Source organism: Dermacentor albipictus, chromosome 2 (genome assembly GCF_038994185.2).
Source record: "Dermacentor albipictus isolate Rhodes 1998 colony chromosome 2, USDA_Dalb.pri_finalv2, whole genome shotgun sequence".
Classification (NCBI taxonomy): domain Eukaryota; kingdom Metazoa; phylum Arthropoda; class Arachnida; order Ixodida; family Ixodidae; genus Dermacentor; species Dermacentor albipictus.
This window is the reverse complement of record NC_091822.1, coordinates 110,671,416-110,743,504: the sequence shown is the minus strand read 5'-3', so window position 1 is coordinate 110,743,504 and position 72,089 is coordinate 110,671,416. Positions and strand designations below refer to the sequence as shown.

The following is a 72,089-nucleotide window of genomic DNA, read 5'->3' as shown; positions in this document are numbered from 1 at the left end:
TTCCGCAGCAGCGAGAGCTCCGCGTGTAGACGGCGGCCAATCTCGCGATGAGCGCCGCAGATTCCCCCCGCGATGTTTGCGAGGCGCCCCACGGCCGCGGGACAAGGCCTCGGGCTGCCAAACTCTTCGTTTCGCGTGTCCTTTGTTTGCGTGTTCTTTTTTTTCTCTCTCTCTCTTTTATTTCGAGTCATCCGCGCTGCGGCGTAGAGAACGCTTACACTGTATATACCCTCCGCGCGGGCGCCGCAGATATGCATACGTGGCGAAGGCGCAGCTATATAGAGCTAGCTCTCGGCGCTAAGTATCATTAGGAGCAGAGATGGGCTGGCCCTGTCATTACGGAGAGGACGTCGATTCCGAGGGCGGACGCCCGGGCAGGGCCCCTCTCAGAAATGAGGTGGCTAGGCGGAGGGAAAGGGTAAATTGAAGGTGCGGAAACAAGAAAAAAGAGTGAAGCAAATAAACGGAGGGTGGCAAAAAAAGAAAGAAGAGAGAGGTAAGTGGAGGGGGGGGGGGGTACGGTGGCACGCAGAAAGGGCTGTAATGTGGAGTGAGAAAGAAAGAAAGAGAGAGAGAAACCGCGAGGTATAGATATACGCGAAGCCTTTCGTGCCTGAGAAACTGTTCGCGATTGGACGACGCCCCTTGTGCAAACTCTCCTTTTCCTTGCAGCGACCAATGGCGAACAGCGACAGTCCGAAAAAAAAAGACGAAAAGGTTCGTGCTCGCGTTGGAGGTCCTCCTGAATTCGCGGAGGTGCAGCACGCGAAGCCTTTCGTTCCAAAGAAGCATCATCGCTTGCTTTAGAAATGATTTACTCCCGAACCAAGCAGCTGCAAATATACAGGGTGTTTCGCGTATCTTGAACCGCGGATTTTCAAAGAAGTTGTTAACCGCAGCCGAATGAAACAGACGACATGTGGTTTGCCATCGTGTGATGCTCCTCAGAATATCTTTTTTTATATATATTACGCTCAATTGACAGCGCCCGCCTCGGCTGCGGGAGGTTGAGAGTTCGATTCCCACCGCCGCCGGGCACCCACTGGTCCTGAAATGGGCACAAGTGCACCCTGGCCTGGCGTTCGGCTCTCTTCAGGGGTGGTACGCTTGGGAAAGGAGCCTGCACCCAAATTTCCCTTCGAAACACCTCCTGAGCCCAAAGAAAAGTGATGTTTGGGCCGCTGCCATGGCGGCCGTTTCCCACGTGGCGCTCAGATGAGCCTGTTGGGGTGGGGAATTTTTCGGATTGGAGATAAACACCCCTTTCCAAGCGTTGAGGGGCCACAACAGCCGAGCAACAGGCTCCGGGAGCACGCTTGTGCCTTTTTTTTGCCGGTCTAGGTACACCCGGCTGCATGCGCACTTGCCTCACACAGCCGCGGCGGATGCTATTCAACAGGGCCTGAGCTGCAGTATACAGGCATCCAGCAGGAAGGATTTTCTTCGATGTATGGTAGGTCAAGAAGCGCGCGCGTTCTCTCTACACACCGTACGTGTGGTGCTCCGATATAAATTGGTTGCTCTGGAGAGATTGAAGCAGGGCGTACTCCCACCGGCTAAATCTCGTTACTTATCTCTAAAGCAGAAAAAAAAAAGAAGAAAAGAAAGAGGAAGGAAAAAAGGTAATGACAATAATAAACATAACGAATAAATAATCGAAAGAAATGTGATGACAAAAACCACAATACGGAAATGACGCTGCAGCGGACACTTCAGTCTTTCTTACTCTCCAGCTTGGAATTTTTTACGTGACATTATTACTCATGAGAGGTAGGACGTGAGATACGACCCGTTAGGCTGCTCAGAGTTCGTCGCAGAGTGCAACGTTCTTCTTGAAGGCTTTTAAAGCAACAAGAACAAAGGATATTAAGAAGGTAGGACCGTGTTATGCCTCGTCATGAAATTTCTTAGTGATGCTGGTTTCTTCGGCAAGTACTCGGTGAACACGCCAACAATGTCTGTGAAATATACATGTAGTTTGTTTCCCTCCTCCTAGGCATGCTTTAGCTTTGTTGGTAGCGTTATAATGGCAAACAGTTTAATCACGCTATACATCTTTTTTTAACATTGAGGCATGTTTAGCCCACACACGTTCAAAGCAGACGCTGGGTGGGAGAGGTCGCAGGTGCGCCTTCGCGAGGCAATATATGTCTGTACCTTACGTCATCCTCCTCCTCCTTCGATCTTTTTATCGTCTTTTTATTAATAGCAGGTACCAAACTTCCGGCTCCAACTGCGGACGCGAAATGACCTGGAGACCGCATAAATGGCACCTCACCCAAAAACTGAATCACTTCACTGACTAAACGCGTTTGTACCGATATGTAGACGTAGCGCGCGCGGTGACTGCACGAAAGAAATACAAGGGTGAGCACGTTTTCATATTCCAAAACCCGCGCTTAGAGAATCTCTCCGAACGTCACGCGCTCTTCCATGAAGATATATGTGTGCTTTGGAGACATACAAGAGCCGACACCGTGCGTACAGGTGTCATGCTGCGATTTATTATTATATTGAGCGGAACAGGGGCGCGCTCCCTGGTGTTATTTCGCGGGTCAAAATTTCCTGCTATGATGGCTGGGTGTCTCTTGCCTGCCACAAGCTTCAGCGATCAGTGGTATATATATGCATACTATATGTATCCGCTGGTGGGCGCGGACCACCACTGTGCATACCTTGCGCAGAAACCACAGTTCCTCGTTTGTTGTCGCGTTCGAAATAAACACATAATTTGCGGAGAATACGCATATGTACGTGCATCTATACTGGCTTATTCGAGTACCGTATACTAATTGTAGAAGCGCTGCTTTTGAACCAGCCTGTGACTGCCGGTTGGCCAACAGTGTATGTGAGTAAATAAACAAACATGCCCGGCAGCGCGGTCGCATTCTCCTCTTCGTCGTCGCCCCACTTAGAAGAAGACCCTCCTCGGCACCACGCCCCTACACGGCGCGCGCTAATTAAAGCCAACACGTTCCCCGCGCGGACGTACGTGTGTACCTGTCCCGGGAGATGAACGAAGCAGATTTCTCTCACCTGTGCACGCGCTCGCTGGCCTGCAGGGCGGCTCTGTAGCCCCGTGCCCGGGCGCGAAACCTGTTATTCGCTCGTTCGCGCGCTGTGGGCATATATGCACGAAACGCCTCGCAACGGCGAAACGCAGTAACGCGTGATGCTCCTTTGTTTCCTGGTCAGCTGTTCGTACGTATAATACACGAGACTCGGATATACGTCGAACACAATGCAGCGACGGCTACGCGTGCGCCTGCCGATAGTGTTTGTGTGTGTATATACGTTACAAAAGCAACGCCTATATAGGCTCCGTTGCCTGACGAAGCGCGCGTGATCGCGCATGCGCGAGAGGCCGTAAACATACGTCTTATACACACGCACGGCTCGCCCATTCTCGTATAGTCTTCGTTGTTTCGCGGACCGACGAGCTCTGACAAGGTTTCCCACGATCCACAGCGCGTGCAGACGCGCGCGTGCGCGCGGTGTAACGTACAGTTCACGCGCTCTCTCGCGATCCGCGTATGTGTTTCGACATTTTCGACCGGAGCTGCGCCTCAAGGTTGCCGCTCTCGGTGGTTTTGCTCTCGCCGTTTGTCTGCGCGCGCGAGCCACCGGCGTCCGCTGTTTAGCGCGTTAGCCATCCGTGCTCGCACGCTGCGCTGCACGCGATTTCGGCACCGACGAAGAATGCAACGAGAACGAGAAGAAGAAAAAAAAAAATACACAGCGAGTAGCAGCAACAGCTCATCATCCACTGTCCCATTCTTCATTGCTGTACGTGATGATACAGGCTCCTCAGTCTGGCGAGCGCGCCTCCTCCTCCTCCTGCTCTTTCTCAAAACGACGATGCCCGTCCCTCGCAGTGTGTCGAGGTTCGCATGCAGAGCCACGTGGGAGATACGGCTCGCCGCGGAAGAGAGGGTTGGTCGGCTTGGTGGGCTTGAAGACTGCGCCGAGGGCTGTTAGCAGCAGCAGCAGCAGCGGGACCACCACTGGCTCGCGAGGGAACCCCGTACGCCCTCTCGTTCCCACTCTCTGCTCCACGGATGATCTCTTTTAATAAGGGCAGCACGCCTGGGGCCCATGTTTGCTTAAGGCTGACAGCTCGGGTCCCGCCCCCCTGGCATGGCCCGGCCGCGCCCACCGGCGATAACCCGCGTAACCCCCCCATCCTCCTCGAAGCGCCCCCTTCGTCATGCTTGTCTCCTCTTCGTGCGCACGGGTTTTGCTTCGTGTGCAGAGCTGTGGAGGGAGGAGGGGGTGGGGGGGAGGCAGGGAGGGCTTATCACACACGCGCGCACAACGCGTGGTGTGGTGCTGGTTCCGCGCGCTTGTTTGTTGCGCTTGTCTCTTTCGTCGTCTCTTGCACCTCCCCGTTGTTGTTCTCCTGTACTCTCCTTCCACACGGAGAAGGGAAGATAAAAAAAAAAGAACGAATAAAACGGACGGGCGTCCCTTCGAGCGCGCCACAACGGCGTATAGATGATGACTGAGCTGCTCGCTACACGCGCAGGCCCTCTGCGGCTGTTCACTCCTCCGAACGAATCAAGTAGAACAATAAGAAAGAAACAAGTAAAGAAAGGAAAGATGTGGAGACTGGCGCCACCGAGGCGTTCGTGGCCAGCTCGGTTGGAAGCGCGGCCGTGGTGAGCGCGGTGTGGCGTTGTCGTCTCGGCGCGTTGCGTCATGGGCTGTGGATGCGAAGCAGCAGCGAGAGAGACCGGGGGGAAGCGTCAAGATGGCGAAAACAAGAACCGATGAACACGGAGAGGGTTCGGAAGAGGACGAGTGGTCAGCTGAAAACGGAACGGTCCCCCCCCCCCAAAAAAAATAAAGAGTACGAAAGAAATCCGAAGACAATGCGTGCCGCTGGAGAGGCAGGCATGGTCGTCTCTCCCAAGAAAAGGAAACTGCAGGGCACTATGCAGCAAATGCGAACGCGAGGTGTGAGTGTGATATGATCGCGGCTAAAAAAAAAAAAAAAAAAGAGACATCTTCGAGACATGCACCTGATCCTTAAGCCAGTATTTTGCGCCCGGAGTTCGTAATAGCATGAGGACTAGGTTAATTTCCGTGCCCGGATGGTAAAGCCCATGGAAATTTTGTTTCTAGATTGAGTGGGGAAGCAGCTCAGAATACAAGTGCGGGAGCTGTAGGAGCTAAATCGCGACTACATAGTTCATGACAGTACGCATTAAGAATGCTTCGCACCCTTAAGGGTGTTAGTTTTCCCCATAACATCCTTTCACTTAAATGGACACTGAAGAGAAACACTGAATTAGTTAATGTTGACAAAATAATCTTGGACAACCCCACGTTCGTTGATATCGCGGTGTTAGGTTGATTATTACAAAAGAAAATCACGGTCAAAATTTGGCTTTAGAATTTCGGGCCCAAACCTCAAGACTGGTACGGGGTGTCAGTGTAAAGTCGCGAATGGCAGTTCTCTTGGGGGGGAGGGGGGTTTAGTTCGTTGTGACTCAGTAAAAGTTCTTGAAGCTTCCTAAATTAAGCTGTTGGCTCCTTTAGAAATACAATGACGTCCAGTTCTGCCAATAAAAATCTAACTGCGTATATGCCGGAGCAGACGACGTCAAAATTCGTGACGTCACAGCGAGCTGGTGTGGAAACCAAGGCTGTGTTCCAACACCCGCCGTAAACACCAAAGTAGATGCTTACGCGGGCAGCGGCCATCTTAAGTCTCGTTCCAATTCTCGCGAGGACGTCAACTTGTAGACAGCTTTGCGGAGACAGAATCGAAATCGGAAACGATGCAGGCTACTTTCTTGCACATATACCAGATGACGGCTGAGCAGGACTCTTGGAAACTCGACGGGAAGATCGTCTGCACAGAATAAAACGTAGACGCGCTTTCGCGTGCACTTAATGTAAGTGACATCGCGTAATTCATGGGTTCGCAGCCGCCAAAGCTCAAAGTACAGAGATGATGTGTGCTTTTTCTCAACATTCTTTTCGTTGCCGAGAGGTGGCATGACGTCGCAGAAGCGTCTTCCACCACGTCTTCCAGGTGGGTCGAAACGCGTTCCAATACTTGACCTCCAAACTGTCTCGGCTCTCTCCTTAGCTGTCCGTGTAGACTGTCTCCGGTGCTGACCAGTATTGGAACACACCCTTAAAGGCGGCGTTCGCCACCCTTCTTTCCCTTTTGAATCTTCTCTGACTCGCCAAGGGTCTTCTCGCCGTGAGAGTGGCTTCTTTTTTTTTGGCATTGCTGAAGGGTAATTTACTAACACTGTTAAAATTATTATTATCCTTAGTGCCCCTTTGAGGCTGTAAACCTTTTTTTTTATTGTACACGAAAGAGGAGAGCTCGAACTGCAAATGCGGGGAGATAAGCTGTATTCAAATATATATGTTTAATTTTGACCAGCTAGGTATATGCCCCGAAATATCTTACACGAGAGTTTGGCATATAAAGCTATTAACGTCTATTTCGTGTGGTTCTTGCGCTATACTTGTCGCAGCAACCGTCATGTACGCTTAAAAAATGTCAGAAAAAAAAAAACGGTTATTTGTTTCCGTCAGCGATTCGACCTGACTCATTACTGCTGAAAATGTTAGTCCCGCAATAAAACGGGCCCCTTATGGGTTCATTTTTTTTCTTTTGCTTTGAAAGGCACGTTTTCCCTGGACTGTGAGCGGTGTAATCACCTGTCTTATCTTGGTTTTATTGCACACAACAACTCTGAGAGTTTCGAATTTAAAAAGAAAAAAAAAAGCAACTCTGAGAGATACGCTGCGCGTATGGTCCATCTCACGAGGCTTGGCAGGCATGCATTAATTAACGAGCGCTGACGTCAGTGCAGCATGCAGCGACCAACTGTCTGTAACGCTGCTTGCCTCGGATTGAGGTCTCGCGGCTTTCCCATAAATCGCTTGCAATATGCCGGCAATCGTCACGTGACTATGTGCTGTACCATTAAGTAATGTCCACTGTCCGGCAAGGCTCTAATTCCCAGCCGCGGCTGCATGCCGCGTTACATATATAGAGGCGGTACAAGGACATTCCTGTACCACGCTTCGAGTGCACGTCAGAGAACTCCAGGCGATCGAAATGAGTACGGAGCCATCCTTCACTACGACGTCCCTTGTAGCGTCTGTGTTGCTTTGAGGCGTTTATTTACTCCTTATAATAATAATAGTAATAATAATAGTAATACTTTATTCCACAAAGTCACAAAAACGCAGCGTACATAACAGACCTGCCAAAGCCACACAGGGCTTGAGCGGCAGTGCCTGGCAGGCAGCGGAACAAACACTTATTCAATTGACATGTACTTCTCACATTTAAAGTGGTCTATGAAGGGGAAAAAAATAAAGAAGCAAAAAAAAAACTAATGATTCCTTCAGGCGACTAGTCAATTTGCCTGAGTGCCTTTTTTAACTTGTATTTTGTTCGAGCGCGCAAGACGGTTTGAGACAGTTTGTTAAAATATACAGGAACATAGGAGTCTCGTACTCTCTTGCCATATCTTGTACAACTCCTGGGTACTAGGTAAAGATTCTTAGGCCGCAAACAACATGAGGGAACGTACTTTACCCTGAAATTACTTTCCCAGAAGTGTTTTAGCACAACAGTTTCCAGCAGTAGTTGACTAAAGTCTGGCATAAATAAGGTTTTGAAAACGTCACTTTTGTCACGAAGATTTAAATCATAGCTGATATTCTTTAGTATAGAACGGAGAATAGAGTTGACCCTAGTTTGTCAACGAATGGCACAATGACCATAAACTGTTATGCCGTACCTTAATACACTATAACACAACGCATGTACCACAACTTTTCGAACAGAGAGGGGCATATAATATCTCAAACTGCAAAGCACACAAGATACCGCACGAAGTCGTTTGCATACATAACCTAAGTGGGAGATCCAGGAAAAATCACTGTCAAAGTACAAACGGAGGTATTTTGCAGAAGACACGTAATCTAAAGGTTTACACAGACATGGAGAACACATTGAATTGTGTAGTACAAACGGGTAATCAACGTCTATTTTTTTTCAGAGGATTGTGAAAACAAACAAGTTTTGTCTTTGAGGTATTAATATTGATTAGGTTAGCACAAAACCAGTCCATAGCCTTAGTATCCATTGCTTGTAAGGAAGTAATAGCATGCCTAAAGTTTGTTGATTCAGCTATAATGACAGTATCATCTGCATACTGATACAATCCAACAGGTACCATATCAGCAAGGTCATTCACATAAATATTATATAACAGTGGACTGAGTATAGACCCCTGGGGGACACCAGATTTTATTACAAGGAAATCACTTTTAGCCAACCCTAGTGAAACCTGCTGGCGCCTGTGATGCAGAAAGTTTTCCAGAAGCGTCAGGAATGTGCCACGAAATCCTAATATTGAAAGCTTGGTTAATAGAATACCATGACTCACGCTATTGAAAGCTTTGCTGACGTCAAGGAGAACGGCACATACGATCTGATTATGTTCGAAAGACAAGTTCAACACGTCAGAAAGATCTTCAAGAAGCGATTGGGTACCTTTTCCGGGGATGAAGCCATACTGGGAAGAGGATAAAATCCCGTGTTTATCCAAGAAACTTGTCATTGTTAGTAATAAATGTTTTTCCAATACTTGAGATAAGCAGGGCAACACAGAAATTGGGCGATAGTTTTCTGTTCTATTATGTGCTCCTCCCTTATAAAGTGGAATTACTACAGCAGTTTTCATATTTAATGGGACTGTACCACTGGGAATGATATTGTTAAAAAGCGACAGCAACACATCCTTGATGACACCAAAGATGGCACGCAGGTCACTTACATAAATTCCATCTATACCTGGTGATTTATTACACTTTAGGCTAAAGATAAGTGACCTAAGTTCGTCTTCGGCTAGTAAAGGCAAGTGCGCGGACTCCAATGTACTATTATGCAAAGTGCACGACGGTGGAAGCGGTGATGCATTACCCGACACTCGAGAGAATGAAGCATTAAAATCATTAGCAAGACTACGGTCATTAGTTCCAAAAGAAGCGAAATCACATTCGCGATTTCGGTGCTTATTAGCACCTCTAAGGTTATTTATTAAGGACCATGTTTTTCTGGTGTCTGTCCGAGCGGATTTAAATTCATCCCGTAAATGCATTCGCTTGGCGCGACGAATCGTCGCATTTGCCCCACTTCTGGCTTCTTTGAATTTTGACCGCATCGCTATTAGAAGGCAATATGAGCTGTCGTCAACACAGCGCATTCAGAAAGTATGGCAGCATATTTAATTTACCCAGTTTAATGAATACAATGTAGTTAATAAGCTACACCTACCGGTACGCAATAAAGTTGAATTGAGCAGCTAATAATAAAGGCAAAAATTATTTCACAGAAAAGCACATCCCCAAACCAGTTAGGAGTTGAGGCATGTCTCACGCAGAACACGGCAATTATGGTGCTGAAGCAATAGAATTTTAGTTAATACACTTTCCTAACGCTAACAAACACATTGAAAACTTCATTTATGACAGTGCTTTTCTTTTAAAGAGCGCAAATACAGCGTTACGGAGGGGTTGCTGCATAACAAAATATAGTACATACGTAGTGAGTATGAGTGCTGTTACATAGCGACATTGAATCTGTGTATTCATAATGTCTTTCTGATCTTATTTGATTATGTACACTTGTATTCTCTTGGTATTTCCCTCTCTTTCACATTTCGCCAGTGCAGGGTAGCCAACCTGCTCAGTCCAAGTTAACCTTACTGCCTTTCATTTATCCTTTCTTTCTCTCTCTCTCTCTCTCTGTTATGATGTGGCATAGCGCATCTTCCTCTTCACAATCACTCTCTCTCTCTCTACGGATGACTGTCAAATGATGTGATTGTCTGTAGGGGAGTGAGCGCCTGTCAGGTAGATTTGCCTTTTTCCCTCCTGGTAATATGTATCTGCAGATTCTTGCACGTTTAATGTACTTCAGTTCGTATCATCATTCATAATCATTCCACCGTTTCCTTAATACCCCGATACGGACCTTTAAGAGACCAATAAACAAACATGATGTTTTGAAGTTGATATATCGATGCATGCACTGCATTGGTTCACTGTGCTCATAAATCATGGACGATGTGTAAACTGAGACTTTTGAGACCTTATGTTCTTGAAGAAAACTAGTATATTTTGCATTGTGAAGTTTAAAGAACACCAGATTCAAGGTTGGCGTAACGCTTATAACCATTCTGCGTACAAGAGAACTCACGCCGAGTTTCAGTTCTGCGCATCAGCAGCGCAGCCGACGCGATGGCTTGGACATACGCTAAGCCGAAACGCATTATACAAAATACAAAAAGAAGAAACAAAAAATTCGTTAAGGTGTAGATTAAAAAAAAACAAAAAAAACTTCTCCACGGTGTTCACCGAGCGACAGCTTCACACTATGACCGAGTCGTCCGCAAGAAAGCGGTCACGCCGGCAACACTTTGGACCCGCAAATACTCGTTGTCTTAAAAAAAATAAGAAAGAAAGAAAAGAAAAAGAAAGCTGTAACAAAACAGCGGGCTCACATTTTCCAAGGAGCCGCTCAGGGGGGACTCTGCCAGTCAAAATGAGTGCTTGTACATAAGGTCCCGGTTTCTCGGCGCGTCACTGCAAATATGTATATATATATGTATTCATGTATGCAGGTGCGAAAAGCAGATTGACCCTGCTGCTATACCTCGCCTACCGTGCTTACTCATGTAGTACCCGCGCTATGTTTAAGTTTTGAATGGGTGCAGGCAGTACACAAGGCACAATTTGTACATGCCTAATCATACCGCGTAATCGCAACTTAGTACACTGGAAATATTTACCACCCAGTTAGGTAACATATACGGGTCCCACGTACTACGCGGTGTTGGAACCGCGGCTTAGAGTAAGCTTTCCTTGGTGTTTGCCAGAAGCTCTGTTCGGTTTAGCGACCATTATTTGCGGGTATACACGTAGAGCACGCGACCAAGAGGACCGCGTTTTCACAGGGAGACACGTGGCTCAGCGCAAACGCGCGGCACAACAACTGGAGACACGTCCGACAGAAACAGTGCGACAGAAATCAGAGCACATCGCAATGCGAATTCATCCTGCTCGAAGTGAACTTGTGTGCTCGAAGGCGAAGACAGGTTTGCTTTGGAGTCGCTTATTGAGTGTCGTTTCTTATTCTTGCTTTCATGCACCGTCGCTGATATGAGCCTGGTTAGCCGCAAATGAGATCCCACTAAGATATACCGAAGCGTGTTGTTCGTCCTGTGGTGTACTGGTTGATACTTCGCTTCCTATTTTTTTCGAGCGGCGCCAAACTTACAGCGATGGTCCGCGTGTATCAGCACTAATATGTCAGGCGTCCGTCGGTCCGTCCGTCCCCCCGGCCGTCTATCGTTCTGCCTCAATTCGTTCATGCGGTTTTCTGTCTGAATTGATTTCTGGGATTGTGCGCGCACCGAAAACCACGATTTGATTATGAGGCATGCCGTAGTGGGGAGTCCGGAATAATTTCGACAACCAAGGGATTATTAACGTGGCGCCAACTTGCACGGTGCATGGGGTTTTCACATTTCGTACCCATCGAGATGCGGCCGTCTCGGCCGGGATTCGACCCCGCGACCTCGTGCTTAGCAGCGTAACGCCACATAGCCGCTAAGCCACTGCGACGGGTAATTTTCTGCCTGTCACATGCACTCGTTCGCGTGTAACGGTTCGTTCGTTTCATTTCTTTTTTCTTTCTTTACATCTCCGTCTCGTCCCAAACGGTAGGCCTGTGTATCTACGTACACCCGGCTCCGAAAAAAAAGTTGGCCAAGCGTTTCCACTCGAGAGCGCGCACGCTCTTACACGAGTAAATGCGGCACACCCGTGATCGGCGAACGCTTCTGCCGCGGTGACAGGCGCGCATACGCGGTAGAGAAGGGCAGAACCGGTGGCAAAGGCGCATGCATATTACTCGGCCGCGATCACCCGCTGAGCGGACGAAATGCAAGCTGTCTGTGCGGCTATACGCGTGTACTGGAGAACGGCCGTCCGGACAAGTGGCAGGGAATGCTGCTAAAGTTGCCACTGCCGGGCATCAAGAAAGCGAGAGCTACCTTTCCTTTTCTTTTTTATTCTTCTCGGGCACGCTTGACACCGTCAGGTCGGCGCCGAGATGACCGGTTGCTCGCCGTGTAGAGAACGCGTTTGCAGACTCGCTTTACGTGGACACGTTTGTTCCTGGAACAAGAAACAGAGAGACAGGGAAGGGTTACAGGGCCTATGTGGGACCGTGGACGTCGGATGAATTCAACGGTCTTGCATGGCACACAAGTTTCGTGCCGTTGACGGATTCTTTACGTGCATCGGCGAAGGTGAAGAACTTTGTGTTTGTTGTTGTTGTTATACTGTTCGAGAGAATGTTCGCTGAACTGGTAGTATCCGCGCCTCTTCAAGCCAAGTTCAACACGTCAGAAAAAAATTGCTTGGGCAGTCAGCATAAGAGTCAACGTGAAGCCGATTCGCAAAGCTCTTCCTTCGTAGGTGTGGTTTGCCACTGCACGGCTGGCTGCCTTCACTAATAATATGTCCAGCTACAAGACTTACTGCCATTTCATCTTACGAAGAATTCTATCCTAAGGTGTGTGTGTGAGTGTGCTTATTTTCTATGAATGCAGGAGCTGGGCTTACAATCACAAAAACCAATTATGGCAGAATCGTCGCTTACAGAAAAATTCTAGCCAATTTTAATTCTGGACATATACGTTTATTGAAGGAAGTCAGCGAATGGCAAACCTCACTTGTGTACGAACGAAGAGCTTTGCGAATTTAGCCTCAGATATTGTACTGCTACGTCTATATAGACTTTTTTATGGGCAACCTGCAGTACGGCCGTGTACCGCTTGCGGAATGTGGTTTCCAGATTGTAAGAAACCGGTTTTGAAGTCTATATACCACAGCGGTTCAGAGGAAATAGACTACTGTTATACGATGTTCGTCCGCAGACGGCTGGTATACTTTTATGTATACAAAAGCACAAGTTTCCCAGGAGACCAAGCGGTCTATACTGAAAGCTGCCGACGACGTATCGACTGTTCTTGTTCGTTTTTACGAGGGAAGCTTTCAGAGCTGCTGTCCCTGGCAATTAGTATAGGCACCGCCGAGACTGAGACAGGGAATTATCAGCTACAAACAAACGTTCCACTTGGAGCAAATAAAGCGCTTATTATCAAAGCGCTTAGCGGTTAAATCCATGTCGACTTTCGCAACTGCATTTCTGTAACCTTTACTAACTAGCACTCACGAAAGCGCAAGACGCGCAGGTTAACATCTGTAACGACGCTTAAGAAGCCTAACGACGATTTACGCAGTCAGGGGCTGCAGCTTAGCGGGTTGTTTAGAAAGGCAGTATAGAAATTAAGATCTTTCCCGACAAAACAATCTCTCTGCGAGAGGTCGCCGTTTCAGAATTCGTGGAATCCCGGCGAGCTCCTTCATTTACAGCAATGAAAAGGTCACGAAAGGAAACTTAACCAGAGGTCCGAGGGGGGGAACGCTAGTCTATAAAAAATTTAATGCTTTTAAAAAAGAAACACTGCGTACTTTCAATTCCGGTATGCACAGTTTTCGCGTTCGTCGTTGTTGTCCTTGACGTTATTTTTTTTTTTGCAACGTTCTAGAAAGAACAGGAAGTAAATAACTACAGCGGGCATAAAACTACAGGTGCTCAGGCGCACCTGATTACGGAGAATCCCGATGGCATTCATACGACGACATCCAAAACATGGCCTGCACGCGGCACGCATGCGACAACGCGAAGGAAAAAAAGCGTGCGAGAGAGTGCGCACGTGCGCGCGCCACAGTCGTTATCTCGTAAAAAAAAACGAGATTGACGCAGAGGGCTGTTTCTTCTTAATCACTTTAATATGTAGCAGCATGCAGTTCGGGGCGTCCTTCTATCCCCTTTGCGAAAGAAACGTCGTTAACGACTGTTGTCGCATTCCTCTCGGATCTCTCTTATCTAGATGGGCATTTCGTGCGCGTCGAGGGCGTGTACATTTCTGCGCGTGTGCAAACGAAAGAGATTTACGTGCGTTCTTCTTGTCCTCACGGAGGCGCGTCACTAACGCTTGCAAGCGATTCTCGTGTTACTCGGCAAGAACGTGCGCACTTTCGAGTGGTGCATACGCTGATATAAAAGAAAAGAAAGAGAAAACGAAAAAGTAAACGATAAAATTTAAAAACAAAGTCAGAAAAACCAAAGACTGGTGCCTTGCTATAGAAAGATCTCGCTACTGTAAACAAGTAATCCGCCCGTCAGGGGCAACAAGAACTACGGCACCAGCGTCAAAAGAATATTATGGAGCTGGGGCAAGTAAAAAAATAATGTAGTAAAGGAAAGTCGCTAATGAGGTCTCCATAATAAAGAAGGAGAGCAAGTTTAGGCGATTACATTTTTATAGAATTATCTTTCCTCTTGAGCAACACTAAAAGGAAAAGGGTCCCGCTAAGAGCAGGTCCATTAAGCACGTTCATTTCAATCTCCATGTTCTCTCTCTCTCTCTCTCTTAGAAGCACCTGCGTAGTATTTACGCACCAAAATGTTGCGGAGGAAACTCGTGTACCTTGTGGCATGGTAGTTAAGGCCACTTCCATCTATACAAGACGCGAAGGTATGGCACAGTACAAGCACAGTAGCACGGATATTTTTGTTTGTACACCATTATTGTTCGCGCACTACTCGCAAACTGTTGCTTCAGTACAACGCCGCATTGCGGATGTTTCGTGTGCCGTGGCTGGTCGCGGGCGGTCAGAGCCAAAGTATTAAAAAGAAAAGTGAATTCAGGGCGGATTTAGAGCGACGCGCTGGAGGATCGTCATCTGGTGTCATCTAGACTGATTTGCATCCTTTTACATCGGACAGACCTTTCGACTTTGTCGGCACCCCTCCCTACCCCCCTCTCTCTCTCTCCTATCTATCTATCTATCTATCTATCTATCTATCTATCTATCTATCTATCTATCTATCTATCTATCTATCTATCTATCTATCTATCTATCTATCTATCTATCTATCTCTCTCTCTCTCTCTCTCTCTCTCCCTCTCTTTCTCTCTCTCTCTCTGTTAGAAAAAGAGGTGGTCCAACTACAGTGGACAGCAAGCCTGTCAAAGCTAGCAAATCTAACCTCTTGCATAAATGTCGTACCGTAAAAAAGTACGGTAAGGTTACACACACGTCCAAGGGGAAGTGCACAGCTTGGTGGTAGTTCGCCCCCGACTATTCCATTTCATTTTGTAGTGAAAATATAGTAATGCTTGAACATCACCATCAACAACAACAACAATAATCATAATACTTGAGTACGCGCAAATAGTAATGCATAGAAAATGGGGATAGAAGCGAAACAGCAATATAAGCACGATTCACTGCGCATAACATCGTCCATGATATTTTGCGCCCATGTCTGTCTTAGTAATGAAGAAGTGTTTCAATGCAGATAAATGCTGTCGTTTCAAGATCACTGAGTGCGCCATAGCCCGAGTGGCGTTCCATGTGTCAACGAGTGGTTGCCCAGCAGCCTACACTGTTAGCAAAAATGATCCGAGATGGGAGTAAATGACTTGTCCTCCAGCGCATTCCCTGATGGGAGGTAAATTTACACCGGGTAGGCGGAGTAAAAGATTTACTCCGCTGCTGAGCGGAGGTTGTGGAGGTACTTATGGGAGTATATGTTTACTTCCATCGCGGAGCTTCTGCGGGGAACTATGGGAATATATGTTTACCTCCATCGCGGAGCTTTTGCAGGGAAATATGGGAGTATATGTTTACCTCCATCAAAGAGCTTTTGCAGGGAACTATGGGAGCACGTGTTTACCTCCATCGCGGAGCTTTTGTAGGGAACTATGGGAGCACGTGTTTACCTCCATCGCGGAGCTTTTGTAGGGAACTATGGGAGTAAATGTTTACCTCCATCAAAGAGCTTTTGCAGGGAACTATGGGAGCACGTGTTTACCTCCATCGCGGAGCTTTTGTAGGGAACTATGGGAGTAAATGTTTACCTCCACCGAAGAGCTTTTGCAAGGAACTATGGGAGCACGTGTTTACCTCCATCGCGGAGCTTTTGTATAGAACTATGGGAGTAAATGTTTACCTCCATCGAAGAGCTTTTGCAGGGAACTATGGGAGCACGTGTTTACCTCCATCGCGGAGCTTTTGTAGAGAACTATGGGAGTATATGTTTACCTCCATCAAGGAGGTTATGCAGGGAATTATGGGAGCATGTGTTTACATCCATCACGGAGCTTTTGCAGGAAGCTATGGGAATACTTTTTTACATTGATCATGGAGGTTTTACAGCAACATATGGGAGTATCTGTTCACATGACTCGGCTAGTATGCCAATTTAAGAATTTTCAATATTGATTTTCCACACTGAGAAATACACAATATATTGGTTTGCAAGCTAGAAGATCCAAACAAAAGTAAGCAAAGTAGTGCTTTGTAGAAAATAAATTTATTGCATAAGCAGAGGCAAGGAAGAAATAGACGACGCAAGCACAATCTCTCAACTGGTTTTTGATTATTTCTTGCCCATGTGTTATCAGCACAAACCAAACAGTAAGAATAGAAAGCAACTCATCCAGCTGCAGGTTTAAGCCAAGACCTTATGAAGTACATAAAAAATACATGGAAATCAGCCACAAATGCCTAAACAAGGTGCAATACAGTCATTGTAAAAATAACATAGCTATAACAGTGCATTCTCCGACAAATATAGACTGTGGTACTACAAAAGGTAAAGAGGACATCATTTCTCATTGATATTGACATGTGCAAGAGTTAAAGCAGCAAAAAGTTGAGAAGACGCCAAAACACTTATTGCACTTCAAAATTAAATGATTAGGAGAATGAAAGTTCTGGTAGGCACTAACAGAGCCATTTTTACTGTGACAAGCTGGCAGAGTGGACTAAATAAAGCAGAGTTCAGCTTTGCTTTTTTCCCCCATATTACCGAAAGGCAAACATAGTGGCTAAGAGAGAGTCGTAAGGGATGGTAAAATGTTCATTGTATTGTACCCCGATTTTAAGAGCGGGTGAAAGTGAATGCCCTTAATAGCAGCACCGCCTCACAATTCCTTGCACAGACTGACTCTAGGAACTTTGAAGCCAATGGATCAAGTCCTTAGCTCCGAACATACACCGTGCTTAAATTTCTTAACACAATAACATTGAAAAAAAAAAGCAGTCTGAAGAAAACCAACAAATGTGGCAGAATAATGACAAGTGGGCTTCTGATGGCCATCATCCAAGCTTCCTTACTGATATTCCACCTGGACAATGCTGCTGGTGCAAGAAGGCTTACAGAGCCTCAGAACCACCGCCTGGGCTCACTTCTGACGATTAAAGGCAAAAAACAGGCAGTGCTGCAGACCGCATCATAAAAGAACATGTGGACTAGTTGAGATGACAACTTTTGGAAGCTTCATTCCACAACATCTTGGGAAGGATAAAAAGTAAAAAAAAAAATCTTTCAGAGAAGTGCGCCAATCTGAACTTAACGTTACAGCGCAAACACCGAAGACAAACCACAAAAAGACACGATACACACTGGTGCTTCTTGTGGTTCGTCTTAGGTGTTTGCACTGTAACGTCAGGTTCAGAATTATGTACCAACTAGGCCCAAATGAAGTTTTACTGTGCCAATCTGACAACATTGTTATAAGAGATTTCTCACACCCTTTAGAGGAATAAGGGACCTGATTGCTGGCTCACAGCCTTGCTTACACACAGCAAGTGCTGCTGCGCTCGAGTATGGTCAAGGCTGGTTGTATTAGTGATAGCCTGCATGCACACTAGCAGCAGCTTGGCATCTGCTTTTACGGCAGCAGCCATACAAGGTCCTTGCTGACTTAACACAAAGCCAGTATAATAAAATGCGAGCAACAAAAATTATGAATTATTAAGAAACCGTGCAAATAAGCTACGTATTCAAACAAGGTATATGCAGGTAACCTTTATTTTATAATTGTTGATAATTATGTTTCAAAACAAGTTCAAGGCTCCGAACCAGCATTGCATTTACATTTAATGCAGCTGCATCCACAGTGTAACTTTTCTTAACAGCATCCCATAAGATGTTGGAAGCCTCAATGGCACTGCATATATTGCACATAAATAAAAAAAGTATATAGACTGTAACCATTGTGAAACACCTCGTAACTGTGTCGCTGTAAGACAATGCAGATATTACACAACTAATAAGTAAATAAAAGGTACATATAAGCAACGAAATAAAAAGTGCACTAGTAGCAGAGAAGGAAGGCATGTTAAATATCACATTAAAATGGCATAAGGCATTTGAACATAATGCTGAGAACACTTGCGGTTTACGAGAATCATCAAGTGAAGCATGCAGAAAAGTGTTAGCCATGTTAGCCAATTCCACGGCCTTCAAGACCTACAATGCCATAAACTAGAGTGTCTCAAGGTGTACACTCCTGGCCATTTGGGCAACTGAAGTCAAGGAGTATGCTTCCATTCAAGCTGGGGTACTATCTCTTTTCCGGTTTGCACTGCACTCTTTTCATATGTTCAATACAAACCACCTTGGCAAGGAACAGTACCAACAGATGAGATAAAACAAAAGACAAACACAGTGCTGACTGACACGTGGATATGTTTGCTGCCATGCTTTCCCTTTTCACACTGTCACGAGTCACCGGCAGAGCATGTGCGATAATGTGGAGCAGACGACATTGGTCAGTGAAATGGAGAATGGATACATGAGGTGAGGAAGCATGTGAAGTGTCAGAGAAAAATTGAAGGAAAAGGGGAGGAAAACCAAGCAGCGCGCATTGCTGACATGGATGAGAAGCACAGCAGTCGCATCTCTAGCTGTGCTTTGGAGATGGGAAGTAGTAGCTTGGGACCATGGACAGACGAGAGGACATCCAAGAGTTGCCCAACAACAGCTTCCAAGACCTGACTACATCACCATGACTATGCTCTGCAAACCCGGCCCAACGCTACACTGCCGTAACCGGCCTTGTCCAGTGCCACAATCACCTGACCACGTCAGCCACAGAATGCCCGACTAGTCCAGACTGCGTCCTGTGCAATGCAAGTCTCGTAAGGGGGCTACAACCTCGTCACTCACAATGAAGGTCTATGTCTACGCTGTGTTGGAACTACGCAGACTGACATCTTGTACCACGCCATGCCGACGTTCACTGCTACTCTGACAGTCAGAACATTCAATTCTTGGGGACTGTGTCACTTGGCCAGTCAGACTATAAACATTATACAGATAATATCTAATTTGTTTTGATTATATACCTAGTTTTGCGAATATCTCTTTTGTGTACAGGGTTTATTTTGTGCGCATTTACTTTGCTGTTCATTTGTTTTGGGTTATGTTGTCTTGGGAAAAATATTTAACATATTTTCATTGCGTCTCTGTCCATTCCTGGAGCGCTGAAATTCGTGACAGTTGGCAAGCCTGTCAGGATTTGTTCTTCCTGCCGTGCTCTTCCACATGAGCAAGGGTCTCGCTTATGCCACGGATGTACGGTATTGAAGCCCGTTTTTTTGGGGGGTCCAGGGTGGGTGGGTACTGCGTGAGCCAGTTGGCATCCTGAGTCAATGAAGTACTCAGGGTATCCCCAAGCCATCAATTCCCACTGCACAAGTAAATTGTCTGCCATGTGGACTTCTGCTGTTGTGCACACATTTTTCACCCAACGAAGGAGAGAGCAGACAACAGACCTTTTTTGCGAAGCAGGGTGCACCAATGTGTAGTTGAGGTAGCGCCCTGTGCGAGTTGGCTTCCTAAACACCTCGAATAACAGGTTTGGCCCTTCGCATGGCACAAGGGTGTCCAAAAATGACAGTTGACCTTCACATTAAACTTCTATGGTGAACCTAATTTTCCTTGCATATTGTTTAAGTGAGCCGTGAAGAGGTCGAGGTTTAACTCAAGGTTAATTCGTTTAATTGACACCTAAGGTCTTCTCCAGATATGTCGACTGTTTCAGAGTTTTGCAACAACAGAATGTTCACCTCTTCACGGCTCACTTAAACAGTTATGCAAGCAGCAATTAAGTTCACCATAGAATTGGAATCTTAAGGCCAACTGTCATTCTTGGACAGCCTCGTGCAACGTAAAGGGCCAAACCTGTTATTCGAGGTGTTTAGGAAGCTAACTCACACGAGGCGCTACCTCAACTACACACTGGTGCACCCTGCTTCGCAAAAGAGGTCTGTTGTCTGCTCTCTCCTTTGTTGGGTGAAAAATGTGTGCACAACAGCAGAAGACCACATGGCAGACAATTCACTTGTGCACTGGGAATTGATGGCTTGTGGATACCCTGAGTTCTCCATTGACACAGTAGGGTGCCAGCTGGCTTGCGCAGTACCCATCCACCCTGGACCCCCCGAAAGATGGGCTTCAATACCATATGTCCCCTGCATAAGCAAGGCCCTTGCATGCGTTGTGGTCATATGATGTGGAGGCTGTGCACATTCCAAAATTTAAACACGAGCTCATGCATGTGAAAGACCGTACGGAAAAAAACAAGTTCCCAGGCGTAGTGTAGGGCCTTTGGTGCGCGAACTGTCAGTATGTCTACATCGAAGAAACCGGTAACTCCAACAAAAGACTTAAACAGCACAGGAATGATGTCCAGAAACGAAACTTTGCATCGAATGCCCTGGCCGAGCACTGCGCAACTATGTCACAATTAGCTAGGAAAAATATCGCTCGAAATATCGCCCCTCTGCTCTTAAAACTGTCCACACTAAACTTGCATCGAGAAATTATTGCATGGTTAAAAGAATTCCTCACACATCGTTCACAGTCCGTTACTATTAACAACTACACCTCTAACCGTCTACCAGTAACATCGGGCGTTCCTCAGGGAACTGTCCTTGGCCCCCTCCTATTCTTAATTTATATTAATGATCTACCACAAAACTTATCATGTCATGTCCGTCTGTTCGCCGACGATTGCGTTATTTATGCCCCAATTACTAATACCGCTGATCAAGAATCCCTTCTGGACAATCTTAACCGCATTCAATCATGGTGCAATCACTGGTTGATGACGCTTAATCCTAATAAGTGCAAACTCATGTCTTTTCATCGTCGTCACAACCCGCATTTATTTACCTACAAGATTTCCGATTCCCCTGTCGAACTCGTTTCGTCCTATACTTACCTCGGTATCACTATCAGCAATGACTTATCATGGCGCGAGCACGTAACAAAGCTAATATCATCTGCGAATAAAAAACTAGGCTTTCTTAAACGTCATCTTCACGACGCCCCTCAAAATGTAAAGCTACTTGCTTATAAATCATTAATCAGGCCAAAACTTGAGTATGCATCTGCCATCTGGAATCCACAGCAAGCTTACCTCATCGACTCATTAGAAGCTGTGCAAAACAGAGCCGCCCGTTTCATTCACCGCTCATACTCACCCTATGTCAGTATCTCATCTCTCAAGCTACAATCCCAATTATGCAGTCTTTCCCTCCGTCGCCGTATTTCTAGCCTGTGCCTATTTCACAAATTTTATTACTCCCAGCTCAAACAGCAGCCATACATCAGCGCACCGCCATCACGCACGTCTCGCCGAATTGGTCATCCACTGAAAGTCTCACGCCAACGTGCCCGTACGACTACATTTTCCCAGTCATTCTTCCTCCGAACAGCAAGCGACTGGAACGACCTTCCCCATGAAATTGTAGCCATCACCTGTCCATCAACCTTCCTAGAAAAAGTAACATCCCACCTGTCATCATGAAAAGAAAAAGAATGTTTACTTTCTCACGTTAAACCCACCCCTTATGTAAAACCCCCTGCAGGGGGTCTTTAAGGAAATAAAAATGAAATGAAATGAAATGAAAATTGTTAAGGAATGAAATCATTTTACGTGTCGTTATCTTGAATCTCTAATCATCCATGTCCATGTATGCCAAGTACCTTAATCGTGTTTTGAGCTGCAGATAAGAACGCTACCTACTCTGCTGCTGGTTTCATTGTGAACAAGGCTCCCGTGGGAAGCCAAAACATAAATATATATTTTAAACCATTTTAGTTGCGTTTGCTTAGTCCTGACATTTCGCATGGCCCCCACGACTTCAAATTAATGAGGTTTACTGCCTGTACACATGTTTGCAATTACACGCTTACTTAATTTCTCTCAGCATGTCTGCTAGGCTACGGTCAGGGGCACCACATCTCGAAAGATATGCATCAAGTGCATCTGGAAAATTAATCATTTCACTGTTATACATGTATTGTTACAAACATAACACAAACAAATTTGAAACAATGTCGATGATACTGTCCACAGCTTCCAATTTATGGAGGCTCAATGCCGGCTTCTCAATGACATTGCGGTCGTTCAGAAGGCACCACCAAAGAGCCCCTGTGATGCTCCTATCCTGAGTGCCAGAACTCCCCACACCAGTTTCGCCAGTTCTTTGCAGAACACGGAGTCCTAGCCATGGCACTAGAGCAGGTGCCACTCCTCATCAATGTATACATTTCCTAGGTGTACCTGCAATAAAAGGGCAGAGGCATGTTAAGACTGCTTACGTGTGGGAACATGAAAGCATCTTTAGTGAACCAGATGGCTGCAATGTGACGTGCACAATATAACACACACAGTAGGCACACCTTAAAGGGACTGACAACCGATTTATAAGGACCTACTTCTTGGCACAACACAAAGCTCACCCTCAGTGGCATTTACATCTGCAACGGTTACTTCCAAAAGCACATGGATATTGTGGCATCACAGAAGTGTCCTTGTTTCACACCCCAGGTTCTATTCCCACCCAGTCTGCCAAAATTTCTCATTAAAGCAGCTAATTTGCTTTGTTTACAGGAACCTGAGAAATCTGACATCAAGCATTTTTTATGCATTTTTATTGTTTGTGGAATCGGCCATTGGTTTTATGTCAATAACTGCTGGCAGCAAGAAGTATGTCCAGTAGCATTAGTGTAGGGGCTCCACACAAAATTATATGGCTTACCTCTGTTTGAAAGCAATCTTTAAAGAGACTACACAAGCAATACATAACCAGTTTCAGTGCGCCCAAGTTGACTTTCAGTTTTGTGAAGCGTAGAAAGCGGTACAGGTTGTACGGCATGGTGTTGCAGCACAAAGAACTGGAAAAAGAAAGGTTCTAAAGGACAGAAAAAAGGGAAAGACGGCGCCACACTCAACTGTTTATTAGACACGAAACTTGCTACATATATATGCGCGCACTCTCGACATCAGGGGAAGAAAAGAGCAAGTGTCAGGTCATCTTGTTTGCGTCAAACCCAACAATTTCTTTTTGCATCATATAACAAAACAGGTGTTTGACTAACACACGCTTGACCAGTTATACGAATGTGATATGCCTCTATAGCAGTTCCTGCGCAGTTTTATCGCTACTCTTACCTAGGATTCTCACCACAGAAAAACGTGGCTTACAGTACAGCAGCACGGTATACAATACGCAGAAAAAATGGGCGTTCATATGCACTTTTAAGTTGTTTGCATGTTCCCTCATTCAGTCGTTCACACAACGGCCAGTCTGCCCAATGTAGGTTTTCCTGTAACTTAGCGGTATCTGGGAAACCACAGCAGTGGAACACTTTTCCACGTCGCACTTTGCATGTTTGAATGTACGTCTGCACTGCACACTCTATGATTCGGGGACATAGGCAAGACAGCTTGTTCGAGGAAGAAAACAACAAGTACCTCATACCTGTTCACCGCCTTGAGGCTGTGGCTCACCCTGTGGTAATAAGGTCCCACCTGAGCCTTTCTTTGGGAATCGTGCTTACTTCCCTCACTCCCCTTCAGATTATTGTTACATCTGAGTTGCTGCAGCGAGATTTCTGCCACTAGGTGATGACCGAATGAGGAAATATGGAATTTTAAAAGCTGCTGGACATGATGCTTGAAACTAGACAAAAAAGCTATGTGGAAAAGCAGTCCACTGCTGTGGTTTACCAGACACCGCTAAGTTATGGGAAAACCTGTGTCGGGCAGATTGGCCATTGTGTGAATGAGGGAACAAAAACAATTTAGAAAAGGGTATGACCACCCATCTCTCTGCACATTGCAAATCGTGCTCCTGTAAGCCACGTGTTTCTGAGGTGAGAATCCCAGGTAAGAGTAGAGATAAAACCGCGCGGGAACTACTAGAGGCATATCACATTCGGATCAGTAGTCAAGCATGTGTTAGTCAAACATATGTTTTTATATGATGTGGAAATGAAAATGTTAGGTTTCACACGAACAACATGACCTGTCACTTGCTCTTTTTGCTGCTCCTGATGTCAAGAGTGTGCGCAATATATATGTAGCAAGTTTTGTGCCTAATAAACAGTTGTGAGTGTAGTGCCATCTTTCTTTCCCTTCTTTCTGTCCTTTCGTATCTTTCTTTTTGCAGTTTGTTGCACTACAACAGCATGGCATTTAGCAAAGACCAACTCGCTCAAGAGAAAGTTACTGTGGTGTTGTACGGTTTGTACCATCCAATCAGAAGAGCTCTCTTAGTATCCGCCTCTGATCACCCTCTAAGCAATTAGTGATAGCCAAAATACAGCTTGTATCTCTACAACTCTTTGCTTGTGCTGTTAGGCTATCATTACATAAACTATAAATGCAGAAGTGCATATTAGCATGCTTTATGAAAAGCCAGAGTAGTACTATAATGACTGGATTTGACATCAATGGTAAGAATGTTCTGGCTGGAAACATTTTGAGTTTATCAACACTGACTGACGAGTAACTGAGAAAGTTGGTGCATGTTCATGTTTAACTTTTGCGTACAACACAAGGAACAGAAGAGAGACCACAGGGCACAAAAGCTACCAATCCAATGTTTAAGTGTTTATTTTATGGGAAGGAATACAGAAAATATTTACACTGCATGTGCACTTGTACTGCACAAACGTTCTTTTAGAATGAGGACAAATGTTGCATAACAAATAGAATTAGAAAGCACGGAGTGATTGCTATTCTGTGTCATTTAGAGAGTGTTCCTCTTTTTCACGCAATCATAATGAGAGTGGACTGACACGTCCCAGTATTTAAGTGATATTCCTTACTGTTATTGTTGGCCATTCAGTTACCAGAGGTGAACAAAACAGATGAACAATCTAAATCTGATGCATAGCATCAGTCATGTCAATGCATTGTCATGTGGGACATATGGTGCTCTCCTGGGTGCATGTTGAGGCACCAGCCAGTCTGCCCAATGTACATTTGACCAAATATACAGATGATCAAAGGAATAGACTACACTACTGCTAACGAACACAAGACAAATTTGGTGGTATCTTTAACTAAGCAAGCCTCCCTATGCCTAGCCTGGGTGCCTTTCTCAATTCGCTTGTAGATTGCTTGCTAGGGATACACATTTGTACACACATACATATGTATACACATGTACAACAGTACACAAGTGAATTGAGAAAGGCGAGCAGGCGAACGAGGTTTGCTTGGTTAAAGCAAGTTTGTCTAGTGTGTGCGAGAGGCCGTGTACTGTATTCCTTTCACATGTGGTCAAATGTACACAGGGCAGACTGGCCATAGCTAAATGTGCCAAATGTGTGCCAAAGCAATCGCCATTATGCTCGTCCAACTAGGCCGTGCATTGCCGCGATAGGGCCTCAGGCTAAATTAAGATTGTTCATCTGTTTCCACCCACGGTGAAGAATTGACGAGAGAAATCAGTGAGGCGTACCATATAAATAAAACGTGTGAGCCAGCCCTCATTGCCAACGCAAAAAAGCGTCCTTTCTAGATGACAAGGAATAGAAATTATTCTGCACATATTTACTTTTCTTTTTATGCAAATACTGTTTATCGTGGTTTAATTCCTTTATATCACAACTTACATCTTCCCTCTGAAAGAACTTGTGCACAATATAAGCACATATCCAGTGATATTGTTATTTTTAATCCTTCCATGAAACTAAAGAGACAGTTGTTAGCAGCAGTCATGTTGTATGGTCTCCCTTCCCTCCCTGTACAAATTCTGTCCTGAAAAGTTACATGAACTGAACGGCAAACTCATAAGGACACTACAAATTTCAACTAGTGAACACAGCTGGTTCTCAGAAAATGCACGAATACGGTGATAGGTATGTGTTGGCATAGTGTAGCACGCTAACTTTGACACTACTGCAATACTTCAGCTGTCACACGACTACAGTGCTTAAGAGACCACAGAAGTGTAAGTGCACAACAAAAAAAGCAGGTGCATCAACCATAAATTTGACTTCAGCAAACACAACATAGGCTGCTTCGTGTGGCTAAAACACTAGCTAATATGTAGAAAGTATATGTATGCACAGGTATACTTAGCTATAGATACTCACCCATCCAACTTAAAAACTTATTATGAGTTGCTGTGCATATGATGCTTGCTCTAGACCTGGTGGTTACAACAAAGATACGTTTAGAAAGATAAAATGCTTTCATCTGCCCAGTAATCGAAGTTTTACGGATAGCATTATAATTTAAACTTGCTGGTTGAAGATATTCTGACCTCAACAGCACCAAGCAGATTGAATAGAAGAATGCCCACTGTGCTGACCAAATACATAGTGTGAAACAGAACACATGAAAAGGGACCCAAAGTATTAGAAATTATTCATGACAGCTGTTGAATTAGGGCTTGTTGGTTGATTATCACTATTAAAATTACAGAAGTGCCAATCGGAATGTTCTATGTGGTGGAGTTGAAATTCAATTCATTTTATTAGCAACAACGAGCAAATGCTACAGCAAAAGCAACCAGACAATTGAGCACTATGTACGAAATAGTGTTCTTTAATGATTGAGCATCAATACACGGATCTATCAGCTAACTATGTGATCTATACTGTGTTTACTTAAGGTGAAAAATAATGTAACTGGACATAGACTCTTAACTGCTACAATGCCTATTTGCATGAATGGGCATAGCTTGCCAAAATTTTTTTTAATGGGAGAGAAAAAAATCAAGCTTACTAGAAAACACCTCAGTACAGCAGTAACGTCATCAATACTTCCTTTTGGGAGAGTTGGTTCATCTCGAAACATATGGGTAACAGCACAAACAGACCACAAGAAGGCAGACACGTACACACAGTGCTGACTAACAACTGATTTTATTGGCAAGGATAGCACACCTTGCGTGTCTCAGCACACCTTGTGGGTGTCTCACATAACTTGAGCCAAGAATTTTTTTTTAAATGAAAGGCACGTTGGAAGTGAACTGAACCGAATGCATACTATTTGCAATAGCCTATAGTAACTCCTACAATCCTTTGTTTTCCCCATAACTCACCAATTAATTAAATTTAATTACCAAAATCTTTAATTATTGGCTGAGGACCCCAAGTATGGCACACAGATTTGTAGAGCCCGTTCAGAAACCACCGATCGAGTTGTTTGCTTTACGATATGTCTCACATAGTCATTTCTTCTGAGTTGCAAAGAAAGCCCGCAAAATATGAAACAAGGCACGTGACAGAGTGCTTGCGCAGTGGTATTGTGCTCCTCTCAAGCGTGCCTTCGGTGAACAAGGTCGGCTCCCGTCGGATGATGGCGAAAATGCATGCTGCAGGCGGAGCGGTGCCAATGAGATAAAGAATGCCCTGCCACTTTCTCGTCACCAGTCACGATGCAGCCAACCTTGTTCACCGAACACACGCTTGAGAGCAGCACAATACCATTATGCTCCATCACGTGGCCTACTTCATATTTCATGGGCTTTCTTTGAAACCCGGAAAAAAAGGACTACATGAGACATTTAGTAAAGGAAAGAATTCGATCAGTGGTTTCTGAAGGTGCTCTACAAATCTACAAATCTGCGTACCATACTTGGGGTCCTCAGCCAATAACTATATGTTCTGTAATTAAACTTATTTAATTAGCAAGTTATGGGGAAAACAAAAAAATTGTCTGAGTTACTATAGGCTATTGTGAATAGTATGGGTTTCGTTCAATTCCCTTCACACGCGCCTTTCATTTTTAAGTTCTTGGCTCACGTTATGTGGGACACCCTGTATATGCCAGAGTGAAGCAGGGGAAATGAAAGGGAAAATCATGTCGAGGGTGACAGCGTGCCAAGTTCACAAGCGCAATGAAGCCAACCAAACACAACAATTATTTTCCTTTTCCTTTGCAATCTGAAGCCCCAATAGCCACACCCAGAAGATCAGATTCAGCATCAAAGAGAGCAAAGTGAGGGGTGCTAAAACAGTTGCTACCGAATTTTCTAATGTGCAAGGCTTTTAAACTGATGCGCGTAGTCTCGTCACTGCTCTTTCCTAGAATCGTCGTGACTTTCAACTAGGCCACACAATCCGTATACTTGCTAACGTGTGCAACTAAATGTGCATATTTCTCATCTAGTGTTTTTTTTTTCAGTTTTTGTGGGTGTTCCCCTGAACGGTCATTGATACAGCGAGCAATTTCACGGACAGAAAACATCCCACATGACATGGGGATGCAATACACCACTCCAGTGGAACATTTTACTAACGGCGGTTGGTGGTTCTTCTGGCATTACATATACATTGACACAACTTTCCCAGCTTATTTCGGGCATAGAAACAAATTGGCACACCGTGCCTACTTGCCACCTTAAGATTGTGGGAAAGATTGTGGATGTAAGACACCACCTCTGCCTTAGGTGCCTTCAGTAGATCCTCAACCATTGTACTTCCACATCCACACTTGAACTTTTCAAGGACTTTTGAAATGGCAGTCAAGACCGAGATGGGGAACCCTGCTGCTAAAAGACGGCTTACCTGATTATGAAAACTGAGCTTAATCTGATGTGGGCACGATTTTTGGAGAGCCATTTTTTACGCAACGCCTGTATACTTCTCGTAATTGTCTTGGAGAGTGCCGAGTGAAAGGGCAGCAATTCCTTAGCCCGTGGGTTGGAGGCCCAGCCAACATGTCCATCACTGAACGTGATCTTTAGGTATAAAACCTAAAATTGAAAGGTCCGGGAGTTCAAGGATGAAAGGCAACTCACGTCCATGTTTGCTAAATATAGATAACACTTTGCCTACTGTAGAGGGGTAGGTGAAGGTGGGCTGCTGTTTATAAAAGCTCCAAATAAGTGTCAACATGCCTAAAAATTTTTAAAACTGGCCCCCCATTAAACTCTTGTTCTAGTGTGTTGTCCACCTTGACCTGAAAAATTTCACAAAGAATAGGGGCTACGCAAGACCCTATGCAGATGCCATCGCACTGCAAAAACAGCTGCTTGTCAAATACAATAAAAGTCGAGTTCAAATAAAACTGCAATAAAGATAGAAAATTATGAACGGCCGAACCAACGGTGTTCTGGAAGGATACGTCGCCGTTATCTTCCATGCACTCTTTGTCACATGCTAGCAGTTGATTCTGTGGAACAGAATAAAACAACTCCTGCACGGCTTCCGAAAAACCGAAACCAACATGATCATTTCCCTCTAAAAACGGTACTACTGCGACTGATTTCTTTAAAAGTAATGGGTCGTTTAAAGCTAGCGCCTTGAACTTCTTTAGCAAAAACTGGCTAACACACTTCTGCCACGACCCTGTTCACTAACAATAGTGCTAAACGGAACTTTGGGCGTATGTGTCTTGGCTCTGAAAACCCCCCTCAAACTGTTCCCTCTGCTGTTAGATATGTCCCTGGCAAACTTTCCAAGGCATAATTGCTTACAAAACTCAACGTACTTAATTTTTCCTCGCACTTCACTTTTCTCTCCAGGGACACAGTTCTTATTAGCCGCTACCAAAAATTTTTCATTGCAAATTCCCTTGGATAACGTATGTGATTCCGTCTGGTCCTGGTGCCGACGTTACCCATCTTGGCATCGAATCATGACGTCTTCTTCTATCTTATAATATGATGTGGGAGACAGGAAATGTTCCAGATTCTTGGAAATGCAGTCGCGTTGTAGGCCTGCTTAAACCGGGGAAATACCCTAACGAGCTCTCCTCCTACAGACCGATCGCCTTAGCCAGTTGCGTCTTAGCCAATGTCAGCGTCATGGGGGGCGTCCATATACCAGAGAAGATTATGCAACATCTGCAGAAAGGATCCAAATTTGGGCTCCAAGCTGATTTCCTGCGCATGATATCACTGCAATGAATCGAAAAGTGGCCACTCAGGAAAAGGTGATAATCGGGACAGCTGCCTCCTTGAAGGTACTGACTGACTGCGAAAGTTCACTCCAAAAACCCCGGACTAGTACCGTACTAGATTCTTGAATGACATCTTTCTTTAAGGGTAACAACCCGATGCTTATGCAAGCTGACAAATGGTGGGGTTCATTGTTTTACCCAAGGGAATTTACAATGAAAAAGGTTTGGTAGCAGCTAATAAGAACTTTGACCCCGGAGAGAAAAGTGAAGCGCAAGAAAAAACCAAGTTCGTTGAGTTTTGTAAGCAATTAGACCTCAAAAAGTTTGCCAGGGACATATCTAACAGCAGAGGGAACAGTTTGAGGGGGTTTTTCACAGCCAAGACACGTAAGCCCGAAGTTCCGTTTAGCACTATTGTTAGTGAAGAGGGGTCGTGGCAGAAGTGTGTTTGCCAGTTTTTGCTAAGAAGCTCAAGACGCTAGCTTTGAACGACCCATTTCTTCTAAAGCAATCAGTCACAGTAGTAGATTTTAGAGGGAAATGATCATGTTGGTTTCGGTTTTTCAGCAGACGTGCAGGACTTGTTTCATTCAGTTCCGCAGGATCAACTGCTAGCGTGTGTCAAAGACTGCATTGAAAACGGCGACGTATCCTTCCAGAACACTGTCGGTTTGTCTGTTCATAGCTTTCTATCATTATTGCAGTTTCATTGGAACTCTACTTCTATTGTGGTAATAGTTCTGCAGAAACCCGCAAGGTGGAGATAAGTAATTAATTATAGGAAAATTAGAAATTAGACATCCACCCAATCAGTAGGGTAGCAGATGTCAATTGTAGCAATTAATTGTTACGATTGTCATCTGCTACCCTACTGCCTGCTAGCCACCGGGTTAGCTCAGCTGGTAGAGTGGCTGCCCTGGAAAAGCAGTGGTCCTGGGTTCGAGTCCCGGACTAGGACGAATTTTTCTTCAACTGCGAGGCTTTTCTTTAAGGAACCCGCATGGGTTTCCTTTGTAGCAATTGCTACGATTTGGTGGATACCTCATTTTCCCTAAATTAACTACATTTATTGTATTTGACGAGTAGTCATTTCTGCAGCGCGATGGCATCTGCATAGGCTCGTGCGTAGCCCCTATTCTTCCTGACATTTTTCTCGCCAAGGTGGAAAATGCACTGGAACAGATGTTTATTGATGCCGGTTTTAAAATTTTTTAGGTATATTGAGAATGTTTTAGTGCTCTTAAAGAAGCAGCCTACTTTCCCCTACCCCTCTACATTAGGCAAAATATTTTCTATTTTCAGCAAACATGGACATTGGTTGCGTTTCACCCATGAACTCCCGTACCTTTCAAGTTTACAGTTTTTAGACCTAGAAATCAGGTTCTGTGATGGACATGTTTGCTGGGGCTACTACCGACGAGCTAAGAAGGAGTTGCTGCCCTTTGACTCGGCACACTCCAAGACAATTAAGAGAGGTATAGCGGTATTGTGTATGGCATCAGCTCTCCAAAAATTGTGCCCACATCAGATTAAGACCACGTTTAATAATCAGGCAAGCCGCCTTTGGCTGCAGGATCCCCGTCTTGGTCTTGACTGCTGTTTCTGAAATCCTACTTCCAAAATTCAAGTGAGGATCAGGAAGTACAATGGCTGAGGATCAATGGAAGGCACGTAAGACAGAGGTGGTCCCTTACATCCATAAATTTTCCCACAATCTTAAGAGGGTGGCAAGTAGGCACGGTGTGCCAATTTGTTTCTCTGCCCCAATTGAGCTGGGAAAGTTGTGGCCACATATCTGTGACGCCAGAAAACGTGGATGGCAGAAGAACCACCAACTGCCGTTAGTAAAATGTCCACTGGAGTGGTGTATTGCATCCCCACGTCATGTGGGATGGTTTACGTCGGCGAAACTGGTCGCTGTGTCAATGACCGTTTAGGGGAACACGCTCAAAAAGTGAAAAAAAGAAACAACCAGATGATAAATATGCACATTTAGTTGCGAACGTTAGCAAGTATACGGACTGGGTGGCCTGGTTGAAAGAGACGATTCTAGGAAAGGGCAGTGACAAGACCGCACGCATCAGTTTAGAAGCCTACCACATTAGAAAATTTGGTAGCAGGTGCTTTAGCACCCCTTCTCTTGCTCTCTTTGATGCTGAATTTGACCTTCTGCATGTGGCTACTGGGGGGGGGGGGGGGCTTCAGACGGCAAAGAAAGATAATTGTTTGCATATTGTCGCGCTTGGTTGGCTGTATTGTGGTGCATGGTTAGCACGCTATCACCCTTGACATGTTTTCCCCTTCATTTCCTTTGCTTCACTGGCATATATAAGGTTGCTATCCTTGCCAATAAAACCAGTTGTTTGCCAGCACTGTGTGTATGTGTCCCCTTTCTTGTGATCATGTTTGTGCTGTTACCCATATGTTAGAGCAGTAACTGCAGCACAGTGAATAATGACCTTCATGTATCATTTCAAAAAGTTCAGGCTCATCAAATGTGTATTTGCGAGTGGCAGTTATTCTGGGAACAAGAGATAAATAATTGCAAATATGAATGTTAAACAATGGTAAGCACGCCATGTGCTTAGACATGCAACATTGTTGGCCCACTACACTTTGAATTCTTATGTGCACAGAAACTGCACATGCGTGTAGAATAAACAGAAAAGAAGATGGAAATAAAGGCTGCAGCATAGGAAACAGTTTCAAAACAATAAAGCCAAAATATAGAATAGAAATACACCGTGTACTAAGCAAAAATAATAACTTTTAGGCTTTTAGTGCACAAAAAGGGACGAGAGACAGAGGTACGACACGGACACAGCGCTAACTTCCAGCAATTGTTTTATTCTACAAAGCGGTACACATATGCACTGGTTTCTAATCAAATGAGACAGCAACGAGACATGTGTAATGGAAAGTTAAGATGATATCGAAGATGAAAAAGCGACCATGCATAGCCAAAAAAATTTTGTAATTGCAAGATTAGAATGCCATCTCCATCAAGCCACCCTCTGTGATACGTTCAAAAAATCTAATTCTTTTTTTGAAAGATCGAATGAAGGTGCGCTAACACGAGCATTCCCCAAACTAGCGATCTTCGCCGCTTCAATAATCTGTGTTAGCACGCCCCTTCAATCGATCTTTCAAAAAAAGAATTAGATTTTTTGAACGTGTCACAGAGGGTGGTGGCTTGATGGAGATGGCATTCTAATCTTGCAATTACAAAATTTTTTTGGCTATGCATGATCACTTTTTCATCTTCGATATCATCTTAACTTTCCATTACACGTCTCGTTGCTGTCTCATCTGATTAGAAACCAGTACATATGCGCATGCGTACGCTGTTGCCTGTTACCTATATGTATGTGTACCACTTCGCAGAATAAAACAATTGCTGGAAGTTAGCGCTGTGTCCGCATCGTACCTCTGTCTCTCGCCCCTTTTTGTGTGCCAAAAACCTAAAAGTTATGGAATACCAACATGCCCAAACCTACGCTCTTTCAAAAATTATAAAGGGAAAATCAGACAGAATTTGTCAGCTGTTGACAAATTTGACTTCGCCCTACCATTTGCTAGTTGCCTGGTTTAGGTGGTAGAGCGGCTGCCCCGAAAAGGCAGTGGTCCCAGGTTCAAGTACCGGACCATGACGAATTTTTCTTGAACTTCGAGGCTTTTCTTTTGAGGAACCCGTACAGGTTTCCTTTGCAGCAGTTGCAACGAATAGGTGGATGTTTGATCTTCCCTTTATTAAGTACTTCTCTCCACCTTGCGGGTTTCCGCAAGAACTATTCTGTCAAACAAAAATGAAATTTAAATTGCATCCAAGCAATTGATGCAAGAAAAAATACTTAACAGGACATCTTAGATCTAGTTTTATATAGAAAACAATATGTGCATAACAGCTATGAAAACAAATAAGCAGCAAGTTGCAAAAATACTTAGCCTACTTAGTAAGCTGTGTTGAGTAATATGTTGATAAACTTATTCACGAATGATACCGAGGTCCTACTCTTTGGAACACATACACATCATACATACCTGAACCAAGCAATCAGATTACACACTGCGCTATGGCAGTCATCCAAGATTTCCCTGCATTTCTGCTGGCTCCTCCATTATGTGGACACTGGTGTGGGTTACGGCCTCGCCACTACAAAATCAGTTCGGAAAGTTCGCAGTTAATTTATAGCAGTGGCACATTAACGCTGTCACAGTGTGAACACATGCAAGGAGCATCTAAAAATAGTCACGAAAATAATGTTTGCAATAATGAAGGGTGGCAACAGAGGGACCCCTTCATCACCGTAAAATTTTTAACACGCACACAGCAGCAACACATTACAAAGAAATCTTTGTTTACATACCAATTCAATTTTTTCATGACTTAGTTTAAGCAACTGTCTCGAGTCATGTTTAGTTACGCATAAGTTATGTCAACACATCTTGTCTTAAAAATTTTTAGTAAGCTGTACCAGTTGCAAGCTTTGACTGCTTACGTTTTTTTTTTTTTAAACTGCTCGTAAATTCAGAACCGCGTAAGCAGAGATTATTTACAACGTAGAAGCATTTATACGCGAGGAAACGTCATTGCAGTTAGAATCTGTTAGGATGCAGATGAGCGTTGTTACGCAACTTAAGCAGAAAAGCGGGAGCTCACGCACAGGCGCACATAATGAACACGATTATTTCCGAACGAAATATTTCTCAACGGAAGAAAACGCTTATAATCATTTTCAATTTCGCATTAAGACAATAAACTTGCCTAGCAAAATTCTGACAACCAGCGCTCAGCAAGCATCAGCACGGGTTCCACTGTTGCCGTGGCAGTTCTATTGATTCTATTTTACGCTCGTGCACTCTGTGCACACACGAGAAGCACGCACTATACACGTGTAGTTAGCAAGCACGATTACTTACCTTTTGAATGGTACGACGCGGTCGAAAAGCGCTCTCCAAGTTGCTGGTGCTGCGTCGACACCCAGCCTACACGCCGTGACGTAGTGGACGAGCTGAGGCACGCTAATAATACACATTATTTCTTTGCGACGTCCAGCGAACTTCCCACAACCAGACACAAAAGAGAACGCACTCCAGGGCATGAAAATCGTTGGTCCCCATTTGCCTGGCACGCCACGCATATGGTGAGTTTTCAGAGAGACACAAGCTATCTTCTGGCACTTCTGTGTTCGCGAACCAAGTCACATTTCGTTACACCAAACACAAAACCACACGATTAGACAAACACATCACAACGGCTCCCGCAACCGACCGGCGACCGGCAGTTGCGAAATAGAGAGCAGTGTAGACGAATGAATGCTATGAGCGTCTCCTTTGAAACAGGGGGTGGGTTGCGCCACCAACCGATCGCATGGGGCGAGCGTCATTTGTATACCTGTGCGGTTGTGTGGCCCCCGTGATGCATTAATAATAACCAGTACGCACTCATTTTGTGCCGTATTGCGCCCAACTACGTATAGTTGCGAGAGAAAAAACATTGAAGCGTCTATATTGCATGCTATACTTCACTGTAGAAAAAAATTTTATGGCGTATTTTCAATTTTGAACAACTGCCGTGTGCAGCCAGCAAAAGTATGGCCTCCGAGATCTGCACTTCAAGTCAGCTGTATTGAAGTTTTTTCATGACGTTATGAGCTCCTGCCCGTGCTACGTGCGTTGTCACTTCGTTTTAAATAACTTTCTGCTGTCGTCAACATCAACTGTAGCCTCAGGAATTGTTGACACAGTATCAGATGTACGCTTGGGCAGCGTGCGATGTTTCCGTGCGTGTTGTAACTGTTTCAGTCGGAAAGCATCAAATCTACCAGGGTTCATCACTCGTCTAGCGCAGGTTACGCCGGTGTCGTCCGCATTTGCTTTCATGCCGGTGTGTTCAATGTGCGCGGGTTGCGCGCCTGTCGCCCGTGCCTTCTGTGTTTATCGTGCGACTCACGAACATTCCTCAGAAAAAACACATATCTCTGCAGCGTGCATGTGTCCTACGTGGTGTGTGCTAGAAATGTGCGGTGGTGTACGATGTTTTTGCAGCCAAGTGGCTGCAGTGCGTTCCAGCGAATAAACGCGATTACGTAGTGTTTCCTCGTTATCTTTGTGATTTACCTGCATCTGCGATAGAACCCTCGAGGCGTTTGCATGACCTTGCATTGTGATTGTGGAATTTTGTATTTTGTTTGCCTTCTTCAATGAGTGGCCTTTTATAGACGTTCTTGCTTGATAATAAAAAAAAAAAAGAAATATCTGTAATGGGGCTGAAATAATCCGGCTTTTTATTCCTTGAAAATTGGCGTGAGTGGTAATTTTACAAGACAATAGCAATCCAGCTCTGGACATCGAGCTGTAAAGCAAAATATTTAAACTTGTTACAGTATGTGAATCTTGCTATGATGTGTCAATATCTCTAGCATGTTCTCAGTGCTGAGGGCTGTGCACTATGTTAAAGGCAGATGTAATTGTCTACTCATCTGAAGTAGTATATATGATTTCTTCATATCATTTGTTCCAACTACAAAAATTTTATGGGTGCACTGTTCACTTCTAGAGTTAAAAGGACACCATGAGATATTACTCAACAGTATGCGTTACAATCTTTCGACATGAATTCAGGAGTATTATATGTTGTGCTGTGCATAGTTACTTTGTACGTACAAAGTATTTATATGAATACACAAAATCTGATTCCTTCATCGCCTGTTGTTTGTAAGTCATGAAGCAAATAAATAATTTCAGCCTGCACTGATTGCTTGCAGTATACTTCATATTCAAATGTTTTCTAAAAATCTGCGACAAGAATGATCTACCTTAGTTTTGCTTCTACTGCTGACATTGATATAGTAATTTCTGTAGAAAGATGTGCACCATGAGCAAAATACGGATGCAAAATAAATAGCTGATTTTGAATCAATTTTTCGAAAGCTGCAATACCATTTATACTTTGCACAATAAGTGCAATGTAAAGGCAATGAAGGTAACTGTAGACTTGTGTTTCGTCATTTGACGGGTAGTAACAATTTCTGGTACCCTATCTGAGCTGATGCAGCAACCTAACCCATACTACACAGAAACATGGAAAGTTTCTTCACCAGTGACTAATTCACACAGGCTGGGGAATAGGACTAGCATATTTAATGAAATCATTCTGAAACATAATTAATCAGCATTCTAAAGATGAATGGATAGTGGTAACATGGCCAGTGGCTCACAAGTGGTTGTGTTATACTCCTGTCACACTGGAAATTTTATTGTCATTCGAATCGAATGGCATTAGCATTGAATGACATTATTCGGTTGTTACGCAGCAATATTTAATGCCATTAGAATCGAATTACTTCTGCAATCAAATGAATCTGAAAAAAATCAGTCGGCTTTGCACTCGTGGTGAATGACTAAAATGACATTGAGCATTCATAATTTCAGAAGCAGTGATGTAAAGAGGTAATTAATTTTGTGTTATTTAAGGCATCTGCTATTTTTACTAAAGGAAAGCTGCATGGCAGGCTTTCACAAAATGTTTTTTACTCTCCACCTCAGTGGCGTCTGGCGGCTGTCGCTTTACTAGTCAGTTATACTGCAAGCAGTCGGGCACCTGTATGAATCTATTTGACAGTCTCGCTTCTTCCTCTGATTGCTTTGTTCGCAATGCAAAGCACACATCAACTAACTGCTTCGGCTACTGCAACCGAGCGTCGTCCAGCACTGCCATGTCAGTCGTATTGTTTGTCTTCAATTTATTGGCTATGGTCACTAAGCTGGTCAAGCCTTGTTTTTGCTTGTAGTGGCTAGAAATTCTGGAATTGGAAGTTTTATATGCGTGTTATTCTGGTGAAGTGACACGCCATGTATATGTTAAAATAAATTGACTTTCTACATAGACATTCTACATATACCTTGCTCTTGTTCTCTCACCAATTTTTTTTGCAATGATTGCCATTGATATCATGACCGAATGACATCAATTTTTGTTGTGTACCACCACCACAGGTCGAATGGCATTTATTGCACTGAATGTAATTTGCATCCTATGACATTAAAATGTCCAGTGTGACAGGTATTAGATATGGTATAGCAGCTTACACTTTAAAGGAGTTTCGGTAGGTTAGCATGTTCCATAAGCTAGGGTGAATCGATACGTACTGGCCCACCTGTCACACGTGTAAAGCTGATGTTATTAAAGCTTAGCCTTAATTTTAAAGCTTAAAGCTTAGCCTTAAGTTAGATTAGGGCAGTTTGTCTTGGCCTAAGCTTATAGAGATTTCATTCAGCATAGCACATATAACTTTGGTAACGTGAGACACTAGGTTACACTATTCATCATCTCTGGTTACAGTGACGTGATTATGCGTGTGCTGCTTAAATATGTTGGCAGTTTATTTATGTCATGGCCAGACAATGTCGGCTGACGGCAATTTTTCTTGGTTCATTGGTTCTGCAACTGTGCTTAAAGACCACCTCGACCTATATAAGTAGCCAGCTCCAAAGGGCCCGGCGTTATAAAAGTGGCCAGCCCATCCCTGAGGCACGACGTTAATTAATTTAGTCACAACTCGAGATCCGCGATAGAAGTTGACTCGTACATAGGCGGGCAGCACAGCGATCGTGAGTCGCGGTGGTTTGCGTGGCTTGCGTATGTGTTTGCTCATCGCTGCCAACCATGTCAAGACAGCCAGCGGCATTTTCATCAGACATGACAAAATTGTAGAGACGTTATTGACCTGACGAATATAGGTTCTAAGCCTAGTGGCTCCCAGCGATATCAGCGGCTGCAAGGGGAGCCTAAATAGACGGCACTCCGCTGCGGCGACACTCGCGTTGATAACATCGCGTCGACATAACATCGACACTCGCGTTTAGTAAGATCGTTTTGTGTAAAACGAAGGAGTGATGAGCATAGACGTTTGTTTGCAGCTTCTTGGCTGCGAGTATTCTGGTCGTGTTTGCAGGGGCTTGTTCCTATATACCACACGAATCGCCGCGGAAACCACTCCGACGCGTTGCAAGGCGGATCGCGCGCAAGGTGTTTCCCGAACGCGAGGGAGAGCGCCGCCGCTCAAGCATAGAGGCTCAAGTCTGTTGCTTCCAGTGCCTTCCAGTGTGAAACCAGCACGTTTTTTGACACTGGATCGCACATGGGGACGCTGGCGCTCGCTGGAACTGACGGGACACCAGTGAGAACGCTGGGTCCCACTGGACGAGACGCTGGTTCCACTGCCATGACTCTCGGGCGCATTGGTTTGTGCTGGACAGGCGCTGGTTCTCGCTGCAGTTCGCTGGTTCGCACTGGAAACTGCGCTGGGTGTGTTTGTGCCGCGCTGGTTCCAGTGCGCGAGGACGATCGCTGCTGAATATTAAATGCTTTATACAATTTCATCGCTTGATACTAGTCTCTTGTCCTAAATAACGTTATATCTTGGGGTCATAACACTCTATTTCGTGTCGCAGCTTGGTGCAAAGGTGCGTAAGCTGCCCTGCTTATACATGCACATTTGACACTGAAGATCACTCTCGTTTTTTGCATTTTCCCTTTTGACTGGGCGGATAGCTAGATTCTTGAACGAAATCACGCAGACGCAGAGGACGCCGCGTTTTTTAGTAGTTTGCGCAACATATGACTGGGATTTGTTGCCGTTGTCGCAGTGTTGTGGAGTGGACATGAAATCCAGAAGTTGTTCAGACGCGCTCGAACGGGCCCCGAGTTCGAAGCCTACTGCTGATTGATATTATCGCACCGATAACGAAGTTGAGGCGATTCGCGCGCTTCCACTTGCCCTATTGTACTAAAAGAAGGTTCTGGGGCTCAAATACACGCATTTTAGCTTTCGCCAGCTACCCGCGCCGAGATCGGTCCCCACCGAAGCTCAGGCGTATCCGCCGAGTCCGTCTGCACGCTATCGGCGCGTCTGGGCTCAGGAACCAACAAGTCTAAACAAGGATAAATAACTCCATATTTCAACTTTCGCATCGGTGTTCTTAAGTAAACAGTTTTTTTTCTTTCGTGTCTCCGGTGCCAGTACAAGAAGTGATGCGCGCCGATGTGACGCGTCACAAGCATACGTGCTGTCGCCGAAGGCTGCCATCACTAGCTTGCGCTTCTCTGACGAAGATATATGACTAAACGGACGTGTCAATTGAATCGCATCACTGAACTTAGAAAACGTTGCATATCCCATGCCTGAAGAACAAGAAACGGCTATCGAAATCAGTAGTAACAGCCCATACAACTTCCCGGGTCGGCGGTTAATTTAGGACTTTTTTCGTAGTTAAAGTACCTATCGCAAGTGAAAATCGATGGTGTGACACATCCAAGCATACTACTGAATAAGAACAGCAACTTTATTTCTCTGGTACAGGCGTGAGTTTTAGTTGCTGGGCGATAACGCATTTACTATCTGTACGAGATGTCCCTCTGCCTAACTAAAATCTAGTAAATTATACATAGCTTCGCACTTGCTGACATGGCGTAGTGGTAAAGTACCGCGCTTGGGGATGTGAAGGTCAATGGATCGATTCCCGGTCCGCCTTTTTTTTTTTTTTCACTAGTACGTTTTTTATTACTCTTTATAGAATAAAAATACATACACGTTTCCGGGAACCGCGTATTTAACGCGCTAGAGCTCTTTTTCGCACCAGTACGCCGTGTCTGACTAGCGCCCCAGCATGCAGCGCGCGACACGGGCCCATAATCCGGCGTTGTTTTGGGTACTGGGTTTTGCAATAGGATTGCCAGGGAAGCGGCAGCGACGGCTGCAGACGACGCAACGAGGAGGCAGCGTGATACATTTCGTCGTCTGTTTCGATTAGTAATCGTCGCTGTGACGGAGAAGTCGCACTTTCTGCTGCAATTTGCTCAAGTTTGTGAACTGCTACCGACAGTTGTATACCACGAATCGTTTTGCGTTCAATGTACGAACGGCGCGATCTCGTTGATTGAGCGGCTGTACACAGCCAAAACATGCCTTGCACAGGCGCACGACATCTTGTCGCATTAGCGTTTTCTCGGACACCGAAAATATTATCGCGGATTTTCAAGCGTACAACCCAGGGAAGACGTCCAGCGCGTTTGAGCAGCGAGTGCAAATAACCTTGACACGTTCACACAAAACACTAATCGGTCGTTGCAGCTACTCGGTGCACTGATGATACGTTCTCTCGGCAAATGATCACATGAAATAACCAGCGAAGGCACTGGAGCTTCACAAGCTTCACACGGACGCGCGCTGACACACGCACGCACGTCGCTATTTTACTCCGTGGGGAGTTTCCAACCACGTGACCTGAAACTCCGTGCGGAGTATAATCGTGTCATGTCGTTTTTATACTCCGTTCCTAACCTATCGGAGTATAATGAAGACATATGCCGTCTTCACTCCGCTATGACGGAGTAAATGCTTGGGGCATGGGAGGTATTGGGGTTGATAAGCCCATAAAACTCCCATCTCGGCTAATTTTTGCTTACAGTGTAAGCTTGTAGCTTAACTGTCGCCTTCGCTGTGCGTACAGTGCACTGTTCAGCAATGCACGAACTGCACGAACTCCGCTGCTCCACACTTCTTCGTACCGTAGAGTTCCGAACATGTTAAGACATGGAAAGACAGGGTTGTCCACAGACATTCCATATACGCTTCACAGAAAGAAAAAAAGAAGAAAATTTCCGCACTTTCTCTATAGTCTCCCCAAATTCTCTCTCTGTCTCTCTCTCTCTCTGCTTTTTTTTTTTTTCGAGGCGTGCTTCAAGCTAGGCGTACGTACGGGCTTCTTGAAAAGCATTACTGAGAAAGTGAGCCCCCCGCATTCGCGACCGTGCCCGGACGAGAGAGCCCATTCAGCCCAATCCATTCTCCGAGCCGCTAAAACGGACGGTTCCGGGGGCAACGTGACCGAGCAATCGAATGCGCTCGAGCCACCCGGCGACGTAAACCACTTATCGCCGCCGCGCTCTTCCATCCGACATCATCAGGGCACACCACGTCCCGCTATTTTTCACTGCAGACACAACGGCGCTGTTCTCAACGCGAACAAACACCTCCGCAGCATCCGCCACAGCAGCAGCAGCAGTAGACAATGGCCAGGCGCGGGAGGCAATAATACCCTCCTCAGCACCGTCAATTGACCGCGCAGCTCACAGAAACAAGACCCGTTTCTCGCTCGGAGACACGCACACGCATACCTCCGCACTTCACTTGGCCAGCTCCTCCAACACGCCCTGTCAGGATACTTTACCCCACACACGCGCGCGCAGCGAATACTTTCTCGCCAGGAGCGGACGGCTCGCTTCGTCGTTGCAAACGAGCTCGTAGAAGAAGAAGAAGAAGAAAACGCAAACGGTTAAGCAAAGAATAAGAGGAAAGTACGGCCGAAGGAGTCAGCTCGCTAGGAACGCGACTTTCCAGAGTACCCGCCAACCACCAGTGGCCTGTTCCTGGAACGCCCCTGCTCTTTTCGCGCGCTGTCCGGAAGTCGGCCCGCGATGGGCCGTCAGCCACGCCGAGACGTGTACGCGCGGCGCCTGCCTCTACGGCCGGACGGAACGGAGCGGCGAGCGCGCAAATGGAGCGGCCGTGCTGGGATAGTGGTGACCACTACGCGACGATGGACCAGCGAACGCATGACCAGCAGAAAGAGAGAGAGAGAGAGAGATTATTTGCAGTTGTCTGTCTAGGCAGTCGCCCTTTCTATGTGCAAAAGGCGCTGCGACCCTGGCTGTGCCCCAACCAACACATTAGCTTTTCGGGCTCTGCGGCTTTTTGCTCGTACACGGTGAATTGACAAATTTCTTGAAAGGGAAAATTCTCACCCGCCCGAATGTAACAGGAAGCTACAAAACAGACCCATATGGCTTTCTCTCTTTCTTTTTTTGGAGGGGGGGGGGGAAAGCTTCACAGTTGATGAGTTCGTCCTGGTCCCGGATTAGAACCCGGGACTAACGCCTTTCCGGATTCGAATCCTGTAACAAGGCGAATTTTTCCTTAATTGCGAAGCTCTCTTTCTGAGAAACCCTTATGGGTTTCTTTCGTAGCCTTATGCTACATTCGGCTGGATGACAATTTTCGCTTTCATGACACTTCTTCCCCCTTGCTCGATTAAGCAGAACTGATATGCCTGATAAATCCCTCGTTAATAGTAGTTAATTTGCCGTTTTAGTTTCGTCTGTGTTAACGGGACCTGTCTCTTTGTGTTGCTTTTGTGGCCTTATAACTCTGTTTCCTCCGTAATGCACACAATTGCTGTGGTGTTTCGCCATTATATTAAACAGTTTTGACGGTGTTTTTACTTTAATTGCTTTTTTCTTTCTTTTTTATTGTTGTTGTCGTTGTTTTTTCGAGATGTTATTCTGGGATAGCCGGCCCCATCTGTGGATAAACTTCTCAGATGCCACATTTGATAACGTAGAAGGGCGACAAAACAAAACGTTATGATTCCTGTGTTCCGTTATCGCAAGAATAGAACTGTGGGGTTTGATCTAAGGTTGTAGTGAGCGTTAGAATTATAGAACCCATTACAAAAAGAAAAAATTGAAAACGTTTGGGCGGCCTGCTTCTTATATCATCTATATGGAGAAGTCGCTCGCATCTTCTGTTCTTATTTGCTAGATGGTAATGCCAGGCACTAAGTATCAAAAACTGTTCATAATTGTTATAACAGCAGAATGACATGTGTCGTACTATAACGATGCGATAATTAATAACAATCTAATGTAATAATATTGTAATGAATTATTAAGAAGAGCATAACATCATGTATAGAGGCTCGGGTATTGTTTGGACAGTTTGCTTGCTTTTTCTACCTGTTACTGTTTCTATGTTCGTCTATCTTTTGTGGACACTGCTACTGTGACACAATTTGACTCACCGGGATTTGTCAGGTACCAAATAATCTACTACATTCATTCAGAACGCACCGGCGTGTTCACACTTGCCACCACCGGCGGCTCTCGTTACGCTAAGCTGTCTGAAATGGGCCATGACTGAAGATTGGGCTAGTTTCTAAGATATTAAGACCGACGAAGAATTGCAAAGATAAATATAATTGCAACTGACGGAGAACGGGAACTTACCGACACATCTGCGATCGGCGAAGCAGCTCAAGAAACAAAAAAAGGGAGACGTACGTCTCCTTTCTCTTGCCCATAATTTTAGAGCGCAGCTCTTTTAGACGCCCGTTCCTGCGTTGACCGTCGGCGTAACCGAGCGAACGAGCACATCGAAGGATGAAAGAGCGAAGGGGGAGGGCTATGGGGCATGAAAGACGGCGATAGCGAGGAAAGCTCGAGGAAGAAGGCGGAGGAGGAGGCTGCACCGGAACCAAGAGGCGAAGGAGGAGGGTACGGAGAAAGCGGGAGAAGAAAAGCGTAGAGCCGCGCAAGACGGGCTCTGCGGCGACGACCGCTACGAGATGGCACCAGAGAAGTGCGCCATCGTCTGTTCCCCGACGGCGTGCGGAAAGCGCGTCGAACGATACCATATATGGAAGCAAAGCGCTGCATGAGCAGAGGTCTGCCTGCATGCGGTAGCGTCTGCCGCGAAACGCTCCCGCGCGTGTCCCACGCGTTGCCTCTCGCGATCTCTCGATTATCGAGGCAGCCGCGCCACACTTCTCCCCGTTTGCAGTGGACCGCAGGAGACAGATTGTCCGCGCCAGCCAATAAATACATCGCGAAATAAAAACACGTACAGATTTCGCATCGGGGAGTATCGCAATCGTCAGCGATTTTTTTTTTTTATGCGAAGCATATTACTAGAGCTCAACCCAGCTCCTCAGGCGCGGCGGTGTCGCCTTCAATACCACGTGACACCGTGACGTCACGACAGAACTCGCGCCGTCGCTCGCGGCGTCGCCCCCCGCATCGGACGCGGTGAGCGTCGAGCAACGCAGCGTTCGGCGCGACAACGAAATGTGCGCCTGAGCGAGCACCGCACGCCTGAGCCGACGCCGACGACACCGGCTTTTCTGCGACACGAGCTCCTTAACGCTGTCGCGTTAAAATAAACGCTAGTATGCTTCGCATCCTGGGCTTAACCTTAGCTAAGCCAAAGCCACTTTTTTTTTTTTACTCCAGAAAGAAACGGTACAACCTGGGACGAGTCCGAAGGCAGCAGAATGTCTCGCAGCCTCTTCGTATTGTTCAGCTACGATGAAAGGTCTGGGGAACGGGAGCCGACCCTGAAGGCGGGGTCGCAGTTTAACGCAGAGTTCCAAAGCGTTAGCTGCGACGAAGCGAGAATGGGGACAAACTGACACGCTCCCGATCGCGACACAAGGAAGAAGTCCATTAATTCTAGCGGCCGATTAGAAGCTAGAGCGCACACAAGTGTTTCTAGCTCGTGCTACGTGGGACGCGACGTATACTTGCCAGTCGTGTCGAAAAAGTTAAACGCAGTCGAACGTTTTTGTGACGAGGTGCTTGGGGCGCCCGAAACGGTACGGAAACGGTATCCTTCATTATACAGGTCACTTCATTCTAAAGGTCGCCCAGCTCACACAACAACAGGGTTATCCCTTCGTTGTACAGGTCATTCCATTCTATAAAGAGGTGCTCGACTGTAGTTGGCGCCGGCACGCGCGGAGCATACGTACGGTATGTACATCGCACTACAGCGCGTGTTGCGACAGGGGTTCGATCCCACTATCTACGAGCTTTTCGTGTGACTGTGAAGTACCGCCACTGGAACCAAACCGTACATGCGCAAGTCTACGTGTTATCGCTCATAACAACTGCACTCACTATGGTAATATTTGTGGTCTTCTTACAAATACTTCCTCACTGTATGATTAATGAGAAAATCGGAGCATTCTTCGTGCACCGCTTCGGTAGCAGCGAAAGCCTTTTAGCTCAATGCCTCTTAGGCAGAGCCCTTAAAGAGTACAAACGCGATGTTCAAGGTCATATATAGCAAGAACGCACCTTTCGAGAGTCAAGAAAAAAAAAAACACACACACGCACACACAACGTCGACGCCTACTCTCATTTGAAAGAACAATCGCATTGTGTGAACGTCCCCGAGTAAGTGTGATGCTGCTGGGATACTCGCAGTGACCCGAGTTAACATCGAAGAAGGTTCGTTGATGAGCGGCAGATGCCCGTTGGCTCCGGAGGCCCATACCCAGTGGCAGACATTCAGCGGCCCCGTGATACATAGCCGATGGTATGAGCAAAACGAGAACAAGGTAGAAGCGGGAGCAAACGTTCCGATAAGTGGACGAACCCGATGGTAAGCATTTTATGCATTTTTCATATATCGTGGGTGAGATTTTTTTGTTGTAGTTGTGACCTTCGCCCATTTACATGATTAAGTACGCGACAACGTTAACGTGCACAGCAAATAACATCTGGAATATAAGTGCTGGAGCTCCACGTCTTAGTTCATCGCGGTGAGCTCTGTCGGCGGGGTGGATTTGCATCGCAATTTGCACTAGTTTTCTACTTTATATAGTACCATAGGGCCATGAATGTGGCCTGCCTCGTACAAGTGGCGACCTTTCGCAAAAGCCGACACACGAAAATTCGTTTTCCGGTACGCCAGGCTTTAAAAATCTGCAGGGTGAAATCACTGGAAGTGATTTCGCGTGCGCCTTCGATCGTCCCGTCGTCTGCTTCACATGGTCCGACTTCTGCCGTCCGCGGCGCTGTTCTTCGGCACGTCGGCAGGCGAGATCAGGATGCCTTGGAACACGCACCGATAAAGCGAGATATAAGAAGGAAGAAGAAGCACGTGCTTGCTGCGGTAAAGCTAGGCAAACGATGGACCATGTCTTATTAGAATGTGAAGATATATCATGCCCAGCGGTCAGTTTAGGCACCACTGGACTTCTTGAAGCCCTTGCGTTCAGCGAGAGCAGGGGGGAAACTAAACATGACCGCAATTCAAATTAATAAAATGCGATTGGAAGATTGATGGAAGAAAAGTAGGGAAACGACAAACGGAAAGTTACAAAAACAAAGTTATCAATAGGGGTTCAGAAACATTGGCTATGGGAATTTATCGGGTTTTTTCCCCTTTCTTCTTTTTTTCTTGTTTAACATAGGTAGGACATTAGGCAATAAAATGACAAGAGCGTGGTGGCGCAACCAGCCACCCCACTCCAAATGGGACGCTCATAACATCCGCCCATGCATGCGCTGGCGCGCTGCTGGCGCCTTACGACGCCCGCCCGGTGCATACATGGCCGAATGGCCACTTAATGGCCTTTGCTCAAACGCAGCGCGCAGGAGCTCTAACCAGACAGAGGGAATCTGCATGGCTCCACCACGGTTCATCAGAGCGTCGCCGGTGCCGGCCGGAGATGACGTGCAAGACACGTGGACGACGTGTTCCGCCTTTCGCAATCGCTTCCGGCGCACGGAACCGTCGAAACCGTAGCCTGAGAGATCCGTTTTTGTTAATCAGAGAGAGAGAGCCGTCATTCGGACGAGGATTTCGACGCACGGGACGGCGGGAATCCGCTCCAGTGCGTCGCACACACAGCAGTCATTTCGCCCCGCTCCCGCCGCGATCGCGCTGGTCAACGAGCGGGCAGAGCAGCAGGCCGGGGGAGGGGGGTCTGTCCTCTCGCCGGGCGCCCGTGGTTAAGTGATCCCTCTCCGGCGGAGCGCGCGCTGCGGGGACCCGCACCCGTTTCCATTGAACACGTCACGCGAGGAACGCCTTGTGTGCTCAGCGAGCATCAGCAGCTGCTTGATGACGTGATGGATGGCGCCACGGGCGAGACCAAGGAGGAGGGAGAGCCCGCTGCGCCGAACGGACACTGTATATACACCACCAGCAGGGAGGGAGGGCATCCCGTGAACCCGCCGCGGTAGACCTGTGGCTATATTGGCGTTGCGCTGCAGGGTTCGAGGTCGCCGGTTCGATCCCGGGCCGCGGCAGACCGAATGTTTAAGTAGATTTAAATGCGCGTTAAAGAATTTCCCAGTTGGTAAAAAGTAGCCGGCAGTCCCCCACTAATCGTCCTCCATAATCAGAGCATGGTCATAACGCCAGAATTCTTTCTTCAGCTGCCTTCGCGAACCCTCGCGAAATTTCCTGACCGCGGCTGCTGGGTGCTGCTGCCATTATCGAGTAGCTTATACGTAATAAAAATAATAAATGATCATAATAACTGCCTGCTCGATAGCGGGAGCCAACTTTGTTCCCCCGGCGCAGCAGCCGGAGGCGCTAACCATCGCTCCACAGCCGTGCATACGTATACTACTACCGTGCCAATGCCATCCACCTCTTTCGGATTGTTGTTTTCTCGAAACTGATCGCCGCGCATGTTGTGTATTGCGTACCGCTTATGCGCGTTATAGCCCATATATATATATATATATATATATATATATATATATATATATATATATATATATATATATATATATATATATATATATATATATATATATATATATATATATATATATATATATATATATATATATATATATATATATATATATATATATATACACACACATATGCAACACACACACGTGTGTGTGGTCTGTTTCGCTTTGTTGTTGCACAAACCTTCTGTTGTGTTATACATTGTATCCGCTTTTAGGGCCAAAGTTACAGACTCGCAGCATTTGTAAAAGCTGGTATCGACATTGCTGATCAGCATAAAACCAGTTGCGCGTTATACTGCTACCAATGTCTGAACAAGTTGATTCAAGCAGAACGTTTCAACAGGCGTGCTAAGGTCGGCCGAAGGGCGGCGTGTGTGTAGAAAGCTCTCGTTGGGATATTCATGCCACAGTATAAAAACGAACAGTGTATATATTCACTGGTTGAACCTATCTATACTCTGACTGGTTTCATTTTCGCCTGTTTACTTATTAAGGCCAATGCATGAACAGACCAGTTTAGCACAGCGTTAGCTTTCTGTGCCATTGCCAAAACCGCCTGCCAGCGTGACCGCGAATGTGTGGTAGAGCCCGCGCAAGCGCTGATTGTGCGCCTCCGGTACCTTTACCACGGTAGAATGGTACCGCTATACTGAAATATTCTAATGACGCATAGACAGACTAACAACACGAGTCGCTTTCGGTTATTGACGCACGACGTTCATATACGCGGTATAATGGGCAAAAAATGTGCCTCGCGTTTTTCGGCCTCCTGAGCTAAATTGATCAGCAGGCTATAGTACAGTATTGCGTCATCCCAGACCACTAGCCCCGAGCAATAGAGCCCCTTGAACACTCTTCGCCACGTTATTAGCTCCAGGCAGATCAACGACAATCTGGAAAACTTGCGTATTGAAAGAATTCATCAGGAATAACCCGCATACATAGACAGGTACCTGATAAAATGCCCGTGTCCGGAGCATAGGAAACTTAATGATAACTGAAAGAATTATCCTGGTATGCGCAGCAGGCTATAATCAAGGTACAAGGCCATGAAGGATGAGAAAGCGCACAAACTCGACAATGTATTGGCAACAGTGGATACCATGAAATGGACAACGTGTTACGTGGAGCCATGGCATCAGGCGATAAACAAAACGGTAGCCCTGATTTTCCCCCTCACGACAGATGTGCACATCCTAGGGAACAATGAACTGAAATAATAGCAATCAATTATTTGTTTAAAAGTAGACAATATATTTAGCAGAAAGACCGCAATGTCTTTTTATTCACTACTGCAGACAGGTTTCCTTTCACACTTTATGGACAGATACGTTGTATATATTTTGGCCGTCCAGTAAAGAGACTTAATGCATCCATCGAAATGAGGAGGACCGCTTTGCACACTCGTTTCACAAGCCGAGGTTTCGTCCGGGATCTCACGCAATCGTCTGAGAGTGAAAAGAAGAAGAAAAGAATAAGAAGGAACAAAAGCGTAAAATGTGGATGATTACAATTGCTGTTATTGATTATTTATTCGATAAATAAACTAAGTAAAGCCAAGGGAGGGAAATTACTTCTGACTGCACTGTAACGGTCTATATAACATTGGTTGTAAATTTACACTGAATGGCGGTCAGCAGTGCGGGGTCTGGGGATACAGATGTAAAAGGACGAGAAGAAACGATAGCAGGGAGGAGGGAATGCAAAGAAAGGAATTGCTTGCACATTTGCAATAGGGCGTCAAAAGAGTAACGGATACGAAAACGTGACCATGAAAGACATTGTATACACGCGGTGCGAAAAGTATGGGCGCAGTGCGCGTCGAAACACAATCGCGGAATACACGTGGGGCCAAGCATCCCCCTCAAAAACCAATTTTCTCTTCTCAAGTGCTCGCTCTTAAAAAAAGAAAAAAAAAGAGAAAAAGAACAAAACGAGGTGCGCGCACAAGCAGAATTTGTAAACGCGCGCAAATCTATCAAAAAAAAGTCCACCCGGCAACGGCGAGCTATGGCAGCTCATCTCAGGCACACTGCACGCCATTTCTTGACGCAAAAGCGGGCGGGAAATGAAGTGAAAGAAAGAAGCCTCGAAGAAACCAAAACAGCGCAAAGGAAATAAGTGAAGGACCGCGCGAAAAACGAGAAGAAAGAGAACGGAAAATCAGATGCTCGGGGGTTTCAGCCGCGCGACGTACGCGGTGCCAGCGAGCCAAAAAAGCTGACGCCACGCACCAAGCCTGATGCTGAAAGCTGCGGGTCCCAAATTGAAAGGGGCAATGTAGCATGGGGAACGGGCCGTCGCTTCAACACCACGCACACGCAGAGAGGGAGAGAGACGCGGTATGCACACAGTCTTTCCGACAGCGTGCCCAAGCAGCCATGTCAGCCGGACAGACGCAACGCGATCTCGTCGTTTCGCGGCACGCTTTGATGAAGAGCCACCTTCGGCTACAATACAGAACCGGGGGCTTGCGCCGCAGCCAAAGAGCGTGCGTGCGTGGGTGAGGCGCAGAATGCGGGGGGCGGAGGCCCAGAAACCGTTCAACCTTGTCTTTTGGTCATGGAGTCGCGTTGCAACGGTGGGCAGAGGGCGAGGAGCCGGTGTGTACGACTCTCGTACGAGTGCTGAGTGAGAGAGGGAGGGAGAGAGAACGCGTGCTTTCCCGGCGGCCCAGGGCCCGCGACCGTTGTTGCTGCTGTTTCCAGCGCTGTCGGTGCCGCCAATAAAGTGCCTGTCACAAACAGCTTACCCGCCGGCGCCCACGCGTCGCCAGCCGAACGGAAAGGGGCCTTCGCGTCGTTGGCTGTGCTCGCCCGCCTGCCTGTCTCCCCGATTCCCGCGACCGGTGTTGGCGCGACCCTTCTAACATCTCGCCCACAGGCGCCGACAGCGGCGCGCCGTTACACGCTGCGTAGCAAGGCAAGCGCAGCGTCACACACACGAGGTTCGTCGTCGTCGTCGTGTCAGAGGAACGCGCGCCCGCGATCAACCTGACGGAACAGAGTCGCTCTCTCGGAACAAAAGTCAGCCCCCCCCCCCCCAACCCACCCCCCACCACACACTTCCTTTCGTTCCCCAAGTCACAAGCATCAGTTGCTTTCCTGCTGAACACACTCCCCCTCCCCTCCCCTCCCTCCTTAGTCTTCATCCTCGACGAGCTCTGTTTTCTCCCCACCGATTCCTGACCCTCTTGCTTTCCTCGGCGACAGAGTCCGCGAACCGAACGATGTTCCTGGTCGGAACAATTAACGCCGCGTTGCGCAACAGAAGCACCAGCCGCAGCAGCAGCAGTGCGTGACAGATTGGGCTTCAAGAAAGCGCGCGCAGGGATACGGCGTCGGCGCCACGGATCTGTTGAACCGGAAAGAGAGGAACGTCATCGCCTGGCGAGCTGATGATGGCGCGTGCGAAAAGCTTCGGGTGGGGAGAATTATGGACCAGCTTTCTTTCCTCCCCGGAATCGCTCGAAGCCTGTGATGGCGGTCGCAATAAACGCACGGCTTGTGTCGAGAGGTCCGGCAACGATTGACGCGTTTCTTGGAGGAGTACACACAGACGGAATTTCGGGTTATCCGTCAACTGGGCCGTCAAGTGATATATTTTTACATTTCTACTGATATATGTCTACATTTCGCTCGGAAGCACGCAGTGCGGGAGATTCAAAGCTTCAGAATCTAAAGGCTCGAGCGATTGAAAGTTAAGGATAACTTACTACAAACTCATATACAAACGAGTACTACAAGTGGAACGACAGCCCCTTTTGAGGCGGAGTGGCTTGCGATACTTCGCTATACTAAAACAGGCTGTGTAGTGGTGGGGCGAACATTCTGTTTTCATTAAGAAGCAGTCCAACTTCGTAAACTGCGCGCTGAGTTGGTGAAAGTCCGACAAACTTGCGTAGCCTAACTTTTATTTTATTTTTCCTACTGCAGGGAGAGCGATGTGGCCCCGGAGGACATGGTCTTGTGCTTGACCTGTAACGGTGGCCATTGTTCCTTGTCACTGTTGGGAGCAGTATATTTCACGCACGAGTTGCAGGGCCGGTGTCACAGGCGGGTCAAGATTAAAGAACAGCCTCTCCCCATCACAGGACACTAACACTACCGGCCCCATCTCCCTACCAACTCGACATACGTCCACAACCAAATGCAAGTGAGACCCTCCCCTCCCCAACCCGCTTCTATAAGCAACTCTGGATTCTCCCCTTGGCCACGTATTGAACAAACATAGCGCTGGACAAACACGGACAAAGCTGCGTGGACACAGCACCGAGTGTTCCGCAAACAATATTTCGGGGGATTCATTTTTGGAAAACCTTTGCGCACGAGAAGTGAACCTTCCGAGCGACAACTTCTTCGAGGCATGTAATTGCCTCTGTCTTTCCGTGCTTCTTCTGGCAGAGGCGAATAAGTACGCGAACAGCCACGCCCGGACATACAATCCCGACAAGCCTTTCGGGAGAAACAATCGCATCCGCAATGGTGGCATCTGATTATACGCTCCGCTTTGCGGTCGAAAAAAAAAAAGTACTTTCATATAGCGCTGCGCGTATTTACCGCTGACAGCGGTTGACAGCACATCTTCAGACTTGAAACGGAAACTTGCCAACTCTGCCGGGCTCCTTCCTCGTCCAAAGTTGTTAGTCTAAATGAGTACAGCCGCGCTTCTACGATGAGCTTTCCTCCTTTCGTTTCCATTTCTTTTTCCTGTTTTCGAGATCAGACGCTGCCACAAACACTTGCATCGTGTGCAGCGCCTAAGACGACGTTATAGACTTGAGTAACAGCAAAAAAAAAAAAAGCCAGAGTTTTGTGCAGCGTAGCACCGAGACTTAATCTCGATCATGCGCTCGTACGTACGTGCGACTAAGGCTTAGGAACTCGCACGCACTGCAAGAGTAAATTGCGTCGAGGAAGGATCGACTTTCTTCGCACCGCGGTAATTACACCGACTTCAACGAGTCAGCTGTTCCTGACAGAGACTCCGCAGTCTGTCGCCGAGGGATTGTGTTGTTCCTTCTCTGTCTCTCTTATTTTTGTCGGCTGTTCCGCACATTTAGGCGAAGCTGACTTGTTTTCTCGCGCAGTAAGGAGTGTTCAGCAAAGCAGACGGTTGGTTTTTACGCAACAGACGTATATATCTTTTTTATTATTGATGTGATATGAGGAGAAGTTCATGCACAATTTAAGCGCCCGCTATCCCTTAGCTCTTGAACTGGACTTAGCAACTGCATGCAGGGTTCAAGGTTACATGTCAAACAAGCTTGTTGCAACCTTGCTTTGCAACGGAAGTGTGTCTTGACTTTTGATTTAAGTACGTACAAATATGCAGGCGCACCATATGTAATAAAGTATGCCGCTTTATACTTCCTAAAGTACTGATTTGCCGATGCTTTGCACAAGGCAGTAACAATGTTTTCTTTAAAAGGCATTAAGGTCGGGCCTAATTGAGGTTGTTCTGACCTGCACTCTATAAAAAAAGAAAGAAAGCAACGAAGGGAGAGAGATAGAGAGAGAGAGAGAACCGAATCAAGAGTGGTGTTATTTTATTTCTCTTGGTCCTACTCACTTCTCCACCGAAGCCTTCGAGTCGAGTCAAGTTGCTGTTTCCTGGATGAAATAATCGTAATTTCTAAATTTTCACATTCCATACAACTTGCAGTCCTGCCAGACGGCTTTGACAGACAACGATGGACCAGTTAACTTGATTTTCAGCGCACTTTGTATTGATTTGCCTAGCTAGCCCTCTAGCCCTCGGTGCTGAGCATTTAGAGGGAAGAAGCTCTCTCAAAACGCCATCGCTCTATACTGGGTCAGAAGCCACCATCACTTAATTTCTTCCTGATTTTAAGTGAAAGAACGCAATGTACTCCCCTCGAGCTCCGATTGACAGACAGACAGACAGACAGACAGACAGACAGACAGACAGACAGACAGACAGACAGACAGACAGACAGACAGACAGACAGACAGAGACAGACAGACAGACAGACAGACAGACGCATAGATAGATAGATAGATAGATAGATAGATAGATAGATAGATAGATAGATAGATAGATAGATAGATAGATAGATAGATAGATAGATAGATAGATAGATAGATAGATAGATAGATAGATAGATAGATAGATAGATAGATAGATAGATAGATAGATAGATAGATAGATAGATAGATAGATAGATAGATAGATAGATAGATAGATAGATAGATAGATTTTGATGCAGTTGAAAAAATTGCCGCGCTCTCGCTCTTATATAAGCAAGAAATGGCTCAGGTTATATACGCGACGCAAGCTCCTATACTTCCCCTAACGGACACATTCGGACGTAGACGGTCGCGTCTTGGGTGGCAACAATGTTTTTTTTTTGCCAACATTTCTGCTGCTGCGTTTCAGGTGGTTTCATGCTCTTAATTTCTTTATTACGTTCACCCTATGTAAAATAGCAAACCGGAAGTGTGTCTGATTGGCCTCTCCTCTGATTCTCCTATTCTCTCTCTCTGTCTCTCCACTTGCAGCTTTGGAATCCGATGAATTGCGAGCAGGAACAGCCAGAAATGACTCACAGACTAATCTGAATAAAGCGAACATATTGCTGAGGGCAGCTAAAGAAATGATACGCTTTATACTTTTGCAGTAGTCGGCCTTGCACAGCCTCTCTTCCAACGTATTGTCCCTACCTTAATGCTCACATTATGAAAGTGATATGACGAATTACTGGCCCATTATGAGAAGAAACTTTAGGTTACCTTTCAGCTTACCGCTACTTCACTACCTCAGAGTCAGTATGACTAAACCTTCGCCAAATTAAAAAAAAAAGGCTTTAATTACGTGCCAGAACCACGACATGATTATGAGGTAGTGGAGGACTCCGGATTAATTTTGACCACCTGGGGTTCTTCAACGTGCACCTAAATCTAAGTACCCGGGTGTCATTGCATTTAGCCCACATTGCCCCTATATTGCATTTGCATTTCGCCCCCATATGGTTGACATTAACAGAACAAATAGATTGCGCTGGGCAGGCCATGTAATGCTACAATGCCCTGAAATTTCTCTTGAATTAAGTTGTTTCCTCCTCATGTAATGCGTAGGGAAGATGACCGGAAGACCATTAGAGTTACTGAATGGGTGCCAAGGAAAGGGGGGCGGAGTGAGGATGCCAGAAAATTAGGTGGGCTAATGAAATTAGGAAATTTGCAGGTGCAAGTTGGAGTCAGCTATCGATCAAGACAGGGCTAATAGGAGATCGCTGGGTGAGGCCTTCGTCCTGCAGTGGACGAGTAGATAGGCTGCTGCTGCTGCTGATGATGATGATGATGACATGCCGCTCTTTTATGAAAAAATATACATATAAAATTTCTTCGGTGCTGGGCAAAATCGAAGCAGTGTAAAACGGGTTCCGCAAGTTAGCAAGCCATTGCTATATTGCTGCGCCACAAATGCCCGCGCTGAACGAGCGATTTATTCTTAGCTTTATTAGCACGCACCGGCACGCCCGCACCAGCGCAACTCGAAGGCCGTGCAAAATGAGGAAGAACTTCGAGCGCGCGCCTGTAGATGGAGCAGCGTGTCCAGATGGGAGCGCGAGAGAGGAGTCCTGTTGCAGAACACGGCTCATACATGACGCGTTTTGGAGTCGCTATAGTCTCTTTGAATGCTAATCGCATTAACGTCGAAATTCATCGTGATACGACTGTAAGAATTTTTTTTTACGATTTACTCGATTGACTGTAATTTGTATTTAGTTGTAGAATGTGCGGAATGTAACGTTCTGGTGGACTGTTTTTCTTTCTTTTTTATGGTGACTGTTTAGTCTCGTTTACCAGATGTGCTTCCCATTGCAGGAACGTTTTCCCTGTCACCTCAAACCATCATCCTTTGATCATCGCGCAGTTTATTGTTTGCGTAAAAGCCGGGGCGGCACGATAGTTGTCGACGTTTACAATTTCATCCGAATAAATTATACCCACTCGGGCAAACATTGTCGGGACGCATATACTCGCGATGAGCATTCCCTTCGCAGAATAGGTTTGGCCAATAACAATTGTTCCGGTGTATTGCAGCTCTGCCCCCCCCCCCCCCCTGCCGATGAATGACGTATACGCGTAGAAGCACAACGCCACGCAGGCCGCATCGACCGAATCCTCCTGCATCGCTGCAGCATAAAAACAAACAAAGAAAGAAAAAGCGAAGCGCAATTGAGCAAACAGCGGCCGCCTACGCACACGCAGGCCCAGCGACGCTCCTCCGATCCCCGCGGCGGAGGCTCATCTAAAACCAATTAAGGCGAACGCGCTCCCGTGGCGCCGGATGCGAAGACCTCGGCGAGCCCGACGTCGCGGTATGTGTGTGCACGCGCTCCGTCCCGGCAAAACGATGCAAGGTTTCGGAAGCTGCATGAGGCGTGCCGAGGCTATATATCGGCAGTGCCCGGCAGGAAGTGTATATAGTGCCGAGTCTCTGCGGCGTAACGCGCTGTATATGAGAACGCGTATACAATACGTGTTTACTATGTGCGCGCTTGTTGCATGTCCGTACGCGCAAAGCGACCCCCCCCCCCCCACCCCCCACCCCTCCGTCACCCCATCCCAGCGGAACTAAACCTGCGTTTTGAACGGCGTAGAAGCACAGCTGCGCGAGAGAATGCCCCCCTTCTGTGAACCGTGTGCTTGCACTGGGTATGTCATCTTCACGTTGTATAGCCGCGTGTTCGCGGCACGTTCAAAGCAGACATAAACTTACTCGGTGGTCCACCTTGGCGCGGTAAAACATCTGGACACGACAGAAAGAGAGGAAAACAAAAGCACGATTTCAGATTTATTAGCAAATTACTTTTCTGCGATACCAGAAATACCGCTCTTGCCCCGAGAAGATCCTCGATAAGCCGGAAAAGATGCAAGAATGACGGACGGGTGGCGACGCCACCTTGGAGTTCCCGCTCTATACCTCGAAGTGACGTCATGAATTTTTGACGACGTCTCCTCGGGCCTGCGCGCTGCATTCCGAGTCACGACTCTCGGAACAAGTTTCTCAGCATGTTCCGCTATATGGTTTTTTTTTTTCTGTTGGTGCGTCTGTGTTTTCGTCGCCTCGGTTCTTTGTCGTTGCTGTGCAAGGACCTGTCAAGGCAGGCTCCGTGTTGGTCAAGCTATAGAGTCACACGACGGATGTGATCGCGGACGAATCGGTCACGTGACATGTGAAGCGAATCGGGCCACTTCGCAGCTAGCATTCCCACGACAGAGAAAGACAGCGCGGACGGAGCAACTACCCTCGCGTGGGCGACGGCAACTGAGCGAACGCGACAACGTCGAAAATCACGACGGTGATTTGGTTCTCCGGTGTATCGCGAAGCCCTTCGCGCTGACTGAGAGAGCGCCGTTGGAACAGATGAGGTATCCATCTCGTGACAAGGAATCCGCAAGCTGAAAGTACGATTTGTCCTGTTGTGTCAACGCAGCTGTAGGCCAGCGAGACAACGGTCCTAGAATGTGGAGGGTGGAGCCTGGAGGCAAGCGTACACACGTAAGCGGGCACGTCTTGTTTGCCTTCGCGAAGGAAGCGGTTGTTTGGCAGAAAGTGTCCGGAGAGGATGACAATAACACAAATCAATCAATCAATCAATCAATCAATCACATAAGCGTGCTGGCCAAAAGAGAGTGCGCAAAAGACAGGGCCACAGCTGGGCAAGAGAGGGGGGATAGGGGGGTTGTATCATTTCATCAGCGCTGCTAAGCCCACATCCACGAAGGAGGACTTCGTTCGCTTCAGTGGTGTAAAACCATGCGGGGCCGGCCAATTCTCAAAGGGAACGTATAATCAACAAAAGCGGGTCAGCCAATGACATGAACTGTACGCACGAAACCATTTGTGAATTCAGCCTCTGAAAACCACTGAAGTCCGAGAGAGGTATACGTGGCTAGCAGTCAAATCTTCCAAATGGTAATCGTTATTGACTTCAGTTGGAAGATGTACTACATCGCCGAAAAAGCAGAAAGCCCATGCTGGCTCTAATATGTAGTGTAACACTGCGCCTGCGCTCATTTTTGGTTGACGAGGGCGCTGTGTAATATACCGATCAGCTGCTCGTGACGTTTGCACCCAATTCACGAAAATCAGCGCGTTTCTCACTTTTTTCTTTTTTTTTTTTGCTCGGACTTAATTCCAGGTTCTGTGAGCCAATGCCTATCAGACCGCAACTAGGCCCAAGGCAACGCGCGCTCTACATTAGAGAAAACACACACACACACAAACGACACCTGTTGGTGCAAATAAGAACGAGTGCCGTCACATCGATGCAGTATTTCGTCAGAAGACAGGGCATGGCGTGCTAGCACGCTGTTTATAGTTTAGCAAACCCTAAGACTAACTTGTCAAGTGGGCTTGTTAATAACCCGACCGTATATAGCCCCTAACAGGAATCTAAGACATACTGGTGTTCTACACGGGCTGTACAGGCGTGGCCCACTGTTAAAAGGATACGCAGATTGGAACTTTGGTATTGGTTACTTCTTAGCTTTGACACAAAGACCTTCGCAATATTCTTCTTCTTATTTATTTATTTTTGCTATTATAGGTATACCTATTTTGTCACGTCGAGCCCCCTTTTTTTTTCAGTGAAGATGATGACAGGTTCAGGATTTGTTGGTTTAAACGCTGATTACGGGGGTGCATCCGTCAACAGAGGGTCCTTAAGTACGTGTGTGCCTTGAGCAAATATAATAATCGTCACGGCTGCACGAAAGCCTATTAAAACCGGCTTGCTCCCGTAAGAATGAAACCCACATGTTACCGATCCACAGTAATCACACACAAAGTGCTCATCCTGATGCACGAATTGCGGCTGGTACAGACGCATTAATCATACCCCGAGCTCGTTTATTCGGTTGCGCCGAATCTTCAGTCTCGCGGTCGTATACCAAATCTTCAGGCTCGGTCGTATACCAAATGGAGTTTCGTTCACGGGTTCCTCGCGACCTTGCATGGAATACGGAGCCCTCGCGAAACACTCGAACTCAAACCGTCAGGCAATCAACAAGAAAGGAATCGTACACAAGTAAAGAAGTGCAAGACACGTAAGGAAGGCGAACGCTCACACGAGCGTGCAGAACGTACGTTACGCAGGCCTGCAGCCCCCGCGATGCTGGTGGTTGCACCTCTTAGCGCTAAGCCTGGCTTTTTCTTTTTTTCTTTTTCTGGGAAGGAACCATTACGTCTTCATCTTTTTCTAAGAGCTGCTCGTTACGAGCGCGAACAAGTGCCTCGAGGCGCGGGGACGGGGGCCCGCCTCGTCCGCGCGCAAACCCACCGTAAGCAAGGGGCGAGATCGGGAGGCTCCGCGAGCACGCCGCGGGATCACCGAGAGAGAGAAAGAAAAGATTGCACTCGCAGCAAAATGGGCGCGCCGCGCCTGCGGCCTAATCTACGCACTGACCATGCGTACGAGGAACCTATAGAGATAGAGGTATGCGCACGAACACCTACCCATAATACATACGCACGCCGCACACACACACACACACACACACATTCAAGCACATATACAACGCACGCACAAACAACACGCGCGCAAGCACGCTCGAAGCGAAAGCTGGCCCCCATATTCCGGGGTCCGCGGGATCGAGAGAGAGAGAGAGAGAGAGAAAGAAGCGACGCGGATGCGCTATCGCCCGGCGACGTCGTCGGAGAGCATGCCGGGCAGCAGCGGGGCCGCGCAAATGCGCGATTTGTTTGGGGCTCGTCGGTGTGTATTTTTCGCCACCCTCCTCCTCCTCCGTCGACCCGCCGCGCAGCGCGTCGCGGCCAACGAGGCGCCTCCGCCAGCAGCTCGATCGGCGCTGACGGCCGAGCTGCCTGCCCTCCGCTCGATGCGCGCCTCTCGGCTGCCGACGGCGTTGACAACGAGGACCCACCGCAACGAGCCGGCGAGCGAACGCCCAGGCCGTTCGATCGACGCGGCCTGTCTGTTTGTTTGCTTTCTTTTTTTTTGCCTCGTACTGGACAGTGGTGATGGTGGTGCTGCTGCAAGACAGAGTGCACACTGCTCATTAGAGGGTGTGGCCGATGGAAGGCGCCGATAAGGCTGCCTTCGCGCGGGGCTGCTATTGGCGGCGAGGAGTTACGGAGTCGCCATCTATCGGAAGCGCCTCGCTGGCGTAGTATGAGGGATCACGTGGCGCGCTCCTCATAGGTTTTGCTGTCAGCGCTCACTGAAAACACCACACGCGAGCTCTCCCGGACATTTCTGTAAGTACTTTCGAAACGAGAGAAGTTTCTTACTGTCTAAATAATAATCTTGGGCAAACTGTGAAAGCACACAATCGTTTACAGACGGTATCTCTTTACCGAATACGTACAGTGAACGCCACTGCGCGCGGTCGCCGCGATGGAGTCTCCCGAACCGGCTTCTTGCGTGAAAGGTAGGTAAACGCTGAGAGCAAACTATGTGAAATATGTTCTTATAGTGTTTGTATAACTAAATGGAGTGTGATAGAACGAAGCCTCAATGCAGCGACCGACTGCGCGTCTGCATGCTTGTCCGCGCACTGTTTCGGTTTCCCCGCGCGCGCGTTTTCGCACCGTGCCATGAGCTTTAGGCCGCAGAATATGAGCATTTGACAGTATCCAAGCAACCATTGTTGCGTTGGCGCTATCAGTGCTGTTCAAAAATAATTTCATTGTAGAGACTTCGACGCCTACAGGGACTGTGATGTGCCGTCGCGACGATTCAATCTTTTTTTTTCTTCTAAATTCTTTGAACTTTCAATATTATTTCTTGAGTTGCGTCGCACTGTATGTTTATCGGTGTTCTCAGCGTGCAATTTCCCGCTGCTCCTTTTTTTGTAATCCAGTGCATTAATTCATAACATAAACATGACCATATGCCATGCTTTTTATAAATGTGCTTCTTACCGCTGCCTTTCCACTCCACTGAACTTGCCAGTATCTATAGCATCGACAAGTTCATAGACCAAACCATCATGACATTAGTCGAGCAGCGGACTGGGGCGAGCGTCTCAGTGCGCGTTTTCAGAACATTGCAGACCGGGCGCCATAGCAGAAATCTTCCTCGCGTCTGTGCTTGCTGCATACCCGAGTTGTAGCCGATGACTGTTTGCCGGTTTTATGTTTCGCGAGCCAAGCTTCACGCAGCTTCTTGTCCTGCGGCTACGTGTGAATAAGGCTGACACCGGCCTTCCTTTACGTGCGTCCGGCCCTGCGGCACCGAGCAGAAGCCTACCATGTTGCGCGCCTTGAAAGGCAGCCACTACCTATTGTAGTGCTCTCAAGCGTTGTAAAGGAGACGCTCGAAGCGGGAAAATTTCACCACTAAATGAGGACCGCAGCGTACGAGGGAATTTAAACTTGTTTTCAGCTTGCTTCGGCGCGCCCGAAGCAGCCGACGCGGCCGCTATGTCCACGTGATCCCTCCTAGCACGTCACGCCGACGGTGGCGCCAGCTTTTCCAGTGGTGGAGCTCGAGGCCAATTTAGAGCGTGGTGGTGGTGGCTGCTCCTGCACGCTGCTGCTGCTTCTTCGACGGCTGCTCTCGCCCACCTGGCCTTCTCTCTCTCGCCGGGAAGATGCTCACTGCCACTTCGCTCGAGCGAGAGAGGAGGGCCTCCGCGTCGTCGACGTCTTCTCTTCATTCCGAGCCCTACTGCTGCACGGGCAGCGTCCGTCTTCGGGGGGTCTTGCATCCCCTCACACTCTTAGCCGCGGTTTAGCGACGTGCTTTCGCCGTTTCACTGTTTTCGTTACACCGGGTGGCGCATCTACATGAACGCGCAGGCAAGAAGGCGCGGCGATTTGAGAAGGGCGAGGGGGGGAGACGCGCGGAGCCTGGTCGGATGTATCTATGCAATACAAACGCACGAGTTACGAGGCGCCCGGAGGTGCTCGTTATACGTCGAAGCGTTATCGATGTGTGCGTGCTACGACGGTGACAACGGCATGTAGCCGCAGGCGCGCACGCACGCACGAAAGCGCGCACCGGAACGGACGACGATGACTCGGTGGCGGCGCAGAGTGGTGCTGGTGGCCACGGAGGCGATGATGATCGTTCCTCCGGTGGCAGGATTTCATTTTTATTTTTCTTTCTTTTTCGAACTCCGTTCCCGCCCCGTTGCTCCCGTGGCACCAGCACGCTCTCTCCTTCTCCCTTTAAGCAGGTAATTATTACGTAGTCGCGTCCTCGGGCTCCTACTCTGGTTCCGCGCCAGGCAGTGCGTTTGCGTTGTTTACACCCCATTTTCGTCTTCGTTATTCTCTCTCTATACGCCCGCTGCTTATTAGCAGCCCTACAGCTTCGCAGCATTTCTTTTCCTCCGCTCGGCTGCGCCCCTAGGCGTCGCAGGTAAGCAAACAGAAATCTCTCGCGTACGCGCGCACGTACGAGCGCGAGTTCGCGCATAAAAGGGGAGAGGGGGAAGAACAGGCGCTGACAAGTGGTGTGGTCTCGACGCGCGGCCACGGCGTGGCTCCATTCACATCGAGCGCGTCTGCACCGGCGCTACCTCGGTACGCTCTCCTACACGTGCGTGAGAACGCACGCACGCACGCACGCACATCGTTCGTGCGTGCGTATCTGGCAGCAGGTGATGCCCGCAGCCCTTGCGTGCGATCGCGTCGATCGCGCCGTGACGCTTCGTGATCAACGCCGCTTTGCGATGTTTGCTTTGAGGCAAGTCTCAATCATCCTTCAATTCCGCGACCCCCCCCCCCTCCTCCACTTTCACCCTCTCAACCTACATCGCGCGTTTTCCGCCTCCTCCCGTTCTCTTCGCGTTCACAATGCTCGGCGCGGCGGTGGTGGCCGTTTTTGCCGCCGCGTTACTCGCTGCATCCGCGACCATCATGTTGGGACGCGTAATTATATGTGCGGGAAAGCGAGAGGAACAGGGGCACACGTCGCGCCTGCAACGTACATAGGGCCTGCTCACCATGCAGCTTTCTGACCGAGGCATTTGCATGCGCGTACACGAACGCACAGAGAGAAGCCTGGCTGCGCTGACGAGTGTGGGTGTGCGCGGTTGTGACTGCACCCTACACGCACAGGTAAATGACATGTGCCGGCGCGAACGTGCACGGCGCCGCTTCACGGGCACTCTCGGTGTACAGCTGTATATTCCTCGCTCGCGATCCTCGGCGCGATCTTCGGCGATTCGAAAGGTTTCCTCGCGGATAATTACGTTGCCACAGGCTTTGGAAGTTTCATATGAAACTTGCAAGTTTCTTTGACATCGCGTTCCGGTGTCGAGCGAAGCAGGCGCCGTCTTATTGAGATGCTGAATCGCGCAGGTGTGTAGCCGCGTGACAGGTTCATTGCACCGCAATAGTCCCAACGCACCAACAACGTGTACGGACTGCACTACGCTTTAAAACATCTATAAGCACTGTATATATGTATATATATATATATATATATCGCAAACATTCCTTGGCTGTTTTTGTTACGTAGGTGACTTCACGCATATATATACATATGCGTGAAGCCACCTAAGTAACCAAAACAGCCAAGGAATGTTTGCGATTGGGTTCCGCTGTCAGTGTACCAGCACTGTGATAGGACAGTGAGCCTTGTAAGCCAGCGCGTTAACAGCCTGAGGGAAAAAAGTCGCAGCTCCTGCGACAGATTCTCATGTTTTGATGGAAGTAGAATCCATATGATGAAGCTGAAGTGCTAACAAGTAACTGGTCTAACCCACTACATCTTTAATGTTTCTTGCTTGCTCCTCGTCATCCTGTCCTTAGTTTTCTGTTTCGCGTAACCATACAGTCAGCTGTGGAACTCGCAAATATTTGCGTTCGCAAGTGTAGTTTGTCACTGCATGGCCGCCGTCGTAATATGTTTGTCACTACGATCAGCTGAAATCAGCAATTATGAATAGCATAGTACAAGAACGTCTCGGGAATGCGGGGCCGGGATCTCGAACTTGTTCTGGTATTTCAAGTTGTCTCAGACCGGTAACAACATATGCTTTTCGAGCCATGCATGATATTATGTTGTATCTCAACGGAATCTAAAACGAAAAAAAAAATTATGGGGTTTTACGTGCCAAAACCACTTTCTGATTATGAGGCACGCCGTAGTGGAGGACACCGGAAATTTCGACCACCTGGGGTTCTTTAACGTGCGCCTAAATCTAAGTACACGGGTGTTTTCGCATTTCGCCCCCATCAAAATGCGGCCCCCGTGGCCGGGATTCGATCCCGCGACCTCGTGCTCAGCAGCCCAACACCATAGCCACTGAGCAACCACGGCGGGTGGAATCTAAAACGAATGCAACGCAAAGCAAACAGAAATGCACCAAATTTTCCACAACGACATCTGTAAGCGGCTGCGGGAGCCGACACTCTCCCTCGTCTTTCGCTGTTATTGTATCTGTCCTGGGAGCTTCAATGCAGGATGTACACAGAGGCTGACGCCACGCACGGCTCGACCTGTGTGTACACAGACACCTCGAGACGAAACGCAGGTGCCAGACGGAGGGGGTGGGTGTAGGCTAGGGGGGGGGGGGGGTTGACGAGCACCACCGTGGGCGTGTACACGCATGCACACCAGTCCATGCTCGATCGCTCCAAATGCGGCCCTGGGACGTGTGAGACCGGCGGGCTCTGGCGACGCGCGCTCGCCTGCCAGACGCGTGATCATCGCTCTTCGATGACAGGATAACAGAGCAGCCGTTGATCGCTGCGAAGCACGAACGGAGGAGAGAGGGCGCCGTGGCTGGCCAGTCGGCCAGCAGGCAGAGCGCCCCTGCCCCAGGAGGTCACTCTCACCGCGCGCGTGCCTGCCGCGGTCAGCGCGGTTTTCGGAGGAGCGCCTTGGCGTCACCCCCCCTCGCGCACCCACGAACTCCCGAAGAGAAAAAAAAAAATCTCGTCCTTCGCCTCCGAAGATGCGGCGCACACAATGTCGCACATATGCTGTCGCGCATCGAGCACTCGTAAAGATGCGCGTTTAGCCAACAGCGACAACATTATGTGTTATCGAGTATTAGGGGGACGCAAGTGTTGGGGACCGCTAGCGCTTGGAGCCACGGTACTGGGCATGCGCAGATTCCAGATGTAGTGTCTGCGCACGCGCAGTACCGTGGCCCCAAGCACTAGGGTAGAGTGTACTAGAAAACATTCTAGTACACTCTAACTAGGGGGCCTCGACACTTGCGTCCCCATTATCTAAAACTCTCTGTTGTCACCTTGGTGCGATCGCACACAGACGGGCGGACGGACGGGCAGGGCAAAAATACAAAATGACCTGTGAGCGGAGAGACCGGGAGCGAGCTGTAAACATGCAGGTGCAGTATTCTTGCTCGGTCAGTTTCGCGAGATTTCGCGTGACCGGAGACACTGGATGAGTCGGCGTCTACGAGTGACGGCGCTCTTCGCACACTATACCTAGACCACTGGCACACAGTGCCAGGAAAGCTGTTACTCGTGCCGGACTTGTGCTGACAGTATGCACCACATTGTTCGGTTTCGTTACACCATCTGTAGGCCATGTGGAAAGAACGCGCCGGATTCTATGTTCGAAGATATGGCGACAGGTTCGCCTGTTCTACGATTGGCTTCACCTGGTATGCTTTTCGCTAGACCCAGTGAACATTGAAAGCATTAAGAGGAGGCTTTAGCTCGGGTGCTCCTATGTCAATACACGTAAAAGGAGAATTAGTTTTTCTCGGCAAACACTGCACCAAATTTGACGAGGTTTGCTGCATTTAAAAGAAGAACTTAGAATGCAGTTATTGTTGGTTTGAAATTTTTTATTTAGGTCGTCAATTTTTTACTAATAATTGGCAAAAGTCGCAAATTTTCAGAAAACGAAACTGTCAAGTTTACAACTCTAACTCAGCAGGGAGAAACGATATCACAATTCCGTGAATTGCATCTAATAGTACACCTAAAGCGGGCAAGTGTTACACATGAATCCCCCCCCAAAATTAATCATGTGTAAATACAGCTTTTGCAGAACTTTTGTACACAATGTAACAAATTCATGCAATATATAAATTGACACATTGAATTTGTCCGGTTTGAATAATCTAATGGATGCCGTTTACAGAACCACGATATGTATTCTTGACGGAGAGCTATTAATTTGCAAACTTCGTGATTCTATTTCTTTCAAACTTTCGAATTTTCAAAAAGTCTTTCAACAAAATTGAGGCGCAAAATCGAAATCCTGCCTCCAACACTCACTAGAATTCAACTTTCTCTCTCAAATGCAACAAATTTCGTCAAACTCGGTCCAGGGGTTATCTCAGAAAAGCGTTTTTCTGTTTTACATGTATTTCAATAGGCCGCGTCGGAGTTGGGTCCGAGCTAAAGCTTCCTCTTAAGCTGCAGTCTTTTCGGAAGCTTGCAGCCCAGAACACGGAATTCTTATGGCGCAAGACCCTACCAACTCTTCCCAAAGGAGGCGAGACAAACAAATCCAGCTGTACGGCGCTGCAAGTTCTCGGGGAAGCCTTCATCCCGGAAGACATCCCTCCCCCCCCCCCCCCCCCCACACACACACACACACACCGCTGACATACTCAAGAAAAGCCCCAAGTTAAGCTCCGAGCCAAGGAATCCCGGCAGATGAGCTTCTTTCCTTGAACAGAAGGATTTCCAACAAAGCCGCACCTGAGGCCAAGGAGAGGTGTCTGCTCGACGGAGCTGACCGCCTGGCCAGAACGGTGTCTAACAAAGGAACTCGCCTAAGAACCCCTATACAAAACGTATTGCGAATTTTCTCAAGGGCAACGACCTTCGACTGCTGCAGGCCGACAAAGAAGGATGGTTTGTAGCCATGCCGTCGGGCACGTTTAATGAAAAAGCTATACAAGCCATCCAGAAGAATTTCAAGTTAACGAAACAAGCCAAGAAAGGAAAACAGCCGTGCCATCTCTTTGTATGAAGACCTTGGACTACAGAAACTCGCTAATGGTGTCCAGAAATGTAGGGGTAACGTTTAAATGTATTTTTACTGCTAAAACGCACAGAGATGATGTACCGTTCAGGTGTATTGTAAGTCAGAGAGGTTCGTGGCAAAAGAACGTTAGCCGTTACCTTCCAAAGCAGCTTGACACATTAGTTGTAGATGACCCGTTTATGGTAAGGAACAGCCTTGACATCATAGCTTTTCTACTCGAGACCAAGTCGCTAGGATGCTTGTTTTCAATAGATGTTGTTGATGTTTTCTACTGTATTCTGCAAAAGGAATAGTTAGCTGCCGTCCTGAGCTGCAGTGAGATGAAGGGGCAGTTATCCTATCAGAATACCGCGGAAGTTTCTTTGGCTAGCTTCATAGCACGCCTGGAGTTTTATTTTGTTCAACAACTGTTTGTTTTCAAGGCCAGTTTTATGTGCAAAAGAAAGGAATCTGCAATGGCGCGTCCGTGGCTCCCGTACTTTGCAACATTTTCCTTGCGGGCATCGACAGAGTGCTATCCAAGGTGTTTGGCAGAGGCAAAGTGCTCAAGGTTTTTAGGTATGTAGATAATTTTAAATTTTTTACTGGCCATACGATCTCCCACGGCTTACTCACATACTGTGCAGGGCATTTTATCTGATTTTAAAAGGCAAGGCAAAGGTTTAGATTTTACTTTTGAACTAGCCAAGAATAACAGCTTCCAGTTTAAGAAAAAGAAGAAAAAAAAAGCGCTTTGTCCTGTCATTTCTCTTTCTTAGTGTGCTGTCTCTGTTGGCGCTTCATCTTTTGAAAGCTATCAACCAACCATCCCCACAACGTGTTCTACTGCAATACATCATAACACGCTGACCACCTTGGGAATACGCGCTGAGTCAATTATTGATTACATTTAAAGGTGACTCCATTTCCGCATACGTGAAGGTCGGCCATCTTTACACATAGTTCGCCCACTTATTTCAAAACTACTTCCGTGCCGCAAGTGCCTATAAAGATTCGACATGTCAAGGCCGTGTGTACTGCCTCAGTGGTGTTTGGCCGGTGTGCGGAAAACCACAGCACATGTGTTGTCGATCTTTCTCGGTCGTCGTCTTACGCGCTGTTTTCCCTTCCAAATGGAACGGCAGCTTGACCAACGTCGATCCCTTATCCACAGAAAAGAGACTTGCCGTGAAACCCTTTTCATGTGCTCGAACTACCAGGGTTCTCATGACGCCACTTCTAAAGTCTGTGCTCAAATGAACAAAAACAAGTCCGCTGTCCTCAAAGAAATGGTCAAGCAAAATTCGACGTACCGAGAATTCACTGAAATTTCCCGGCGTCGGTGACGTGGCCAACGACGATCTTGCAGGCAAAATGTGGAGGCTGTGAAAATGTCGTCTGCCTCCGCAGTACTTTCTGACCCTCCAACGTGGCCCGCATCCGAAATTGAGGGCACATCGTAGACAGGAACTGGCAATGCTTAACTGTTCAGAATAATGGTCTGCTCTCTCGTAAACTCACACATTGTGAATGAGCCGTAGCGTACTGCCCTTGCTCTGACATGGACTACACCTGCTGATGAGATACCCAGTTGCAGATTAATAAGCTATGTCATGTGCTACTGTCATTATCGGAAGTCATCCGTGTACTCTTACAATCAACCAGCACAACAGACTACACCTGCTCAAGGTGCGACGTATGTATTGGATTCACTGAGTGCAGTGCTGGCATCCCTTGAGTGGAGGAATTCTCCTCAAGCTTCTAAATTGGCCCAAAATGCAAAAGTGGCCTCACCGAGTGTGAGGCCGAACGACTATAAGCAGTTTATCGTGTTTTGGCTGCGTGAACGTGTTCTGGTATCCCTGATGTTCTTGTACTCTCTCTTTCTCTTGATTATTTATCCTTCTTTTTACCCTCCCCCAGCGCAGGGTAGCAAACCGGACATTGCGATCTGGCTTACCAATCTCCTGCTTAGCTCAATTTGTTGAGCGATTGACCCGGAAAGATAAAAGGTGCCAATTTTTAATTATCCCCGGACAGGGATGACTTTTCTTCACCTGTGCAGTTTTAAGCCCGCTTGCATAGCAACATCGCCATCACCACGACCAGTAACATCTTTCCAGAGGAACCCGTATTGGTGTTTTTGGTGTAATAGTGCTACTTTTGGGTCTCCATCAAAAGCTTAGTAATTGAAGGAAGTCATTCCGCAGTCTTGGCTTTGTCAAAACATCTTATTTCGGGCGAAACTACATTGAGAGAGATAGAAAGAGATAGATAAGGAAAGGCAGAGAGGTTAGCCATGCTCGCGGCCGGTTAATTGGCTACCTTACACGTTGCGAAAGAAAGATAGGAGCGTAGGTGTAGAGCTTGTGCCAACGGTTTCATAGTGGTAACCACGTTAAGCAAGAATCGATATCACCAGCCTCAAAACTAGGAAGTCACATTGAATTGTATCGGAGCACAGCAAGAAAGACGGTCAGGACTTCTCCGCGCGCACTCACTGCCACGCACTGCCGTACGTAGCGCAAGCAGTCAGACCTGTGTTACCATTGCTGGGCACTGTAGCCGGAGTATAACAAATGGGATGCACTCGATGCCCGCGCGGAAACATCGGTACAGGCGCGCACGAATGCCCACGGCAGAGCGGGGCTGCCGGTGCTGCGCACGGAAGCCGCCCGTGGGGAAGCGTGATGCTGGCCCGAGAGATGTTATGTGTTTCGTGGACACGACCGTCGGGGGCAGTGTGTCCACGCTCACCGTCTCGCGAGGGGAGGGGAGGGGGAGGGGATAGGAGCAGGCATACACGCGGGGACAAGTTGGGGAAGGGTGAAGGGCGAGACAAGAGCGCCTCGCGACGACCACAGCCATCCATCACTCCGGGAACGTCGATGGCCGAAGAGATAGGCGGCCGCGTACGACGTGCGGGGCACGCTCGGACGGCGACGACGTCGACGACGCTTCGACCGAGCTGCTGCGCTGCTGCTTCGTGGCTCAAGCGGGGCAGCGAAAACGTGGTCGACGACGACTCATGACGAGTTCGCTCTGTCCCGCGTCCCTGTTTCGTTATCGCTTTTGCCTGTCCCCGCGTCGCTCCTGGAACCCAACCTCCTCTCGTGCCTTCTGCCTCCGCCTACGTCGCTGTAAGCCAGGAAGCACGCCGAAAACCAAATTGCGGTCCGACTCTACGTAGCGCCCGTAGCACGCCCATTCCCACCGCTTCTGTGCGAGCCGGCATTTACGTTCGCGTCGTCCCGCGAAGGTAATTGTACGAACGTTTTGCTTCTGCGCACGCGTGTGTGCACGGGTGTGTCATCGTTCTCCGGGTCGTCCGTGCGCTCAGCGACGCGTTCATATATCAGTTTCGGCGGAGAGGAACGCGCGCATTTATGGGCAAAGTGCCAGGAATATGCATTTGACCAGCGCTCGCCGGTGACGGCGCGGGGTGCGAGTCTGAGTGGCGGGAGGTAGTGGGAGAGGGTAAGAGGGGGGAGGGTGTAGGTGGACGATACGCTGCTTATACACGTCTGTGCTTATCGATCAAGTGGCTTTCTGCACGGTGACGAGAATGATAACGAAAACCGGTGTTATGAACGCAAAGAAAATACCGCTGCCGAGAGAAAACCGCTTAGTGATCCAATGCGACGAAATTTGCCGACATCATCAGTATGATCAAATCAATCAATCAAATCAGCTTTTGCAATCTCTTTTCCTTTTTTTGGGCGAGTAGTTTTCCTTATTGCGCTCTTCATATGGGTCACTCGTGTCACGCACAGCTACGCTACCCGTTTCTGTGGCTGCGATTCCGCGCACAAAGTAACATTCTGCATTTATAAGCATTTTCAGCCTATCGCTATACATAGAGGCAACTGAATGCTTGTTTAGCTCTCATTTTTCAGCGCTCAAGCGCCATCGTCATAACATTGATCTATGAAGATTACGGGGTTTAACATTGCTAAATTGCACAGTGGGTTATGAGAAACGCCGTATAGTGGTGGGTTCCCGATTAAGTTTGACCACCCGGGGTTCTTCAACGTGCACGCACCCTATATGGGCGTTCTTGCATTTCGCCTGCAACTGAATGTGGCTGCAGTGAACCCGCTACCCGATGCTTAATATAGCTGCCACGGCGGGTAGCACATTTGTCATCTTCGTGATTTCCTTTTATTATTATTCACAGAAGTACCCACGCAGAATGAATGTCATGTTTTTCATACGCAGAAGTCGCTACGGATCCGGGATTCCTGAAGCCCTTTTGCCACCCTCGCCGTGTTGTCTCTCTCATTGTAGGCCTCATATAAGAGTGTACTGCCTCACGCCATGACAGTCCTCCTCCGAAGAATTGTACACGCTATAATTACAAGGACACGCTAACCGCTATTAAGCTGCAGCTCACCGACGGCCCATCATACTTGTATGCACAGTTGCAATGAAAACCGAATTGTATCTATATATTGGGCAGTTAACTCGGTTAGTGGAATAAGTGCGATTCGATTTATTGTGTAAGCTCTGTTGCAACTCGGGGTAGCGTTTAGGCTAGGTATTCTCCATGCTCGTTGATTAGTACGTCCGAAAAACTTCGTGGGAAACACCTGAGGAATTCCCTAGCTTTGCCGTGCTGAGACGTAACAGTTCGGATTAACCAAACTGAGATTTAACTTCACTGCCATTAATGTCCAAGGTAACCGTGTTCGTCACGTTTTCTCAAGCATATATTA

General features: G+C 47.2%; 1 long non-coding RNA gene across 1 annotated transcript; it reads right to left on the bottom strand.

Moving 5' to 3' along the window:
- Positions 1-22,253: 22,253 nt before the first annotated feature.
- On the bottom strand, positions 22,254-35,410 carry LOC139055505 (uncharacterized). The gene is made up of 3 exons (XR_011511817.1): positions 35,054-35,410; positions 34,175-34,286; positions 22,254-22,549 (listed from the first exon to the last, which is right to left on the bottom strand). It is a non-coding gene; the product is annotated as an uncharacterized lncRNA (long non-coding RNA).
- Positions 35,411-72,089: the final 36,679 nt, after the last annotated feature.